A 72,089-nucleotide genomic window follows, 5' to 3' on the forward strand; every position below is an offset into this window, starting at 1 on the left:
TAGAGAGAGAAAGGGAAAGGGGGAATGAGGAAGGAAGAAGGAGAGGGTATAGAAGTAATTTTATATTATTTGATCAAATTTTGATTTTTGACCGGTTAAAATGCTGACGTGGCGCGTTGACTTCGTGTTGACCGGTCATTTTTACCTGCTATACACCAAAGTGGGAGGTCATCTAAGAGTGAAGTGGGGTCGCTTCGATAGAGACTAGTGCGGGCCTAGTTCTCTTAAACTCTCGTAGAACCAGGCGATGTTCATGACCATAACGAACATAACCATGAGAACCATATCGTGTTATGTTGGTATTTGTGTGGGGTATATCATCGTTTACACAAACGGCAGAATAGTTCAAACACCCTCTTTGTACGCCTACTATTTTATAGTGGAAGAATTTACTCTCGAGCTTGATCGTGGACTAGCCTGCAAGGGGAAACCACGTTAAATTATCGGTGTCATTTTTATTGATTATTCTGCTCGTCAATATTTTTACGGAATAATTTTTCCTCATTATTCCCAACAAAAATGTCTGTGGTTTGCTCAATTTGTAAACAGAGGTCCGTGGTTTAAAAGTTAAGTTCTAATTATAACCAATGACATCTTTATTTTTAAAAAATATATTTTTACATACCGACAAATACAACCTCCCAAAACACAACTCCCTAAATCAAAACCATAAATCATATTGTGAATATTTTACATTTTTTTACTAATTTCACAGTTTTATGAACTAAATTGACATTTAAGTTCGTTTTACACCATTTCAATTCGATTTTAGGATCTGTGTTTTATCAATATGCAAATGTAATTTAAGAAAAAAAAAACAAAAATGCTCTTGATTGTTATTGGAATTTAACAGTGTAATTTCGAATACTTTTTTTTTTTTAAAAAAAAGAAGGGTAATTAATTTATTAGTCCCTATATTTTGACAAAACACATTATTTAGTCCCTGTATTTTCAAAAACACACGGTAAAGTCTCTAACGTTTTTCTCGGTGAATTGTTTAGTCACTAACATTTTTCTTGATGAACTTTTTAGTCCATACCGTTAGACTCTCATGAAGATTCTGTTAGTCAAATTGGATTTGCGTTCTCCTTTTCATTTATTTTCCTATTCTTTAAACTCTAATGCATCTGAAATCAACTTTGAGTGTTCTTCTTCTTGATTTTTTTCTTAATCGTTCAAATTCGTAAGCATTGGGTCTGTTCTTTTTCTTGTTCTCCATACAAATATAGATTCTTCTTCTAAATTGGATTTCATCTTCTGAAGTTTGAAGGTAAATAGTAAAGGGTAATTTAGTCATTTTCGAAGTTATAAACGGTAAAAATCTAACAAACAGACGGAATGACTAAACAGTTCACTGAGAAAAAAGGTTAGGAACCTTATCATATGTTTTTGAAAATACGGGAACTAAACAGTGTATTTTATCAAAATATAGAGGCTAATAAATTAATCATCTAAAAAAGAAACATATTACCTATCTTTATTTATAAATTTTTAACCACGAATCTCAATCTACAAATAGGAAAATCATGCACATTTATTTGATTTACCCTTGAATTTATATACATATGTCATATTGATAGTCACATGTGATCTGATTGCTCATATATAGTCACAACAACTACCTTACAATTACTTAAATTACCAATTTATCATCAAATTTGCTATCCTGTTAGGTCCCTCTCAACCAGCCCATTTCCCTTTCCAATCACTAGTATTGGCTGGGATGTTATAAATTATAATTCTTATTTTTTGTCCACGTTTATAAAATGCTTGACACTCGAAATTATGTAAAGTAATACTCGGATGAATTTATCTGCGACTTAAGATAAGACAAAAAGATAATCAAAATAGTATTGTTGACCGAAGATTTACTCTAATGTATAATTAGTGATGTATAGAATGAGATATTAAGTAATGGAGAGTAATTACAGAGAATACATATATGTATATACTTTGATGGTGTGCTTTTTAAGCATAATTACAGGGAATTGTTGTCCTTAGATTCATTGGAAGATAGTTGGACGTAATTTAGCCAAGTCGCATCCTATTTGTTTTGGAACACGTACCTTGATTCTAAGCGAATCTGGCGGGATGCAGTCCAATTGGACTTGAAGATTCTCCTATTAGTCCACGTGTTGGAGAAAGGTGATATTGCTGTTTAGTTGAATCTGACTGCGCTCAGTGTTTTAGACGCTCTCAGATAGTTAGGATGAAGACACGTATACAGATACTAATTCACATGGTATCAATATTATAATCATGTAAATCTAATCTAGAAACATATTAGTATAATCACTTAATACAAAAAATACACCAGTCATCAATAATAACACATCAATTCGCAAATATAAAAATAAATAAATTATCCAAATATAAAAATAAGTAATGAGAAATCCATATAGACTATAAAATTATCCATACATATGAATGTTATTGAACATTAGGATATCAAATGGCCGAAGTTATGGCTTCAGTAAAAAAGAATGTAATTATAGGATTTGATGGAATTGGGTCTGTTTAATGACTTCGGATCATGATCAGGGTCCAACTGATAAAAGCCCAAATAACTTCATACCGTATATATATATATTTTTTTTTGTTAGAAAACATTAGATTTAATTAGATTATATTTACATTATTGCTGTAATAGAAAAAACTCTATTAACAAAAAAGTTTTAAAAGTTACGTCTTAGTTATTAGACTTTTTTTGACATTATTATTAATTTACTAATCCTTAAAAAATATCTTAAAAAGTACATGGAATGCTTATGATTGTCTGGTAGGAGTTGTATAGCTTTCCAGTTTAACAAGAATGTTTAAAGTCTTTTACATTAATCGGAATTTGTTCATTTCTAAAAAGAATTATGAATTTCCTGTGAATCAAATTTTAAAATTTGTATTACATATATAATTATTTAATATTCATCCAATAATTATTATTCAATTATTCAATTGTTTTATTAATAAAAAATTTTGTTAATCAAATAAAATAAAAATAAAAAGGATAAAATTTGATTGAATCATACGACATTAACACAAAAAGTTTAAAGAGAAAATGAGAAACACAAACAACTCAGTGGAGAGATACTATATTATATTCATTATTTAGTACAATAATCTCATAATTAAAACCCCACTCACATATTACATAAAAGATTGAGGATTTGATAAAGTAAGGCATGTTTATTAAAAAAATTATATCATGAACCGAGATTAGTACTAGTCTCTTTATTCAGATGATGTCACGTCACCAAATTGATGTAAGAGTTTGGTCCGATTTTAGAAATTTTCACTTTTTTTTTAGATCTTACATCAATCAAAGAGAGTAAACATGGGATGGAAGACGAGGTTGAGCAACAACAACAAGAGGAAATTTCTTAGGAGTGGAAAGTCCAAAAATCTCCTCCATATTCAAATCATCTTTATCCATACCATTAGGCAATTTCCAATTAAACCCATGTATAAGATTAGCCAAACTTGCTTGAATAACCTTAACACCCAAAGGATACCCGGGGCACATTCGTCTTCCAGAACCAAACGGTAACAACTCAAAATCATGACCTTTAACATCAACATCCTTGCTACCGCCGATGAATCTCTCCGGCCAAAACTCGTCTGGGTTTTCCCAAATGGAAGGGTCTCTGCCGATTGTCCAGACATTGACAAGGACACGGGTGCCTTTTGGAATGTCGTAGGATTCTATTTTAGTGTCTTCACGACATTGTCTGGGTACTAACATTGGTGCTACTGGGTGTAATCTCATTGTTTCTTTTGCTATTGCGTTTATATATGGTAGATTTATTATGTCTTTCTCTTCTACGAGTCTTTCTCTTCCTATTACTCTGTCTAGTTCTTCTGTTGCTGTTTTGAAAATTTCTGGCTTTTTTAGGAGTTCTGATATTGCCCATTCTACTGTTACGGCTGAGCTTTCTGTTCCTCCTGCAATCATGTCCTGCTTGCACATGCATAAGAGCTATATTAATTAATGTTTACAAAGCCAGTACATATATTTATAGTATTGAATGACAAAATAAAGTTAATTTCAAATAAAAACATGTGATTGACAAAAAAAATTTATGTGGTTGATAAAATTTTCATTTTTATAAATTTGACCAATAAAAACCTAAAAATGAAAAATTTCAACATATTTTAAACAATTTTAATTTTTCGATTTTAGATTTAAGGCCATTTATGTGATTTTTTTTAATAGAGAAAAAATTAATGTTTACAGTTTAATGATTTAAAAAATAAAAAAAATGTGGTTTCATAGTAAATATGATACTAAACGACTTTACTTCTTGAAAACCTTCATTTTGAAGTTGTTATCGGTTAAATTTGACAAAATAATTTGTTTGCCAATTATAGATACCGATCTATAAAAAAAAACGTGTAACTACAGGATTTTATTTGAAATTAACACAAATAATATACACTCCTTTAAAGTTTTAAATTTAGAAAATTTAGAATATGATAGGGTAGGAAGAAACGTACATAGCAATTATATAAACATTTTTTTTTTTCTTTATAAGAACTTGGGGTCAGTCTGCCCACAATTTTTAAATGGAAATATTTTTTTTTCTTTTTATAAGAACTCTGGGTCAGTCTGCCCACAATTTATAGCTTAGGGAGGACCCAATGTGTTAGGATCGAAAATTTCCGATTTGAACCTCGGCAAACTGAGGATGAATATTATTTGTGTCCTGCAAGTAAAGACGTGGCGGAAATGGGATAGGTATTTTTGTCCCATAGGGATCTAGGATTGACCATGTAGGACAAAGAGCGATTGATACGCCGGTTAGGAGGACGGAAGAGTGGCAAATGGATGTAGTGGTGAGGAGTAGGGGAAGACCTCAGCAAACTTGGAGGAGGGTGATCGAGAGTGATATGAGTTTATTGGGGATTGAGGAAAATATAGTAGTGGATAGGAAAGAGTGAAGTAAGACAATTTGTGTCGCTGACACGACTTGATTTCATGATTTTATATAATAGTTCATGTTAGCCGACCCGAATCATTTCGGGACTAAAACTTGGTTGTTGTTGTTGTTGTAGGGATCTATATGGATTATCCAATTAATTCACCATATATTTATTTTTAGAGAAAAGTATAAAAGATAAATATTTTAGTTTGTTCGATTTGTAAAAATAATCCTCCTGGTTTTATCAAACAGGGATCTATGGTTTTTATTGTTTACAAACTGAATCATTCATTCAAAAATTATTATTGTGACTATTTACCTCAAAAAAGAGGGATTTAAAGCAATTAAAAAAATGATTTTATAAATTATCCAAAATATATAGTCTAACTTTAAAAAAAAAAATAAACCACAAGTATTGTTTTGACCGAAAAACTGACTCATGTATACTTTAACTATCAAATCTCATTTAAGACTCAGCTACATGGATGGAGAGTGAGGATGGGAAATGTTATCCCTTGCCCCACACTTTTTTATGTCCCTAAATGTTTTTGTAGCATTGATTTTGGAAATTTTAATCAATAATTGGATTTAAAGTTGGTTTAGTTCAACCCTTCATAGTTACTGTTTGCTTGATGTTTACCATTTTGTTCTTGCTACTAAAGTTAGTTGATTTTTATTGTGAAGTAGCTGTCACAATAGTGTTTTTCAATACGAATCAAATAATAAAGAGCGAAAGGATAAACTCCGATCTGAATTAACATTTAAAAAAAAATTATCCTTAACATATGAAATAGTAAAAATTTATCTTAAATATTTCTAAACAAGTTCAATTTTACATGACCTAATAAAAAATTTGAACGAAATTTAGTCGTTGTTTAACTATCATCTCATACATTCTAAATAATTTTATCAATGAATTGATTTCATGCATTTTGGCAGTGGGTTTATAAACGTGTTAACAACACAGTAAACATTGTAGACCCTTTAACCGTTTTTTATGATTACTTTATATATAATAAATTTAATTATTTGTAAATATGTTGGTAGTAGAGTAAACATTTTAAATATAATTAATGTTTGAAAAATCCCAGATAACAGTTAAATAACCATTAAATAAATTTTATTAATTTTTTATTATAAAGTTTTACAAAATACATTTCCAAAAATTAATAATAATAGAAACAATTTTAAAGCTTATCCTTAATTAAATGTGACTTAGGATCTGTTTATCTACTTGTTATTTGTTGTTGATGTAAAATAGAGATTTTCTGTTTGAGCCGTAAAAGGCAAACAGGCTAATCAAACACCTAAACTCGGTTTTTTAAATTAAAAAGGCAACGAGAATATAAAAAGTAGATAAACAAACACTGTGAAATATAGATGTATGTTTAATTAGAAACAACTTAATTTATTAAAAAGAACAAAAAATTAAATTAAGCGAATATACCTGTGTAAAAGCCTTGACACCAATTCGTTCAAGCTTGACTTCAAGATTAGGATCATCAGCAAGTTGCAGAAGAAGATCCACCATATCCTTAGCTTGATAATTCTCCATCCTCTTCCTCCTCGAATCATGTTCATCCAAAACATGATCCAAAAATCTATCGAATTTCTTACTCACAGCTTTCATTCTCTTTATATTCCCCTGCAAATCCAAAAAACTAAGCCAAGGAATCGAATCTCCGATATCCAAAACTCCGTTAAGCAAAAAAAGCTCATCCAGCATCTCCTTAAACTCCTCCGGCGTCACAATCTCATCCTCCCCTTCGCTTTTCACCGTGTATTTCTTCCCCAAAACCATCCGGCTAATCACGTTCAGACTAAGATCGGAGAGATGATCTTTCAGATTAATCGGGTTTCCTGCCGATGAAAACATGCTTTTCATCACCAATTTTAGCTCTTCGATTCGGATGTACTCGAACGATTCGAGTCGTTTCGCGCTAAAAAGCTCCATCAAGCACATCTTTCGCGCTTGTCTCCAGTACGCTCCGTACGGGGACCATGTGATATCTGAGTAATTGTAGGTGGTGTATTTACCGGCGGCGGTTTTAGGCCGGCCGACGAAGGTTAGATCCTGTGTTTTGAGGATTGTTTTGGCCATTTCGACGGAGGAGCCTACGATTACCGGGAATGAACCGAACTGGAGTTGCATAATGTGGCCGTACTTTTGGGATAGAGAATGGAGTGAACGGTGGGGGAGAGAGCCTATAAGGTTGAGGTTTCCGATTATTGGCCAAGGTTTTGGACCTGGTGGCAGGTTGAGTTTCCGGCGGCGGAAACGACGAGAGAGGAGGATTACAGCGACGGTGGCGAGCCAAGCCGCGGCGTAGACAACCCAAGCAGGAGATTCCATTTCGTATGGGGGAATTGCCAAATATGGAATGGAAGTGGTAGAAAATTGAAATTGGTGTGTTGTATTTATAGTGGGAAAGAAGCAGACTTGAGCACATAGGTGTAAACTCTGTTTTTGGATTAGGATTTTTATTATTTTAATTTAATTGAAATCTTATGTTCTCTTTTCCATACTCTAATTAAATTTTAACTTTTTTTTTTTTATATAGGTTTAGTACATCATTTGTTTCTGAACTTGCCCGAAAAAAACTTGATTGACTCCTTGAACTTTCAAAGTATTTCGATAGCCTCTTAAACTTACATAAAATGTTCAGTTAGCCCATGAACTTGTGTAAAACGTAATCAAATAATCACTCGATTGTAAAAAAAAATAAGTTAAATGTGGAAGATATGTTGCAAATATCTTAAAAAGTAGGGCCGTTTTAAACTTTTTGGGGCCTCTGCGCTAAATTTTTATCAAATGGTTAATATTTAATAGGATTTCGTATTAAGAAAAATATAAAAAGAAAAAAAAGAATGGTAAGGTTATGAATTTTGAATGGTTGAATATCTAAATTAAATATGCACTCAATGTAGTGAGAGAGTGTAAATAAATCTTATTGTATTATATTAGTATTATTTATTTAATTTAAGCTATTTATATTTGACTAAACACGTCTTTAATTTCAAGGTCCTTATAATTTTGAGACTCTGTGCAGTAGGGCTTATTGCACACCCTCATCTACCCCTCTATTAAAAAGTTAAAACGACAAAGGTTAGGGTATGCGATTCTAATATTAGAGAAGAAATTTTTTTATAGTTAAACGAGAAAAAACTTTTTTTAATACGTTTTAATCTATTTTGTTAATTATGTAATTAAATTTCAATGCATGTGCAATATATCTTCTGCATTTAACTTATTTTTTTACAACCGAGTGAGTAATTGATTATATTTTATGTAAGTTTAGGAAGCTATCGGAATACTTTGAAAATTGAGGAGGCAATCAAGGTTTTTGGACAAATTCAGACAGGAAATGAAATGATATATTAAACTCGGTGCCCGCTATGGTTACTTTGTTTTTTACAAAGTACCGTTACTTGGTGTGGTTTTCACCATTGAATGATGGAGCATAAAATTTATCCAATGGTGAAAATGAGCACCAAGTAACGGTACTTTATAAAAAACAAAGTAACCATAGCGTACACCATTAAACCCTTTTTATAATTAAGTTGGTCTAACAAGTTTATTTTAATGGAATTGTTGAGAGAAGTTTCTTACTATTCTATAATATGATTGACATATGATGGAAACAACCGTTGGTAATTAAATTTGATTAGTCGTTTTCAAAAAGTTGTGAAAAACACTATGATATTAAATTGAATGACCCCTCGAATGATGTTCTACGGTGGGTATGCATTATAGTTTTAATATAATGTTAGGTTTAGAATGTCATATACTAGGAGAAATTTTACATTAAGCTTGCATACCAACTACGAAGGATTTGGTATGCCAAACCAATTAGAATTTGACAAGTGTTAGAAACATTAACAGATAATTAAATATAATTAAAAATTAAAAATAACAGAATTTGACAAGTGATGTTGTCCATTCTCTCCTCGCGTCTTTTCTCATTCCTTTTCTTTTTGCATCAGTATCTATTTAAGAGAATGTCTCTTCCAGAACAACAATAACGACATAAAATAAATTTTCGGTTTGTTCATTATAAATAAAATTTTCTCTTTATTTATCACCGACTGTAGTAGCTATAAACGAGCCCTTTCTAAACAAATCCAGAACTTCTTCGAAGGGGCATTGGCTAGCTCAGCATGCGATGGGGTTATCGCTGATTTAGACTTTTTTTATTGGAGAAGAGACGGTTTCCAAATTGAGGTTCAGTAATAATTATAAGGTTATTTATCCAATCAAACAAGGTCAAGTCGATAATTGTGTGAATTATGTGCTTGAACTAACAGCTAGGTATACTACATCCAAAGTTGGTTTTTGTATAGTTCAGTTAAGGCTCTAATCAACGAGAGTGCATTGTAATGGAAAAGTTGATTACATTTTGAATTTTGATAGTATAAATGGAGATGAAAAATACATGAGATTGCTGAATGACAATGAAAAGATGTAATCCTCCACAATTGCAGATGCCTAAAGAAAACGAAGAAGAAGAGATCGTGAGGAGAGAAGAGAAGGATTGCAAAATTGGGGATAAAATTAAAATGTTTTTATTTTTAAATTATTTATAATTACATGTTAATTCTTTTAACACTTGTCAAAATATAATTGGACCTGGCATACCAAATCACATGTCCTAAGTGGTATGCCAGGCGTATGGTAAAATTTCTTTATACCTAGCTAAAGACACAGCAATATGAGTATGCACATAAACCGTCATATCAGCTATTCTTTTAATAAAAAAACATTTTGAACACTTAGAAGTAAAAAAAAAACATTTCGAACACTTAGAGAGAAGTAACTGGTAAGAACTAATGACAAAGTCAAATTCAAAAAGATCTATGGTGTATGAATGAATTGTTTCGTCTACTTCTACTGCATCCATTTCGATCACCAAGTTACAAAAGTCGTGCTCACTGATAAATAGTAGTGTCTTGTTGGGAGAATTCCGCAAGTGCACGGTTTCGTTTGTAGTAATAAAAAAATATCGATCCCACAGAGAACGTCTGATAATTTGATTAAAAATTATTATTTTGATTAAATTCGTTTTCTCGAGATTTACAGAAAATCGTTAATGGTTTAATTGGTTTCTAATTCTAATTTTGGTTATAGTTAAGATTATAATTTATAGAAATTATGTTTAGATAAAAGTAAATATTCAAAGCTTATTTATATTAAGCAAGAAAACAACTTATAACTTTGATCTGATTATTGGGGTAAATTTCATCAATGGTGTATAACCTTTACCCCATTTCACACTTTGGTGTACAACCTTCAATTTGTCTCACTAATATATACGAACTTATAGATGACCTCCCACTATGGTGTACAACAGGTAAAAATGACCGGTCAAAGCATGGTCAACGCGCCACCTCAGCATTTTTCATTCCAATCATTAATAAAAATGGACCTACCACATGTGTAATTACTGAAATACCCTCATCCCTCCCAAATAGAATAGTAAAGTTAGACTCTCTCTCTCCTTCCTTCAACTCATCTCCATATCTTTTCCTTTCTCTCTCTAACTCTCCCTCTCTCTAAAAAAGCTAAAGAATGAGAAGGGTTGACTGGATTATTATAACAGTAAAAGCCAAAAAAGGCACTGATAATGGACTCCCACTGTCATCAATGTGAACTTATCATTCTGGTTCAATTTCGTAGATATCATTAAGAAGCTTGGTGAGTTAGTTAATCTGTTACAGATCCGATTGTTATTCGCATATTCATTTGTTAATGTATTGCAGATAGACCATTCAATTATAGAGAGGTTTGGGGGTAAGAGGAAGAATTTGTATAACTAGCAGAGTTTATCCTAAAATTGTTGTTGATAACACAGATCACATTTATGTATTCAACAATGGAACTCTTAGCATTAAGATCTCAAGCTTGAACTATTGGGGAATAAACAAAGCTCAATTTAGACAACACCAAAGTAACATGGGATCAGACACAAATATCATTAAGGCAATGGAATAAAGATCTTGTCCTTTCCCTCATGATGTTTATGCAATTTTAATTTGGGTTGAAACCTAATTACTTTTTGTAAGACAAGCCTACAAAAGCCACTTTAAATCTCCTAAAATGGGATGAATAATTTTACGAAATTATGAGATTCCAGTTAGTGAAATTTATGTAATTAGTTTTGTTTTTATATTAAAAGAAAATAGAAATCGACAAATTTTCTTGAATAATGGACGCTTTTTAATTCTATACCATCCTGAACTTAAACTTCCTTTCAAGTTTTAAAATCTGAATTCATTTCTTCCAATATTAGCTTGATTTGAGTCTGACCCCACATAGTATTAGATATTCTTCCATTGCGTTTTTTTTTTGCCTTTTCTGATTCAATCCGTTTTTCTGGTTTTGGCATTGATCTTTAGTGTTTTGCTTCCGTGAAATTTCTTAAGTTTTGCTGATTGATATGGATTATTTATTTTTACTCTTTTCATTTCAGATTGTTGAGAAGTATGTCAAATTGATCTTCATTCCTATCAACGATATCATGATTGGATCTATTTAGGTAAAGGAAAGATTAAATGGATAGAAATAAGGTATAGAGAGAGAAGTTAGTGAGAGAAAATGAAAGGGGAAGGAGGAAGAAGAGGGTATAAAAATAATTTTATATTAGGTGGGTCAATTTTTGACTTTTTGACCGGTCAAACTATTGAGGTGGCGTGTTGACTTTGTGTTGACCGGTCATTTTTACCTGCTGTACACCAAAGTGAGAGGTCACCTATAAGTTCGTATATATTAGTGAGACAAATTGAAGGTTGTACACCAAAGTGTGAAATGGGGTAAAGGTTGTACACCATTGATGAAATTTACCCCTGATTATTGAGATGTAACAATTTATCAATTAATTCAATTTAATAGGCTTTGAACTGTAGTCAATCTTTTTCCTCGGCCTAAGACTGAAAACCTTAATCAAATTCGGTGTTTATATCCGATTAATCGATCTCTCGCAATGACCAAATATAAATCTGAATTTGCTTAAGTGTTCAACAAAGTTTTCATGGAAAATATCAGATTTGTTTATAAATGATTTTATGAAAACACCAGTTAAATTACTTAAGAATATCGCCTAGATCAAACTTAAAATAACAACAGTAAAGAAAGAATTGTATTAAAAAGATAATTCATTAGTTTGATTTGAAACGTCACAAGTTAACAGAGAAAAAGAAGCTTTGATAGCATTTTGACTAATTAAGTTCCGGGTTGTCAATCCTTTCCTCAACTTCGTAGGTTTGTCAAACCCTAGGGCACCTCCTACACTGGTTCCTCTCGCTGAATCATCGAAATAGCACCTACTCGGTCGCTACAAAGCATAAACTCGTCTTGAGTAAACTCTAATGAAAATAATAAAATCTACATATTGTATCCCTAACTATTTGCACAACTTGTAACTTTATAACAAGTTTGTCTAACTACAACCAACATGAATTCTGAATTTCTTCCTCTATTTATAATTATCCAAGAGGTGTGCTTGAAGAGACGTATCCATTGGTGAAGAGTTGCCTCTATCCGGATGAAAGGATGCGTCGTTTGGAAATTAACACATGTAAAATGTCTCTTAACATCTTGTTGTTTCTGTAGAGATTTTAGGAATCTCTGTCGTGGCTTTAGGGAGCAAGGAGGAATGGACGAAATTCTTACTGTTGTTGCTGCAGGGCGCAGGGCGCATGTCGCAATCGAGATATTGATAATCTCGGCCGCGACAGAGACATTTCTCCACTTCTTTTGTTGTGTGCTGAAAATCTCTGACGCGGCTTCTGAATCTCGTACGCATCTTTCACTGAAAACTTGATTTCTTACTCGTTTTTGCTCCATTTTAGCTTCTGATTCGGATTATCACCTTAAGGCCCAAGAGGCCCACCAACGTCCGAGAAGCAGAGGGCCCCCCAGGCCCAAGTCTGTCCGATATAAATAGACCATTAAAGGAAGAAGCACGGATCGGGTAACTCATAACCTCTCTACTTCACTCACACTAGATTAAAAAGCTCTCTAAGAATAACTAACTGTCTTAATCTTCGGAGTATCCGCAGGGACCGATCCCCGCGCAGGGCCGATCCACGAGAAGGCAGGACCTCCCCGACGGAACCCCCGGATCACTATTCCGCATTCCCAGATTATTTGGTGCGGTGAGCGTGGAATACAAGTGACTTCGAAGCTTCAAACAAAATGCAGACCCCTACTGAATCTGCCCCGACTACAGTACCCGAAATGGGAGTAACTAGCTCCATGATGCACGCCGAGCGTTCCACTCCGAACGTTCCAATTTCCCCCAGAAACCTAGGGCCACTGATGGAGGAAGTGAGCCCTGAAGAAGAAGAGACCTACAACACTACTCAACTCCTTAGTGCAATCCAAGGTTTTCAGACAACCCAGGCGATTCATACGGCGGCTCAGATGAAGGTCATAAACCAACAAAGGAGCTTGCAGGAGGAGAACGCCAAAATCTAGCAATACCTGAAAGAGGCAGAAGAAATACAAAGAGAAGGGACGTTGCCAGGGGAGTCCGCGGGGCCAGTGGTCATCGCAGGAAGAGGAGTCGGGGCCGTTACGGCCAGTGAGGGCGGAGCGCGGCGTGAGGAGACCGCAGTCGCGAATAGCGAAGACTTGTTGGAACTAAAAATCCAGCGTTTTCTAAACAAAAGGGCCCTCGGAGGCGTCATGGGAGGAAGCATCACCTCCAGCAAAATGCCACTAGTGCAGAGGATCATCGAGACAAGGTTCCCACGGGACTGGAAAGCTCCTCGATTGTCCCAGTATTCAGGGACCGAGGACCCGAACGATCATGTGGCATCATTCATGAGCACCATCAACTTATACTCGAAGGACGAGGACATCATGTGCAAGGTCTTTCCGACCACCCTCTCGTCTAGTGCGCAGGAGTGGTATCGAGGACTTGCTCCAGAATCAATCGACTCTTTTGATCTCCTAAAAGATCTTTTCCTCTCCCGATTTGCCGCAGCAGCGAAGGTTAGGAAGATCAGTTCATACCTCAATGGGCTCAAGCAGCGAGCAACTGAGCCTCTGCGCAACTTCCTCTCAAGGTTTCACCATATGGCCTCACAAGTTAAGGGCCTCAACCTGGAGGTGGCTCATGACGCCCTGGCAAAAGGGACCTCATGCGAGCCTCTTAAGCAGAAATGTTTCCAAAAAATGCCAAGATCTTTCGAAGAGCTCATGACCATGGCGCAAAACTTTGTCAGATACGATGACTGTGACCGGCCCGCCGGTTATGAGGAGTCAGAAAGGGACAAGGCCAGAGGAGACACGCACAAGCAGGAGAAAGGCTGGCCGATCCCGGAGGTATGTGAGGAAGCTCGAGCCCGCAAGGAGGCCCCAATGCCTTTTCCGGCTCGGACTGAGCGGGCAAACTTGGAGCGTCGGGGAGATCGATCCCGTGGTAAGGAGGTACATTACGCTACTCAGAGCCAACCTCGCCGATTCACACAGCAAATTCCGGCCGCCGACATGAACAAGACCCGTGCAGAAAAAGAGTACTGCGAGTATCACAAATCCTCCGGTCATTCCACGGAGAACTGCTATCAGCTGCAAAGAGAGATCGAGCGGATCACGGAGCAAGGCGCGCCACCAAAGGCGACCAGGCAAAGGGAGTAGAGCCCGAAGCAGCGGGAAGCAGGTCGACCAGAGGAGCCAAAACGGCCGAGGTACCATGGGGAGATACACATTATAAGGGAGGGGGTACCAGCGTTCTCCGCACCACCGGAGAGCTCCCGTAAGAGGAAGGCAGTCGGGCAGACCCTGACGGTACAGCCACCCCTTCGGACCAACCATTCGGAGGCTCTGGTTGTGACTATCAACATCGCCGGCTTTAAAACGCACCGGGTGCTGGTAGACACGGGAAGTTCGGTGAACCTGCTCACCTGGACGACACTCCGCGCAATGAAGAATACTCACACTGCCCTCAGAGCCGGAACTTTCCCTCTGGTCGGCCTGTCGGAGATCAAAGTCCCGGTCAAGGGAGTTATCACATTGCCTACTATTTTCTCCGGAGGAGTCGAGGAAACCGAGGAGACTGCAGAGTGGGTGGTGGTCGATATCCCACTAGCCTACAACGCCATCATCGGAAGGCCCCTGCTGGCTGCCCTGAGAGCCACGATTGATATCTCCGGTTTGTGCTTGACCTTGCCAATTCAGCACGGAAGGATCGCCATCCAGGGAGATCGCATATTGGCCAAAAGATTGCAGTGGGAGGCAACTCAGCCCCGGACAGCGCTCTACCTGGAGGACGGTCTGATGGACGTGAGAGGGTACAATCCTGTGCCTATCGAGCCGGTCGACGACTGTGTCCTCGGAGATAACCAGACTGTAAAGATCGGGACCAGGCTCGCGTCCCCTTTGGCCAACGAAATCAAAGCTGTCCTGTCAGAGCACTCGGATGTGTTCGCTTGGTGCACCGAGGACATCACGGGGGTCTCACCTGATCAAGCAGTACACAAGCTAAGCATCGACCCCTCCGTCGAACCCTTAAAACAGAAGATGCGAGTACAGGCAAAGGACAAGCAGGTCGCAGTAAAGGCAGAGATTGACAAACTCCTAGCTGTAAAGTTTATTCGCGAGGTTAACTATCCGGATTGGCTTTCTAACGTTGTACTTGTAAAGAAATCCAACGGGAAGTACCGCATGTGTGTAGATTTTACGAATGTTAATAAATCTTGCCCCAAGGATTCTTACCCGCTGCCTAATATAGATCAGCTCCTTGATCATACTGCTGGTCGCAAGATTTTGTCTTAGTTCGATGCTATCGCCGGGTTCCAGCAGATCCCTCTGGACCCAGCCGACGCCGAAAAAACCTCCTTCATTACGCATGAAGGCACGTATTGCTACAATATCATGCCTTTTGGGTTAAAGAATGCGGGAGCCACGTACCAGCGATTGGTAGATAAGATGTTCGCACATCTCATTGGCAAGACAGTACAAGTGTATATCGATGACATGGTGGTCCTCAGCACCGAGGAAGGCGACCATCCGCGAGATTTGGCGGAGGTATTTAAGATTTTCAGAGCCTATAACCTTAAACTAAACCCAGAGAAATGTTTCTTCGGAATTTGAAGCGGCAAGTTCCTGGGTTGCGTGGTGTCAGAAAAGGGCATCGAGCCTAACCCTGCGAAGATCGAGGCAGTTTTGGCAATGGAGCCACCGCGTGACCTGCAAGGGGTTCAAAGATTCAACGGAAGGATCATCGCTTTGGGGCGTTTCATCTCTTGCTCGGCACAGCGGTGTTTGCCCTTTTACAAAGCAATAAAAAAGGAGCATCCCTTTAAGTGGTCTGCGGACTGCCAGGCTGCGTTCAACACCATCAAAAGTTTCCTTGCCACTCCCCCGCTGCTGTCGGTGCCAGTACCAGAGCGGGATATTCACCCATATTTCACCATCGCCGATGAAACAGTAGGAGTCATTTTAACTCAAGAAGAGGGGACGGAGCTTTACCCAATCTACTTTCTGACCAAAGTGTTGAAAAGAGCCGAGGTCCGATACTCCGAAGTCGAAAAGGCTCTGTTCGCTATAACTCAAGTGTCAGAGCGTTTGAGACCGTACTTCCAAGCACACACGGTTGTGGTCAGAACAAATTACCCACTGAAAAAGGCCGTCCAAAAACCAGAGGTCTCCGGACGAATCACCAACTGGTCCGTTCGGCTATCCCAGTTTGACGTACGGTTTGAGCCCCGCACGACGATCAAAGCTCAGGTACTATCCAACTTCATCGTCGAATTCATCGGCTCATCTACCACCAACCCCAAGACAACTACGGCTCGCACCAGCGACGTTTGGACTATGAGCATAGATGGGTCCTGCGCTCCAGGACGGGCAAGCGCTGGCATAGCCATTCAAGGACCCAACAATCTCCACATGCGGTACGCCATCCGGCTCAATTTCCCAACCATAAATAATCAGGCAGAGTATGAGGCCTTGATTGCAGCTCTTAGATTTTTGAAAACTATAGTGAACGGACAGCTGACGATATACTCGGACTCAAAGCTCGTCGTTAGCCACGTCAGCGGCACCTACAAGGCGAAAGATCCGACGATGTGCCAATACTTAGCCCTCGCCACATCCTTGATCAACGACCTCAAAACGAAAGGAATAGCCCTTGACCTCATACTGGTACCATGAGAGGAGAATGAGGAAGCGGATGGTATCGCCGCTCTGGCAGCGGGCGAACAGACTAATGACCCGAACACTCTCATCGAGGTCGCCGGGGCCCCGGCCATTCATGTAGAAAGCTCGCTACGGATCGATCCGGCAGATGCCGCGGAAGGGGGATGGAGAAGTCTAATTATCAGATATCTTCAGGACGGAACACTCCCCGTAAATCGGACGCAGGCATCCCTCATTGTCTGACGTTCTTGGCGTTATGCACTGCATGAAGACTTACTGTATCGGAAATCTGCCATGCATCCCTGGTTGCGCTGTATATCTGAGGAGGAGGGCGATCACTGTCTAAAAGAAATTCACCAGGGCGTCTGTAGCTCATATCAGAGCGCCCGAACAATTGCGAAGAAGGCCCGGCTCTAGGGGCTCTACTGGCAGACCATGGATTCCGATGCAACACGTCTAGTTCACAGTTGTCAGGCATGTCAGCTACATGCCAACACTCATCACGCCCCAGCGGCTCCATTCAAGGGCATTATCACACCTTGGCCATTCGCGGTGTGGGGCATTGACCTGCTCGGCCCTTTCCCGATGGCTCTAGCTCAAAAGCGCTTCGTTGTAGTGGCGGTCGATCATTTTACCAAGTGGATCGAGGCTGAAGCAATTGCCAAGATAACAGCAGATAACGTGATCGGTTTTCTCAAACGAGCAATCATATACCGATTCGGGGTCCTTTACTCCTTCATCACGGATAATGGGAGGCAGTTCGACTGTGGTCAGTTCCGTGATTTCTACGCGGATTGGGGTATCAGAGGACGATACACCTCGGTCGCGCACCCTCAGAGCAACGGCCTCACTGAGGTAAGCAACCGGACACTCCTGCGAGGAATCAAAACGCGCCTCTCCGACCAAGGCAGGACGTGGCCCGACCACATTACCGTAATATTATGGTCATACCGCACTATCCCTCACTCGGGAACAGGAGGCACTCCTTTTTTCCTCGCTTACGGAGCAGAAGCAATGGCACCATCTGAAATCATCCTTCGCTCCCCCCGATAGACCAGTTTCGAAGAGGTCGACAATAACGCGGAGCTCGCGGAAGCTAGTGACCGACTAGAGGAAGAGCGCCTCAATGCTCTATTGCACATCACGGCCCATAAATAGAACATAGCGCGTTATCACGATAGGAGAGTTCGCCCTCGCACTTTTCAAGTCAGGGACCTTGTGCTCAGAGACGCCGCAGCTGCACAGTCCCCATTGGCTCAGGGCAAGCTCGGCCAATCATGGGAAGGACCATACAAGATCGACACCGTTCTCCATAATGGAGCTTACAAGATCGCCTCTTTAGACGGTTTGGTCTACGACAATAGCTGGAATATCCAGACATTGAAGAAGTATTTTCAATAGCTTGTAAGGAAAATCATCAATAAAAGTTTCTCATTTTTTTTCTGTGTTTTGTTGAAAAACCTCACCTTGATGAGAATCGAAAGCGAACTCCCTGTTTTCGGCCCTTGCACCGCAAGAGCATCTATATGCTATCCAAAGGGCTTATCGAGCATCTCGGTCGCCTACGTAATCGACCAACAACCCCATATTGTTATCAATTGCTATAAAGCGGGCACAACAACGCGTTTTCCGCTGCAAGAGCATCTATATGCTATCCAAAGGGCTTATCGAGCATCTCGGTCGCCTACGTAATCGACCAACAATCCCATATTGTTATCGATTACTCGAAAGCGGACACAACGATGCGTTTTCCACTGCAAGAGCATCTATGTGCTATCCAAAGGGCTTATCGAGCATCTCGATCGCCTACGTAATCGACCAACAATCCCATATTGTTATCGATTGCTCGAAAGCGGACACAACGATGCGTTTTCTACTGCAAGAGCATCTATATGCTATCCAAAGGGCTTATCGAGCATCTCGGTCGCCTACGTAATCGACCAACAATCCCATATTGTTATCGATTGCTCTAAAGCGGGCACAACAACGCGTTTTCCACTGCAAGAGCATCTATATGCTATCCAAAGGGCTTATCGAGCATCTCGGTCGCCTACGTAATCGACCAACAATCCCATATTGTTATCGATTGCTCGAAAGCGGACACAACGATGCGTTTTCCGCTGCAAGAGCATTTATATGCTATCCAAAGGGCTTATCGAGCATCTCTGTCGCCTACGTAATTGACCAACAATCCCATATTGTTATTGATTGCTCTAAAGCGGGCACAACAACACGTTTTCCGATGCAAGAGCATTTATATGCTATCCAAAGGGCTTATCGAGCATCTCGGTCGCCTACGTAATCGACCAACAATCCCATATTGTTATTGATTGCTCTAAAGCAGGCACAACGATGCGTTTCCCATTGCAAGAGCATCTATATGCTACCCAACGGCCTATCGGGCATCTAGATCGCCTTCGAACTAGCCTAGCAATCACATATTGTTGTCCATAATTTGTGGGCCAACACTGCATTGCGTCCCCCGCTGCAAAAGCATCAAAATGCTATCCACTAGGCTAGTCAAGCACCTCTGGTGGTCTCTTGACCGCCAAAACAATCTCGTGTTATAACTACATTATCATGCCCCGTTAACCAGCACTAGACAAACATATTAAACGCTCACTAAGGAAGAAAATTTTAGGGTACACACGAAGAAGCAAAACCACATAGACTTATATTTCATACCCAGCCAAACATTACACAAGTCCATAACAGAAGAAAGGCCTCAACAACGGCCAAAACACGGAAAACTACAGATCAAACACATCGCCATCACTCGAGGTTAGCATGGATACTGTCAGGGTTCGGGATGGCATCCGTGTCCATAAGGGCTTGATGCACTGCTCGCCAATCTATGCATTCATCGGTATTGTGCCCGTTCTGCCTATGGTACAAGCATGCTTTCCCCACATGAGTCACTCGGTGTGCCGGATCGGCCGGTATAGGCCTTAGGAATCCCTGTCTCGAGAATTCAAGAAAAACTACGCTGCGAGGTTTCACCGGATCGACGAACGTCGCCCCATGGGGACGGCTCGATGAAGCATGGCGCCCTAGACGACGGTTCTCCAGCACAAGAGGAAGGTTCATAACCCGGTCTAGTTCATCGGCTAGCAGCCGCCTAACCCAGGCAGGATGAGGATTTGTCACGGGCACCACCGACTCATCAGGGTTCAGGAACCCGATCCCATCTTGCGACCAGACTTTCTTCTCAGTGGAAGAAAAGGCGCTGATAACAACTTCGCATGAGTCAGTCGCGGATCCAGTATAGGGTGCGGAACTCTCACTCTCCCCGTTTCGACTTCTCCGTGAAAAACTCCGATTCATCCATACAGGAGAAGCATATCGCACTTTCTTGTCCAGCTCGTGATCATCCCTCGGGGGATAATACACGTAGGGATGAGGCATTGCCGATATAGCCTTCTGAACTTCGAGCACCTTAGCAGAATCTACGACATCCCGGAGTGACATCACAATGAAGCTAGAAGTAAAGAAAAAGGAGCAAATAGAAATTTGAGTGCTTAAAATAGGAGCACCACATGCACAAAAACCACAAGCAGAAATCGACTCCTATTTATAGCAAAGCAGGAAAAGACTTGAAAAACACATCATGCAAGCTCAAATCAAATCAGTGCAGAATGATGATCACGCTAAACTGCAAAAAGATCCACAAAGATACCAACCGTACAGAAATTATTACACTTTTGAAAAAAAAAGAACAGTCTCAATCACTTCTTCTTGAATCGACCGCAGAACTCTACGGCTTTCGCCTGGGCCGCCTTATCGTACACATTCGGAGAAAATATAACCTTCGGAGGCACATCATACCCGGCGGAGTGAGTAGCAGCGATCAGCATCATCCTATCCATTTTGATCAGCTTCTCCTCGCGCTGACCCGTAAGAGCACGCAGCTCGCTGGCCTCCTTTCGAGCAGCTTCAAGCTCTCGCCTCAGCTTCTCGTTCTCCTCGACCAACGCGGTGGCTTGCTTAGCTCTCTCGTCACTTTTCTCCTTCATTCGGCGAGTCCATAGGGTGGCGAACTTGAGCATAACTTTATAGGAACGAATTTTCTCCACATCAAGCTTCAATTTTTTCGCCAGCTCCACCCTGCCTCCTGTCTCAACCTTTAGCTTCTCGGCCAGCACGGTAATCTTGCCCTCTCGGCGCTCCAACAGCTCCCCGGCGGCGGCCACTTTCCCATTTGCCGTTTCCAGATCCTTCACCGCGTTCCGCAGGCTTTGCTCCATGTCCCGAAACAGGTTCTCGTCATTTACACACATGTCAAAGACAGTGTTAGCATTTTGAATGGCCTGCATTAAAATAGTATAACTCAGTGTATAGTGTTTAGAAACAAATTTAGGCGAGCAGGTCAAGAGAGCTTACCACTCCAAGCGCTGATAGGGTCTCCACGCCGAGGTTCATCTTGGACACACCATCCATTCGGACAACTTCCTCGGGGACCTTAGCTACGCGAGCCATCGCCCGAGCTAGTTCAAATGTTGCCATATTCGAATGAACCGACAAGCCCATAACATACTCGCGGAACTTGGCAATCTTGACGTCCATTCTCTTTATCATTTCCGGATGGTCGCCTACGTAATCCATCATCCCTGTTCCAAGATCGGAACCACCCTCGGTGCACGCTCGCTTAGAGCTGTCGGTTTCTCCACCAGTATCATCTCCAGCACGAACTTGGTCGCTCTCCATCCCAGCAACGGCCTTACCCTTGTCTTTCTTACGTTTCCGGGTAAGGGGCCTTTGAAGTTGTTTCTCAACCTGCTCCTCTTCCACATCCTTCACCTCAGCAGTTTGCTCAGCCTCCTGCTCCTCCACGGGCATCCCTTGCGGAACGTCTCCAGCAACCTCGAGGTCCTCGTTCACCGAGAGCACGCCCCCCATGCTCTGAACCACCTGGTTCGCATCTTCGAGCGAAGGAAATGACGCCAGGGATCCGGAAGCAACAACAAAAGCTTCCTTCGCAGTGTCGAGGCCAACACCAAATTCGTTTGGATCAAAGTCCATGCTGACACGGGGATCTCTGGGACCTGCACGATAAGAAAGAACGAAACATTTAGACCACATAGATCACATAGTAACAACACATTGAAAGAAATGAACAAAACCTACAACCCCGACCCCTCACCTACAACAGCGACGTTCACGGAAATCGCTTCTAGTTCTGCCAACTCTCCGGCTTTGAATTTGTACCCACGTTTCCACTTCTCAAAATCCGCTGCGCTCCATCCGGATATCTGAGCCATTCGCCATTGGTTCCAAATATAGTACCCGACGGCTAGAAAGTGACGCACAAGCTCGTCGACGTCTTGCTTACAATCTTTATCTGTTGGAAGCCCCTTTAAGTATGACACAAGCTGCTCCTCGAAAGGCAACTTTTCTCGAGTCTTTAGCCAACGGCTGGGATCCATGGGCTCCTCGTTCCACACTACTCGAAAAGGAAAATCGTCGTCTAGCTTTCGCACCAAAAAGTAACGGTGCCTATACTCGTGAACTTTATCCTTCAACCCGCCAATAACCTTGAACTTTTGGTGCGAGAAGGTAACGTGTTGCGACCGGGGCCCCTTATTCGGCCGAAAGAACTTGCGGAATACCAACCCAGTTGCCCGATATCCAGCCGACCGACATAGCGAGTAGAATGCCACCATCATCCTCCACCCATTCGGATGGATCTGACCAGGGCACAAGTCATATTATTTTAGAACCTCCATGAAAAAGGGAAGTAGGGGCAAACGCATCCCCGATTCAAGCTGCTCCTCATAAACGATAAGCTCGTTCGCGCCACCCGCATGATGAGCACGGATATCTTCCCCAAGCGCGACTAACTCGTAGGGCTTCCCCAATCGATACACCGCAGAAATAGCGGCCAAATCCCTGGAAACAAAAATACTATGCGCATCCTCGACCGAAAAAGATTCCGGCCTTTTTGGCCGCTTCACTCCCTCAAATCACCGACCATCAATATTAGTGACCCCCGCGGCACGAGTCCATACCCTCTGGCGCATTTCCTCGTAAATCGAAGCCAGGGGACGCTTTTCGGTAATCAAGCCCTCTGGTACCACTACCACTACCTCAAGAACTCTGGCGGCAACTCCCCCCAGCGGCCGCTCGACACTAGGCGGCGCATGCTCTAGGATTTTCTTCCTCTTTGTCGCCGTAGAAGCACTCTCCTCCCCCGCGGTCGCTCGCCTTTTTCGTTTTACGACCCGAGTTTGCGAAGCGTCACGCAGCGTAAAATCACCCGGTGTGACTGGAGGCAATCTTCTTAGGGCTCCCCGTGAAGAACCCTCTGACATACTCCCCCTCCCCACAATAAAACAACTAAAGAAAAGAGCGAAAGAAAGGAGAAATTAGAGGTACGACTGACCTCGCAATGGTTACGACTAGTGTCGTAAGGAAGGTTCAGCAAAGCTCCGTCAACTAATATGTCCGGTACCCAGCAAGCGCGACTAAAACGGCAGAACCGACGGAGCGATCAGCAGGTAACAGCGACTTCAAAAACAGCACGAGACGGTACAAAAGCAAAGAGGGAAAAGATTCTGGCAAAGTAAACCGAAAAAGAGGATTTACCCCTGCCTTTTATAGCCATCCAAAAAACGGAGGCGCCGGCAGAGCACGGTGTCCAAGGTGTCTTTTACGGCGCATGCAGAGGCATTTAATGAAGGGGTAATAAATTATGCACTGATATCCACAACGCATGCAAGGTTTCTGAACGGTCTCAAACGGGGAAATCGGGCATCTTTCCGTCCAGCTGTCTACCACTTGTTAAGAGAGGAATAAAATCCTTTCAAACTTATATCTCCTCGCATGAAATGCTCGGCTAACATCGCCGGGGGGGGACCACTTGATTCAGATTATCACCTTAAGGCCCAAGAGGCCCACCAACGTCCGAGAAGCAGAGGGCCCCCCAGGCCCAAGTCTGTCCAATATAAATAGACCATTAAAGGAAGAAGCACGAATCGGGTAACTCATAACCTCTCTACTTCACTCACACTAGATTAAAAAGCTTTCTAAGAATAACTAACTGTCTTAATCTTCGGAGTATCCGCAGGGACCGATCCCCGCGCAGGGCCGATCCACGAGAAGGCAGGACCTCCCCGACGGAGCCCCGGATCACTATTCCGCATTCCCAGATTAGCTTCTATTTGGATTTTTCCAAATAATTTAACACATTGCACAATAGTAACAAATACCAACATAAAATCCTTTCAAAAGAATATGATAAACATATTTTCCACACGAAATTGACATAATTATGTATGTTATTTTAGGTATATTTTGGGCTTATCATGTCTGATGGAGGTCTAACTTCTCTTCGAGCCTTGGAGGAAAGAGTCTCCCTCTCGGAATCTTGAAAGTTTGGACAAATGCCCCGTCATGATTACAGAAAATACCATCCAAACTGATACAATTGCTAGGAATATGGCAGACTACCTCAATATTTAGCTTCAAAGAATTCATTACTAGAACTACCCATCTCTCTTGTCATCGAATTGTTGTGGACACTGCAGAAGACAACGTCGTAGCATTAACAAATTGTTGTAAGAAATCATTGCTTAGTTAAACGATGGTGGACAAAGGAATAAATGAATCTTCCCAATAACCGGTATTGCATACCAAATTTCTTACAATTCCATATACACACATCTGACATTCTTTTACAGTGCTCAACGTCATACAACTCTCGAACCCAATCAATGAAGAAATCAAGAGTTGATGGGATATAATAATCTAGTTTCAAACCATATGTCATAATGGAGTGATAGTAATCACAATCCATGAATGTTTTTGTTTAGATTTAATTTAAGAGACCAAAAATATTTTTATTCAATTGATATTGTAATATTTACTTTTATTTGAAATAAATAATTGCTTTTTTAGTAGGGGAAAGAAATTTGTAATGAATTTCTTGGTTGGTACGAGGAATAGGAAAAAAGTAATTAAAAAGCTTGACTATTGACTTCAAACTTTACAAAGTCGTTCAAACTTGTCTTCAATTTCTTGGAAATATCTTAAAGCAAGCACTATGGAGTTGACTTTAGTCAACGCAGCCCATGTTGTAGAATTACCAACGTGTTTCGTGCAAAATGTATTTTTAAAGCATTAAACAATTTCCAACTAATTTCTCCATTTTTTCTACTTTAAACTTTTATTATTATTTTTGTTCTCTACCACTAAAAGGGGTCAATTTTAATTTTTACATTTTATATAAAATAAATTTTTTATATTATAAAAAGATAGGGTATCAAAATAGGTCTATGATTTTTTTTGAAAGTATTAATATTTAGGCTCTACGTACAAAATAACACCAACATGGATTTAACATTTAAGAAAATGTACCAACTTAGACATCGATAGTGGAACGAGACACGTTATTGATATTACTCCGTTAAGTTTTGTTAATTGTAGGTGGAGGGAGAAATCAGAACTTAACGGAATAATAGGAATAATGTGTCCAATCTATTACCAATGTCTAAATTGATACTCTTTTTTAAAGATTAAACCTATATTGTTGTTATTTTGTACGTGGAGCCTAAATTGATACTTTATCTCTATTATAAATATAATTATGATATTTATTTAAATCTAAAGCACAAATAATATGATATTTCATTTTTAAAATGGACCCCAATTTTTATGTTAAATTTTAAAAAAAAATTATCAAAAAAACATTTATCTATTATTTGTTTAGGACCTATAAAATATACAAAACTGGCTTTGTTCTCTACGTTTTAACCTTGCAACATGAATTCTTTTCCAAACCATTATTTTATTTCACTCTCTAAATAAAAAATTATTTTCAAACAATCAACCGCTTACCATTTTTTTAAAGTAGAAAGAAAATTTGATTAATGAATATTAGAATACAATATAAAACAAATAAAATTAGGAGGTCTTAAGGACCATTCCATCAGTCTTGACATAGAATAGGCAGTTCGAACAAAATCATAGACTACACTATTCATAGAACGGTTAACGAAATTGACACTAACATCATTTAAAAAACTTAATAGAGATTTGCACTCTTTTAATGTAAAACCATAAGCAGATCTAAAAGGTCATTCCCTAAGATGATTAACTACTGTAGCAGCATCCGATTCAATCTCACATCTTCCTAAACCTTTATTTTTTAACCAACTTAGCGCTTCTATTAAACTCACTGCTTCTCCATCTCTGACTTGATAGTTGCCTGGAAGAAGCTTAGAAAATGCACCACATAACTGGCATTCACTATTGCGAAGCACAGCCCTAACCCTTAACAAAACCAGAACCCGGAATCAGGGAAGCATCAACATTTAACATGTGAACCTGGTGAGGAGGTCTGCACCATTTATATGCTAGTGAATTTTGTGTCGAACCATTTCTGTCGTGATGTAAGGTTTGTGCATCCTACCATTCCTTCAAACCTAGACAAGTCATTTGGAAAACCACTCTTGGAGACATCTTAACATTGTTCCAAATGTAATTGTTTCTACCTGTCCAAATACCCCAGATGACCATGGGCTACACACAAACAGAGTCAACAGATAGTGTATTAAGAATAAAGCTCACCCACTCCTTGAATAAGTGATCTCTCCAGTTTGATTGGCAGAAATAAAATCGAGATATTTGGCTATCTAGAATCTATGTTCCGGGATAGAATCAACAGTTGGAAAGTTAAATACTTATCTAAAGCAGGCAAGGAAGTGCTTATCAAATGAGTCTTACAATCGCTCCCATCATACGTTATGAGTATGTTCCTCATCCCTGAAACTCTATGTGTTGACCTTGAGAAACTGTTGAACTCTTTCTGGTGAGGCTCGGAGGATGGTCAGGGAAAAAAGGTTCACTAGAGATCATGGGACAAGCTTTGCGAGCCAAAAAAATATGGAGGATGATGAGCTATCTAGTAGTGCGGTAAAATATGTATGATATGTGGGTGAAATAAGTAAGATGTTACGTGTGTGTGCTTAAAATCTACTAGATGCTACTACGTAGGGGCAAGTGTACCCCGTCGTATCAAGTAATAATCCGGTTAAAACCGGATATCGAATCCACGGGATTTATATCTACAAGTATTAAACTACTCGGTTTTACACGTTATTTAAGCGGTGAATACTTTTGACTTGAGTTTGGTGACAACTACAAACTACTCCTAAACTATGGTGAAATAGACTCGTGTAATTCAAACTCTTAATGAAGTGTTACGGGTGATGATGAGTTATAACATATGATAACTAACTCAAAACATATACGATCAATACTTTACTCTTGCAAAGACGACTATCTATAGACCGAAAAACTCCGTGAGGTTCTAGGATCATGATTTCCTCTTAAGGCGACTCTAATTCTTAGGATTAGAAACTAGGGCCCGTAAGTTCCGTGGCTTGTTAATTCCTACGGTTTCCGGGTTGTCAATTCCGGTAAGGCAACACCTATGTGATTCCTAATAGATTTCGGAGCTCGTAAGCGACCTACAACAATCAATTATAAATATCAAAACAAGCAATAAGTAATAATACGCATAGTGGAAATGAAATAGTAAATCATATATTATAAATGTGGAATGTATAAATACGGAATACAACCAAACCTAGTACATAGGAAGAGTACAAACTAGTTAACAAGTAGAAAGGGAAGAAGAATCGGCCCTTAGGACTAGCTAATCGGACTCAAAGCCGTCTCGTAGGACTTGGAGGTGGAACTCTCGAGCTTGGTGGATACGGATCGAACGTAATTTTGACAGAGTGGCGGAATGAATGTACAAGCTCTCAAGGTGGTAGAGTTTTATTACATAAAATTTGAATAACGAAATGAGTGCTAATTACTCCTATTTATACACATCTAAGTTCGGGGGTCAAATCGTAAATATACAAGTCATAAGTAAGAATTCACACTATAATTGCAGGTTTCACAAGGCACGCCCTGCGTGGAAGGGAGGACGCCCCGCGTGTCTGCCATTTTAGCCCATTTCCGTTGATAATTTCTTCACACATGGACCGAATTCAGAGCTGTTGACTCAACCACGCCCCGCGTAGACTGGAGTACGCCCCGCGTGGTTGAGCTCCTGGAACTTTTGTTGCTGGATTATGCATTGCACGCCCCGCGTATGCATAGGGGACACCCCGCGTACCATGTCCTACGCCCCGCGTGGTAGGTGTTGACCATGTGGGAATATGCAGTTGACTGCCGTGATTCAAGGGGCATTGTCCTACGCTCCGTGTGTGTCCTTCCATGCCCCGCGTGTCTGTTAAATCACTACTTGTTTATTTTCTAACTTGTACCTGCAAAATACGACCCTCGAGAACCGAATTAGCTTGACGTTTTATTTTTCTGAAACTAATCACAAATAAAGGAAATTAACTGAAAACATGAAATTTATTTTTATTTTATTTATTTATTTAAAAACACACTATTTTTGTAATCAAACTTAGTTATTAGCTCAAAATTAAACCGTAAATCACGCCAAATGATAGGGACAAAACGTCCCTATCAGAGGACTAAGGTTCAAACGGTTGCATGATTTCAACTTAGCCCTCCTGGCCAAACAAGCCTGATGGATGTTAACAAAGCCAACCTCACTTGTGGCAAGGGTTTTCAAGGCACGATATTTCCTAAATACATCTGTCCTAGATGCACAGTTGAAAGCCAACCCAAGTTTCGTATGGCGAAGTGTTGTAGTCGGCCTTCCCCTCATAAAAGTGGGTTTGCAGATCCTCATAGCTACTGGAGAGGTAGTACGAATCTGGTCTGATCCTTGGTTATAGGACGAGTTCAACTTGTATATGGATAGCATACACCCATGGATGTGAAGACGGCACATTGAACACACTCAAAACTGATCCGAATAGGGCTTGGAATCACGTTGCCATTGCTGAACTGTTCTCGATCAGGGACATGAATCAGATTGATTTTTTTTTGTTAGCTCGAGGAATATCAGAGACAGATGGTGGTGGATCAAGGAGAGAAGTGGTAATTATTCTATATGAAGCGGCTACCACTTTTTACAGATCACTATACATAACAGGATATTACCGCTGGCGGAGGATATATGGAGCAGTGTGTGGGCTATCTAGACTTCACCGAAGATACATCACTTAGTTTAGCGAGCATTATCCAGTTATCTGCCTAATTGGGAAGCTCTGTTCAGGAAGCAAATGAAATTCCCCGTGACTGCCCGAGGTGCGGGTATTACAAGGAGAACATTTCATGCTCTTGTAGAATGTCAAGAGGCTTGGCAAATGTGGATTTTTTCAACAATAAGTGATATCAATGCAAGGGTCGCATCGCTACAAGAGTTTTGGATGTACATTAAAATAGAGCACAACACCCGAACATTGGAGTGTGCGGCCATGTTGTGCTGGGACATATGGAATGACAGAAACTCAAAGGTTTGGGAAAATAAGTCACCTCCCTCTTCTATCTCGTTCAGCAATGCTACCGCTTTTCTTAGTAAGTGGAAACAGGCTCAGTCGGTTTCAAATCTCCCAGGACCGCCTATTGCTAGAATAAAATGGCAGAAACCACCCCAAAGTGCTTTGAAATTGAACGTTGACACGGCTGTATTTCTATCGAATAACAGAGCAGGATACGACTTCATTCTTCGAGACCATGATATAATCTTCATAGCAGCAGGCAACTGCTTAATTGGGAGCACTCTGTGGACCCATTATTGGCGGAAAGTATGAGTTTTCGGGAGGCTCTAAGTTGGTTGAAGGGTACATGATACTCAAATGTTCATCTAGAAATGGATTCACAACTAAAAATGTACATGCTCACCCCTAATTAGCGTGGTATCAATTCAATATCAATATGGTATACTTCATTGATATTGTTTCTTTCACTATTATAATTTTCAATCTTTTCTATTAGAATAAATTGTAAAAATAACTCTAATGTTGACTTTCAAGAATAATTTTATTTTTAATATCTAAATAGTATAATTTTACATCTATTATTGATAATTAAGTTCAATTTTATATCAAGCAGTATATGGAACGGCTCACTGAAGCTGAATTTTGCTTGCAGCATTTGCGATGTGGTGGATATGGTTCTGGAGAAATAAGTTTGTACACGGGGGAGAAAGGATTGACGATGAGTTTCTTCGAGGCAAAGTACAAAGTTTCCTTAAAGATTAGAAATTGCGCCTGACTGACAGGCCTATCCGAAATCCCGACGCTTTGATCCTCGACTCTTACAAGACTTAGCATCCACCCCCTCTTGGAGTCATAAAAATTAATTGTGATGCCTCAATTGGGGAGAATGGCCTTGTTGCATGATAGGGGTATTTTACCCCTATCTTTTAGCGTGATTTACGGGTTGATTTTGGATAAAATAAATAAGTTTAATTACAAAAATAAAGTGTTTTGATAAAATAAAGAAATAAAAATAAATCTCGTACTTTCAGTTAATTTTCCTCGTTTTTTATTAGTTTAGGAAATAAAAACGTCAAGCTAACTCGGCTCTCAAGATTTGTATTTCAGGTACGAGAAAGGAGCAAAAATCCACTCCATACGCGGGGCGTAACATCCCTTACGCGGGGCGTAAAACACGGTGTCAGAAATAATTGCCTTATCCGCAGACACCACGTAGAACTGACTCAGCATACGCGGGGCGTATGACACCTTACGCGAGGCGTATGACATATGTCGAAAATGATTGGCCTAATCCTGAAAGTCGGACTGCGCTGTCCCCTTGAGTCTACTCCTTTACGCGGGGCGTACTTCAACTACGCACGGCGTAAAAGCCCCAATTCAAGCAATAAAACTTCAGAGACTCAAACACGCGGGGCGTGCCTCACCTTACGCGGGGCGTATCATGGGATTTCTGCACCAAATAATGTTGCTCCATACTTGTACCTTGTGAAGTTACAATTCTACCCCTAGCTTGATGTATAAATAAGAATGACTAGCACTCATTTAACACACACATCACCTTCTACCCTCTACCATATACACCTTGTACATAGCTACATTTTGCTTCTTTTAGATAGTTGTTGTGTAGTTTTGTAGTATAGACTCGGTTTATGTAATAAAACTCTTCCACCTCGAGAGCTTGTTCGGTTATTCCGGCGTTCCATCAACATTCCGCTCCAGCGTTCGTCACCAAGCTCGAGAGTTCCACTTCCAAGTCCTAAGAGACGGCCTTGAGTCCGGTTGGCTAGTTCCGAGGGCCGATTCTTCCCTCTTTGCTTGCTAATTAGCTTGCACTCTTCCTATGTACTAGGCTTGGTTGTATTCTATATTTTTATTCTCCATATTTATAATTTATGATTTGCAATTTCCGTTTCTATATACGTGTTGATGTTTATTGCTTGTTTTGATACTCGTAATTGATTATCGTGTAGGGGAACGTGATTTTCGACGCCATTCGGGTTATCTTTAGGGATTCATATAGGTGTTGCCTTATCGGAAGTGACAAACCGGAAACCGTAGGAATTGACAAGCCATGGAACTTACGGGCCCTAGTTTCTGGTCCCCAGCATTAGACACGCCTTGACTAGGAACCACGTAGTTTAAGTACTTCACGGGTCGGTCGATCTACACGTAGTCGTCTTTGCAAGAGTAAATCATCAATCGAATATATTCGGAGTTATTGCCTATTATATTTATAACTTATCGTCACCCATATCATTCCGTGGAGTTTTTCGCTACATAAATCTGTTTCACCTATAGTTAGGGGTAGTTTGTAGTTGTGTCTCACACCAACCTCAAAGTATTCACCGCTTAGATAACGTATAAAACCGAGTCATTTAATACTTGCAGTTATAAATCCCGTGGATTCGATACCCGGTCTTAACCGGATTATTACTTGATACGACGGGGTACACTTGCCCCTAAGTAGTGACGTCTAGTAAAGATAGAGCATTTAGAAAGATCACATCCATAGTCATAACGCACTTATCATAATATACATTTCATCGTAAGAAATACGACCACTAGACTTCGCACTATCATTGCAAGAGCCAGATTAGTAGCTAGGGACGAGGAAGGACAACTCCTTGCATCGATGGTGTTGAAACACCTTTCCACATGATTTTGATTTGACAAAATTATTTAAGTAAAATTAAATATATTCTAAACACACTAAGTTTAAATGCTTTGATTTATTATACTAATGTGTTTGTTCAATGTTGAGTTATATTGTTTATAAGACATAAAGACTAAAAGGCTTTAAGCCCAATACGGAAGTCAAAGCCCAAGTCAAACAGATCAAGACCACTCGGCCCATGTGTGCAAAACGCTGCCGTTGTGTACAAAACGCAGCTCAGCAAGAGAAGGATCGAGAAGACCTTCATTGAACAACTTCGGAACGAAGCTGCTGAGTTGTATCGACAAAGAGTACAAGACAGCAGCTGAGCAAGAACAACTTCCAGACAAAGTATTTCTACTTTGCGTAAAGTTCAGAAGACACAGAAAGCTGTCTAGTTGACCTTACCATAAATGGAGAGACATTCTGCCGGACTGACTAAAGGCTGCTCAGCACTGACCGAAGACAAAAGATACTTGAATCTGATTGGCCGAGAGCACTGAGCAAGACTGAGTGACAACGACAGGAAGCCGTTTCCCTCCAATGGTTATTTCGAAATTCGAAATGACTGATGCCTCAGACGTCTCTATAAATAGGGCCTTTCAGTTGCTTCAAAAAATACAGAACTGTTAGCAAGCCATTACGCTGACCAAAATTCTACTCAAAGTTCTGTGAGAAAAAGCAAAGCAAATACTTACACCAAATTCTATATCTTTCGTGTAAAAGTCTAGAGTGATTATTCAATCATCTAAGATGTCTTAGCAATTGTTGTTTAGGACAAATATTTATCATTTCTAGAGATTAGAAAGGAGAGGCTGAGTACTCGGTTATAGTACTCAGCGAGAGATTAGGAGTGAGTAGAGGTATAAAGGAAGGTACTATTGTTATACTCAGCTTCTAAGTTGTAAAAGGTTTGATGCTCTACCATTAAAGAGCTCAGTAGAGAATTCGAAAGCTCGGAACGTGTTCCAGGGACAGGACGTAGGCTTAGAGGCCGAACCTGGATAAATCTGCTGAGTAACATCTTTCTAACCTTAAACTCCTTAATATATATATTGCTTGCTTAAACAAAACTGACCAAGTAAAGAGGTCACGCTGAGTTGTGTGTATTGAGTATCTGAGTTCAGGAATAGACTCAAGTGCTATCTCCTGACTCAAAGAAAGAAGCTGACTTAGTCACCAGTTGACTAAGCTAGTGTCTTAATTTACTCAGCACGCTGTGTAATCCTTTTTCAAAGAAAAAGAAGTCAGCCTTAACGTACAAAATTTTAAATAGTTCCTATCCCCCCTTGGAACTAACTTGTTACGTTATAAGGGACCAACAAGTGGTATCAGAGCTTAAAAGCTCAATGTGAAAGGTTTAACTACCTTGAGCTGATCCCCACTATGGCTGAAAACAGCACTCGGTTTCTCCCAGGAAACCAGACAACTCAGATCTTACCTGAGGGGCTGTCCATTACTCGGCCTCCCCTATTCTTCGGGTCTAACTACACCTTCTGGAAGAATAGGATGAAAAACTTTATTCAGGCAACAAATATGAGTGCATGGCTTTCAATAGTCCAAGGCCCATTTGTTCCTATTGAAGTTGTGGCTGGCCAAACAGTTGTTAAAGCTAAGGCCAAATGGACAGAGGATGATCTCAAGAAGCTACAAAATCACGCTTCGGCTATAAACATGCTTCACTGTGCGCTGGATGCTGCAGAATATAACACGATATCAGGTTGTGAGTCAGCGCAAGAGATCTGAAAGAAGCTGGAGGTCACCTATGAAGGAACCAACAAAGTAAAGGAGTCCAAGGTGAACCAGCAGATGAGACTATACGAGCTGTTCGAAATGAACGATGATGAGGGAATCTCTGACATGAATGCAAGGTTTACAAACATCATCAACGAGCTCAAGAGACTTGGGAAGATCTTCACTGAGGAAGAACAAGTCAAGAAGATTCTTAGGAGTCTTCCTAAAAACTGGCAAGCCAAGAAGACTGCTATTGAGGAAGCTCAAGACTTAACCACCTACAAATATGATGAACTCATCGGCTCACTGCTGACCCATGAGATCTCAATGAAGAATTTCGAGGTGAAGGAAAAGTCTGAAGACAAGAAGCAGAAATCTCTTGTCATGAAAGCTGACTCCACTGATGGGAGCTCAACAGATAATGAAGAAATGGCTATGTTCACCAGGAAGATGAAAAGGCTGTTCAGAAAGAATGACAAATATTCTAAGAAGCCTTACAAAAAGTTTGATAAGTATAAAGCTGAGTCCAGCGAAAGCAAATACAAGAAGGACAACTCAAAGCCCATTATATGCTTTGAATGTCATCAAACTGGCCATATCAAGTCAAGCTGCCCCACGCCGAGGAAAGAAAGGAAGAACGACAAAAAGGCAATGGTGGCAACATGGAGCGATAGTGATGAGTCTTCATCATCAGAAGCTGATGCCACTGAGTCAGCAAAGATCTGTTTTATGGCTGACGAACTTGCTGAGCCGTGCGTCTCTGAGCATGCTGACCCCTCCATTGAATCTGACGATGAGGAGCAATCAAATGAGGCAATATCACTACCCCAGCTCAGAAATGAAATGGTTAATGCCCTGAGTGACCTCTACACACTTGTCAAAAACTGTAATAAGAAAGTTAGAGCACTCAGCAGGCGTTGTGACGAGGTTGAAGAGGTCAAGCTGAGTGACCTCAGATTCCTTCTTCAGGACAACTCAACTTTGCATGATAACATGGAGATCATACATAAGTCTGTCTCTGAAGTCCAATCAGATTCTAAGAAACTGAGAAAGGACGTCACAACTATCCAGAACCAACTAAAGGTTCCAAATAAAAGAAATATTCCTCTGAATACTCAGTACCGAGGTACTGGTCAGCAGAGATGGAATCCTCAGCGGAATGTCCAGTGTGACTTCTGTGGGAAGAAAGGACACACCACAAAGGTGTGCTGGCACGCTCAGCACTAGGGTGCTAACCAGTCAGTGAGAAATCCTAAACGGAAAGTCAGCTGTGACTTCTGTGGAAAGAATGGCCATACTGTCCAAGTATGTCGCCATAAAATAAAATATGATGCTTTACATGTTGAACCTAACAAGCCAGGACCCAAAAAGAATTGGGTACCTAAAAGCAACTAGCTACATTGCAGTTAAGCCTGAGGTGTGCTGAGAAGTCAAAAATGTGGTATATTGACAGCGCATGCTCGAGGCATATGACTCGTGATGAAACTCAGTTCATCACATTTGAGCGTAAACGAGGAGGAAGCGTAAGTTTTGGAGATAACAAAAAGGGTAAGATAATAGGGTCAGGAACCGTTGGAGGTAATCCTACTATTGAGTCTATCTCCCTAGTCAGCGGACTCAAATATAACTTACTCAGCGTAGCTCAGCTATGTGACAATGGGAGAAAAGTTATATTTGATAACACTGGATGTAAAATATTCGAGGGTAAGACTAATGAGTTAATTTTAACTGCCCCTCGCATTGATAATGTCTTCATGCTGAACTTAGAGAAAAAGTTTTTAAAAACTGTATGCTTAGTATCAAAGGAAGAAAATTCCTGGCTATGGCACAGGAGACTTGGTCATGTAAGCATGGACCTCCTGGCCAAATTAGCAAGAAAACAATTGGTTGAGGGACTAACAGAACTTAAATTTGAAAAAGATCAACTATGTCACGCTTGCCAAGCGGGAAAACAAACCAAACAATCTTTTCATAGTAAAAATATTGTCTCAACTAAGCGTCCGTTAGAGTTACTACACTTGGATCTCTTCGGTCCAGTCTAGCCGCTGAGTCTGGGTGGAAGAAGATTTTCCTTGGTCATTGTAGATGACTTTTCTCGGTACACTTGGATCATCTTGCTGAGTAGCAAGGATGAGACCTTTGAGACATTTTCAAATTTGGTTAGAAAACTTGAAAATGATAAAGACCTAAAGCTGGCTCACATCCGAAGTGATAATGGTGGAGAATTCAAGAACCAACAGTTTGTTGAATTCTGTGAAACCAACGACATTGACCATAATTTTTCTGCTCCTAGAACGCCTCAACAAAATGGGGTTGTAGAAAGGAAGAACAGAACCTTGGTTGAAATTGCCAGGACAATACTGAGTGAGCATAGGCTTCCAAAATATTTTTGGGGAGAAGCTGTCAACACAGCGTGCTATATTCTTAATAGGGCTCTTGTTAGACCTATACTAAAGAAAACCCCCTACGAACTTTGGAAAGGACGAAAGCCCAACATTGGATACTTTCGTGCCTTTGGCTGTAAATGTTTTATTTTAAACACCAAAGATAACCTAACTAAGTTTGACTCAAAAGCTGATGAAGCTATCTTTTTAGGCTACTCAACAAACAGCAAAGCATACAGAGCTTTCAATAAACGAACTCAGGTTTTAGAAGAGTCAGTACATGTTGAGTTCGACGAAACTAACCCTGCAGGAAGATATCGGCCGCTGACCGAGGATGATCCACACTCAGTACCCGCTGATCAAGATACAGCCGCTGAGTCATTCCCTCAAGGGCTGACCCAAGGTAAAAGTGAACCTCAAATTGTTTTCACTGACCAGTCTACACCTGCTAAGATTGTTGAAACACAAACAGCACAAGACATCAATCTACCAAAGGAGATAAGGATACCAAGAGGACACTGAGAGAGTGCTATTCTTGATGCCGCTGAGAATACCCTGATGACAAGAAACCAACTCAGGAGATACCTCAGCAACGTAGCCTTCGTCTCAGTTCAGGAACCAAAGAACTTCGCTGATGCTGAGGAAGATGAATTCTGGATGAGCGCAATGCAAGAGGAACTTGATCAATTCAGAAGAAACGATGTATGGGAGTTAGTGCCACATCTAAGGAGTCACAAGACCATTGGAACAAGATGGGTCTTCCGCAACAAGCTGGATGAACAAGAAAATGTAGTCAGGAACAAAGCAAGGCTTGTAGCTCAGGGCTACAGTCAGCAAGAAGGTATTGACTACGGTTAGACCTTTGCCCCAGTGGCAAGGCTAGAGGCTATTAGAATTTTATGCGCTTATGCAAGTTATATGAACTTTAAACTGTTTCAAATGGATGTTAAGAGTGCATTCCTTAATGGAGTTATAAACGAGGAAGTTTATGTTAATCAGCCTCCAGGGTTTGAGGATCCTAAATTCCCAAACCACGTTTATAAACTCAAAAAGGCTCTGTACGGCCTCAAGCAAGCACCACGTGCTTGGTATGAGAGGCTGACCAGTTTCCTGCTGACTAGAAATTATGTCAGAGGTAAAGCTGATACAACCTTATTCATTAAGAGAAAGGGTAAAGACACCCTGCTGGCTCAAATATATGTTGATGATATTATTTTCGGTGCTAATAATGAGTCAATGTGCAAGGGATTTAGCAAGCAAATGCAGACTGAGTTTGAAATGTCAATGATGGGAGAACTCAATTTCTTCCTTGGACTTCAAATCAAACAAGGGAAAAATGACATCTTCATCAGTCAAGCTAAATATGCCAAGGAGATATTAAAGAAATATGATCTTGAAAATTGCAAGCCAATATCTACTCCTATGGGCACTGACACTGTCCTTTGTGCTGACGAGAATGGTAAGTCAGTAGACAGCAAATTGTATCGAGGTATGATAGGCTCTCTACTTTACTTAACAGCAAGTAGACCGGACATTCAGTTCTAAGTATGCTACTGTGCTAGATATCAATCTAACCCTAAGGAATCTCATTACATAGCTGTAAAAAGAATCCTTAGATATTTGCAAAGCTCAGTGAACGCAGGTTTATGGTATCCCAACACTCATGGTTTCACACTCGTTGGATACACTGATGCTGACTATGGACGAGACAAGCTTGAACGAAAAAGCACCTCTGGAGGATGTCACTTCTTAGGAAGCTATCTTGTATCCTGGTTCAGCAAGAAGCAGGCGTCAGTAGCCTTGTCTACCACTGAAGCTGAGTACATTGCTGCTGGACACTGTGTTGCTCAAGTCCTATGGATTAAGCAATAGCTTGAAGACTATGGTGTTCAAACAAAGACAATTGAGGTCAAATGTGACAACAAAAGTGCAATTGATCTATCAAAGAACCCAATTCAGCACAGCAGGATGAAGCATGTCAGCATCAGACATCACTTCATTAGAGACCATGTACTCAAGGGTGAGATAAAGCTGACCTATGTCCCAACGGATGAGCAGCTTGCGGATATCTTCACAAATCCACTGGCTCGTGAGCAGTTCAGCATACTGAGAGAAGCCATTGGTATGTTTAATCATCTTCAGTAAATTCCAGCTCTTAATATATATTCATGCTGAGTGAATTACCATGCTGAATGACTTATGCTATTATTTGCTGAGTGAATAGATGTATGCTGAGTGTTTAATGCTAAATGAATGAATATCACATACTGAGCAAATATGCGCACTGAGTAGTTATCTCAAACTGAGCAACCAACTACTTAAACCATCCGTTTGTATAAAACTGACTACTCAGAATATAGAACGTTTAGAATCCTAAACGCTGAGTATAAGGTCCGTTGCATTTAATGCTAAAGCACGCGAATAGCCACCTAGGATGACGTATGCGCTGAATGTGTCATAAAAGCCAGGATCCTTGTCGGTTGACAATCCCAAGGCAAAACTGACATATGGATTCGATAAGATCCACCTCACACCGCTATAAATAATGGGCAAATCCCCATTTTTATCTCTTTACACTTACCGAATTCTCTGGCATAAGCACCTTCTCTCTAAAAACTCTCAAAACTTCCAAACCCCTCTCTGAAACTATGACTAAGATTTCAGTGAACATCTCCAGTGCCGGTCACCCTAAGACCAGTTCCGATGAACCTTCCAAGCATACTACTCTGCCTAAAACGACTAAGGCCACTACACCAAGCAAAGGCAAAGCTGGCCAAGCCACCTCCTCTAAAGGAAAGCCGACCAAAGTCAGAACCTATACTAAAGTCTTCGAAGACGTTAGAGAGTGCAAGATAGACTTCTCAAGATGGTTCTCTGAGGCTTTCGTAGAAACCGAGCAACCATTCTGTGAATGGATATCGAAGAATGGCTGGACGGAGCTGTTCTCAATCAGAGATCCAACTTATCCTGACTTAGTAAGGGAATTCTACCATAATCTGTGAGTTGCTGACGATAACCAGGACTACCTAGTAACTGTGGTAAAGGAGAAAACAATTTTTGGCAATCCTACCTACCTTGCCAACTTGCTAAAACTGAAGAATGAAGGAACAAAACTGAGGAGGACTGGTGATCATGAAGGAACTGGGTACTCTGCCACCTTCTGTAAGCCCGCTGGCCACTCTGGAGAAATCTCCAGTTCCTCAATGGGTCAGCACAAAAAGATGGCACACTACCTGCTGACCAATTATATCTTCCCAAAGATAAATTGCACCAGCTCAGCAACCAACTTTGAGCAATGCTTCATATGGCATATGCTGACCTATAAGCCCATCAATATGCCAGTTTTCTTAATTGTTGGCTTCCAAAGGAGCACTAAAACTTTAAGGCTGGGCTCACTCATTACTAGAATCCTCATAGACCATCAGATTGACCTATCCGAGGAAACTGAGGCCCAAGGCTCTGAGATCACAGCTGCTGCGCTGTGTGCCTTGAAGTTTAACCAACCGATTAAGAAAGCCAAAGGTGGTGATCAGCCTGCTGAGGAGAATGTCCCAAAGAAGGACATAAGAACAAAGGCTCCAGCTGGCCGCAAAAGGAAAGCTGTTGGGACTCCTTCAAAAGATGCTGAGTCTCCGGCCAAGAAGCTGAAGTCAGTTGCTCAAAAAGGTCAGGAGAGACCTAAGTCAGCTGAGAAGAGAAGCAGGCAAGATGAGCCTGAAGAAAGAATGAATGCTGATGAGCAACCTCCGAAGAAGAAGAAGTCTTCAGAGCTGACCCCTATTGATGCTATCCCCACTGACATCATTGTTCCTGGTGATTCTCACTTCACACAATGTCAGGGAACTGAAGCTGAGCATCAAGAAGACGATGTACAACTGGATGATCAGTTCATCACTCAGGTGGAAGAAGAATTAGATAACGAAGATCAGGATGATGAGGAAGAAGAAGAAGGAGAAGACAGTGGTCAGGATGACACTGAGGAGACAGCCAGTGAAGAGGAAGCTGCTGACCCAACTAATACTGAGTTGGCTGCAGAAGAAGAACAAGAACAAGAACAAACTGACCAGCTCAATGCTGATCAAGAAGAGACTTCTCCTCCTCACTCAGTAGAGTCTATCCCAGCTGACATTCCTCTTCCTCCTCGAAGAAGAAGACTAGTAAAGGCAAGTCAGACAACTGTCATTGATCTTCCTGTCCAGAAGTCGACCAAAGACCCTTCTACACTTAAGCTAAAATTTTTCAGTAAACAAACTTCTTCTTCTCGACCAGTTTCTCTTGAAAAGCAAGCCTCTATTTCTTCACAACAGGAACAAGCCGACTTGAATGCTTCTACCAACCCTTCAAGCCAAACCGAGCAAGTTCTCGCTAATACTGATGCTCCAAGCACTGTGCTGACTAAGGAAATTCATGTCCCTGTCAGCACTGAACCCATTCAGCCTACTTCTGCAACAACAATCATTCCTGCCGATCCATCATCTCTACAAGAGAACCAAATGCAGATTGACAACCCCCTTCCAGTCACTGACCATGTCGTCCCTGAGAAAAATCCTACTCCTCCATCAACTGGTCACACTGAGGAAACTCGGCAAACTGATGAAGGATCACTCAGCTATCTGCATGCCACCGAGTCTAGTAGTCAACTCATCAACTCGGTGCAGTCATTAATCAAGGATCTTCATCAAAATACTGAACCTACTGCTGGGTCTACCAACAATGAGTCAACTCAGCTGTCCCAAGTCACTCAGCTTTTAAATGAAGTTAAGGGACTGAAGGATCTGCTAAGTGTTATGATCTCCATTCAAACACAACAGCCCAAGCAGGACTCAATAACGAAGCTGGCTGAGATCCAACTGACAATGGCTCAACATCTCAACGCTCTTCAAGAGCAATTCCAGACCTTGTCAACTTCGAACACTCAATATGCCACTTCTGCTGAAGTTAAGATGTTATTTGCCCAGCTTCACACTGAGCAAAACAAGACCAATGATCAGCTGGCTTTTTACTCTCAATGCTCGGTGGAGCAAATTAGTGAAGTCGTTCGTTTGCTGAACTTGAATAAGCAAGAGATGGCCACTGACCAGATGAAGCAGAATGAGATATTGGTCACTACCCAAAAGACTTTCACCCATGTGCGTCACTACAATATCCAGCGTCAATATTATGACTCAGCCCTGCTGAAGACATTTCATCAAGTTTTTGTTGCACTGTCAGATACAATTACTTGGATGGGTAAGTCTCAAGCCTACATATTGAGCATGCTCAGCGCAGCTGAACTCGGTATACCTTAAGAGGTCTTGGATGAAGGCGTTGTTGTCTTCGACGGCATCAATGAAAGCGCCAACAAGCTTAAGGAGTTGTCTGCCACACTGACCAACGCGGTCTTAACCGACTCCTTTAGAATTCCTCCTCCTCCCGATGCTGACAAAACGGGGGAGAAAGAACAAGCTAGAACTCAGCAGGAGGCTGCTAGAAGTAGTCAGTCTAAGCATAAGAAGAAGAAATAGAAATAGGCTAACTCAGTTTGTTTATCGCTTTGTAGTTCTATGTTTCTTCTTCCTTATCTTTTTGTTGTATATGCTGACTACTCTAATTCAATACAATACTTGCATCTTTTATCCAACCTTGAGTTATTTTATATGATGTTGAGTATTATGTTATTATGTATCTTCAAATACATCAACTGTGCTTACTGTTTATAATACTCGTTGATTGTATGCTATGCTGATAAAATGTTTGACATTATCTTGTATGTTTATTAAACACTGTCTCATAAGACCCATTGAACAATAAAATACTCAGCGCTCTCTGAATGTTAAATCTTCCGCTTAACACTGAGTAAAATAGAATATATTCCATGAGCTGACCTATGTCTAAAAAAACTGACCTTAGACTTACTCGATTAAACCTTAAAGTGTTTAGTCAGTAGCTCAACCCTTACGGGGGAGTCTGCTAAGTAATATTAGGTCAACTATCATGGGGGAGCTCAACACTGAGTTCCTCGCTAAATAGTTTTGCCAACATCAAAATGGGGGAGTTTGTTGAAACACCTTTCCACATGATTTTGATTTGACAAAATTATTTAAGTAAAATTAAATATATTCTAAACACACTAAGTTTAAATGCTTTGATTTATTATACTAATGTGTTTGTTCAATGTTGAGTTATATTGTTTATAAGACATAAAGACTAAAAGGCTTTAAGCCCAATACAGAAGTCAAAGCCCAAGTCAAACAGATCAAGACCACTCGGCCCGCGTGTGCAAAACGCTGCCGTTGTGTACAAAACGCAGCTCAGCAAGAGAAGGATTGAGAAGACCTTCGTTGAACAACTTCGGAACGAAGCTACTGAGTTGTATCGACAAAGAGTACAAGACAGCAGCTGAGCAAGAACAACTTCCAGACAAAGTATTTCTACTTTGGGTAAAGTTCAGAAGACACAGAAAGCTGTCTAGTTGACCTTACCATAAATGGAGAGACATTCTGCCGGACTGACTAAAGGCTGCTCAGCACTGACCGAAGGTAGAAGATACTTGAATCTGATTAGCCGAGAGCACTGAGCAGGACTGAGTGACAACGACAGAAAGTTGTTTCCCTCCAACGGTTATTTCGAAATTCGAAATGACTGATGCCTCAGACGTCTCTATAAATAGGGCCTTTCAGTTGCTTCAAAAAATACAGAACTGTTATCAAGCCATTACGCTGACCAAAATTCTACTCAAAGTTCTGTGAGAAAAAGCAAAGCAAATACTTACACCAAATTCTATATCTTTCGTGTAAAAGTCTAGAGTGATTATTCAATCATCTAAGGTGTCTTAGCAATTGTTGTTTATGACAAATATTGATCATTTCTAGAGATTAGAAAGGAGAGGCTGAGTACTCGGTTATAGTACTCAGCGAGAGATTAGGAGTGAGTAGAGGTATAGAGGAAGGTACTCTTGTTATACTCAGCTTCTAAGTTGTAAAAGGTTTGATGCTCTACCGTTAAAGAGCTCAGTAGAGAATTCGAAAGCTCGGAACGTGTTCTGGGGACAGGACATAGGCTTAGAGGCCGAACATGGATAAATCTGCTGAGTAACATCTTTCTAACCTTAAACTCCTTAATATATATTGCTTGCTTAAACAAAACTGACCAAGTAAAGAGGTCACGCTGAGTTGTGTGTATTGAGTATCTGAGTTCAGGAATAGACTCAAGTGCTATCTCCTGACTCAAAGAAAGAAGTTGACTTAGTCACCAGTTGACTAAGCTAGTGTCTTAATTTACTCAGGGCGCTGTGTAATCCTTTTTCAAAGAAAAAAAAGTCAGCCTTAACGTACAAAATTTTAAATAGTTCCTATCCCCCCCCTTGGAACTAACTTGTTACGTTATAAGGGACCAACAGACGGGTCTACCACTGGAGCTATGCTCATCTACTGAAACCGTTGAATTACAAGCAATTCTGGCAGGTCTACATCTAGCACGAGGCTGTTTCTTCTGTCACATATTTGTATTGAATCGGATGCCCAAACACTAATCGATACACTGCTACGGAAGCGCACTTTATCGACTCCACTAACTTACTTGTATGAAGATGTGCTTAATTTTAGTTTGGATTTTGAATCTTGTAGTTTCACATTCGTCTATAGTGAAGGAAACGTCACTGCCCATAAGATGACTTTTTGGGCAAAAAAGATTAACTCTCCCTCTGTTTTCATGGAGGATTGCCCGATTAATATCCTAGATTCTATTCATCAACGAAAGAAATGTTTTCCTCAAAAAAAAAAAACAATTTTACGTCTATTATAATCCTAACAATCAAAATAAAAGATTAGATACTATGTGAACATCACTAATTACTACTAATATATAGGGAAAAGTACAAAAATAAACCTTGTGGTTACACCTGTTTTCGATCAACACCTATGTGGTTTAAAAGTTTGCAAAATGGTACCTTGAGGTTCATTCCGTTAGCAAACACAGACTAAATTGACTAACGGTGTTAAAAATCAAAGGGAAAAGAGTTAATTTGGTCCTTATATTTAGTTATTTTATAAATTAACCCCCTTAATTATCTAATTGTCATAAACAAGTCACAAAACAAAAATTCAAATTCAAATTTACCATCTCTCATCTCTCTCTGCTTCCATCTCACTTCAAATTTAAGCTTAAGTAAAAAGATAAAAACTAAAGTAGCCGGATTCCTATTCTCACGAAATTCACATCACCACTTCCGCCGGCTTCTGCTTCCTCTGATCAACGCAAATCTTCGCTGGTGTTCCATTTGCTCAGAAATATCAACTTCATCATTTCTCGTCATTACAATTTCATGTATTCCTATCCCGGTAATTGCCGGAATATCTTCTCCTGATTACACTCTCGAAGAAGCTCCTGCTACTTCACTCGCAATCGATAACCGCGTTCCTGCCACCATAATCACTGGCTTCCTCGGCTCTGGAAAAGTTAGCTTCCATTTTTTTTGGGTTCTTCTGAAGTGCTTCCTGGTTGTGTTTTCATTGACCTTTTGTGTTGCGATTGAATGCAGACCACACTTTTGAATCACATTCTGACATCTCAACATGGAAAGCGAATTGCAGTCATAAAGAATGAGGTATGCCCTTTTTCTTTCGCATGTTGCAGAATTTCTTAAATATATTTCCTAATTTTTGATGTTATCTCATTTTGCTGCTTGAATGTATATAATCCTATTCAAAATATACATTCATTGTTGTAACTGTTTTGTAGTTGTATACTTTGTAACATTTGTATCGGATGCTTTCCTGGGTTCAAAAAATGGCCATCTGTAGTGAAGAATCTGAAACCGCGGTGGGTCTGGTAGAGGAGAATAGTGGAAGCACGGTGGTGAAGGGGTCCGACTCCGATCAAGTTTCCATTAACTTTGGTTTTTATCTTTATTTTTACTTAAAGCTTAAATTTGGAGTGGAGATTGGAGGAGAGAGATGGAAGAGAAAGAGATGAGAGAGATGGTAAATTTGAATTTTTATTTTTGTTTTGTGGTTTATTTACGACAATTAGATAGTAATGGGGTTAATTTATAAAAATAAATAAATATAAGGACTAAATTAGCTCTTTTCCCTTTGACTTTTAACATCGTTAGTCAATTTGGCATGTGTTTGCTAACGGAATGAACCTCAAGGTACCATTTTGTAAACTTTTAAACCACATGGGTGTTGATCGAAAACAGATGTAACCACAAGATTTATTTTTGTACTTTCCCCTAATATATATAGTGCGTAAAGATGATTATTATATTAATTGTGTCGGAAATCAGGTGCCCGCTATGGTTACTTTGTTTTTTACAAAGTACCGTTACTTGGTGTGGTTTTCACCATTGGATGATAGAGCATAAAATTAATCCAATGGTGAAAACCACACCAAGTAACGGTACTTTGTAAAAAACAAAGTAACCATAGCGAACACCCGGAAATCATTGTCCGACTACACTCGTATAAAGAAAAGAGTGGTTCAGAGGTTGAAAAGCAAAGGGCCCAACTTGTAATGTGTTTCCATTAATAGAATTATAATAAAATTATAATTAATACTATAATTATTTCTTTTTGTGAATTGTTTCTTTCTCCACAAAATGATTTCATCAACAAGATGACGTAATTTCAAATGGGGAAATGCCATCACCCTATACCCATATGCAAATTGCTGTACATTCTAATTTTAAACGTCACATTGCAAAGGGCCCAACTTGTAATGTGTTTCCATTAATAGAATTATAATAAAATTATAATTAATACTATAATTATTTCTTTTTGTGAATTGTTTCTTTCTCCACAAAATGATTTCATCAACAAGATGACGTAATTTCAAATGGGGAAATGCCATCACCCTATACCCATATGCAAATTGCTGTACATTCTAATTTTAAACGTCACATTGCAAAGGACCCAACTTGTAATGTGTTTCCATTAATAGAATTATAATAAAATTATAATTAATACTATAATTATTTCTTTTGTGAATTGTTTCTTTCTCCACAAAATGATTTCATCAACAAGATGACGTAATTTCAAATGGGGAAATGCCATCACCCTATACCCATATGCAAATTGCTGTACATTCTAATTTTAAACGTCACATTGCAAAGGGCCCAACTTGTAATGTGTTTCCATTAATAGAATTATAATAAAATTATAATTAATACTATAATTATTTCTTTTTGTGAATTGTTTCTTTCTCCACAAAATGATTTCATCAACAAGATGACGTAATTTCAAATGGGGAAATGCCATCACCCTATACCCATATGCAAATTGCTGTACATTCTAATTTTAAACGTCACATTGCAAAGGGACCAACTTGTAATGTGTTTCCATTAATAGAATTATAATAAAATTATAATTAATACTATAATTATTTCTTTTTGTGAATTGTTTCTTTCTCCACAAAATGATTTCATCAACAAGATGACGTAATTTCAAATGGGGAAATGCCATCACCCTATACCCATATGCAAATTGCTGTACATTCTAATTTTAAACGTCAATCATGTGACAATAAGTTAGATAAAGATTCCAAGAGAAATAAGATAGAGGGAGGAGTTAGAGGAAGAAAGTGAAAAGGGAAAGACTGAAAGAGGAATAAGAGGGTATAAAAGTAATCTTATATTAGGTGATCAAATTTTGATTTTTTGAACCGTTCAAATTACTGATATGATACATTGATTTTGCATTGACTGGTCATTTTTACCTGCTGTATATAAAAGTGGGAGGTCATCTATAAGTTCGTACATATTAGTGAGATAAATTGAAAATTATACACCAAAGTGTGAAATAAGACAAATATTGTACACCATTGATGAAATTTACCCCAGATTTGTGTTAGAAAGAAGAATATTCCTACATGCACACCAAATCATACGAATAAATATTGGAGACATATGTAACTTTTATAATTGTTTCTACAAAGGTAAGGTAATGAGATATTAGACTATCTCTAATAGAGATTGCTTCAAAAAGTGTCTTAACTTACTACATCATACTAAAATATAATATTTTATTAATTTAATAATCCACATCATTCTTGGTAAATTTTGTTTAAAAATACTCTAATAGTAAGCAACTTTAAAAGTTGGGCTAATTACAAATCCAGCCCAATTAAGAGGGGCCTTTTACATATCTAACCCAATTTGTTTCCATCTTACGAAATTAGACACTTTTAACCATTTTGGACAAAATTACCCTTAGTTCTATTCAATCATCGATCTACTTCTTTTTCTTCCGCTTCTTGTTCTTGTTCTTGTTCTTGTTCTTGTTCTTCTTCTTCTTCTTCGTTTCAACTTCTTCTTCGGTTCATCTTCTTCAATTTCTGATACCAATCATTAGCGATTTTTGAGATTATTGACGTATTATGTTCAATTTCCCGTAGAAATGGTATGTTTTTAGCTTATACGCTTGCTTTTCTCGACGGTCTTGCCTCTTTCTTCATCTGTAATGGTATCGTTTCAATTTCCTCTATTTTCCACAATTTTTCTCAATTTCCTCCATTGCTGTCGCATTTGTGACGAAATTTGTCGCATTTCGTCACAAATGCGACAAGAGTTGTCGCATTTCGTCACAAATGCGACAACTATTGTCGCATTCGTCGCAAATGCAACAATAGTTGTCACATTCGTCGCAAATGCAACAACTCTTGTCGCATTTGTGACGAAATGCGACAAATTTCGTCACAAATGCGACAACAATGGAGGAAAATTGAGAAAAATTGTGAAAAATAGAGGAAATTGAAACGATACCATTACAGATGAAGAAAGAGGCAAGACCGTCGAGAAAAGCAAGCGTATAAGCTAAAAACATACCATAATGATCCCTTAAAAGTTGCCATAATGATCCCGCAAATCATTACTTAATATATAATTATAAATATTGCAAACCAATGGTGAAATGAGAGAGAGAGAGTCATCGAAAATGTGCACCAATAGTATTCAAGTAGATCACTTTTTTATATATTTTTTTTTTTGCATTGGCAAGCTTCTTGGCACCCACCAATCATTCCAATAATTGCCAAATCTAATGCCACGTCAGCTGATAGTCTTTTGAGCACCCTCTATTGGAGATGCTCTTAAAGCGTCTCTAATAGAGGGTGCCTAAAAGAGTACCAAAACTTAATACATAATCTCAAAATATAATATTTTATTGTCTCTTTCATCCACATCACTTTTGGCAACCTTTACTTAAAAAATGCTTCAATAGAGGTTGCTTGAAAAGTTGTCATTATAATCCTACAAATTATTATTTTATTATAAATATCAAAAATAAAAAGCTCTAGATTTTATTATTTCTAAGAGGAACCACATATTTATATTAATAAATAATAAAAAAGATTGCCAAGAGGTTGCCAAAAATTGGCAATTTTTCTTGACACCCACAATCACTCCAGTAGTGGGCACCTTTTAAAAGTTGTTGTTAGACGAGGTGCCGCGGCCTAATCTCCTGGACGGACTGGGGGGTGGACAACCTCATGGCGACGTAAGCGGTGATTGGCGCCGAAAGCAACCAATCGTGGAATCAAGCTGCTCGGTAGGACCGGAGCTCGGAGATATGGAAGAGTCGCCACCCACGAATGGGAAAATGAACACCGATCCCTTGCGGGAGACCGGTGTGGGTTCGGGAAACTTAGGTACGAGTCGAGAAGGCTAGCTCCTTTCCGGAGAAAGGCTACTAGGCACCCCGACATCGCCCGGTTATGAACCACCGGCCTCCTACTCAGAATGTTAGGCGATAACGGACTAATCGTATACTTCTTTAAGTTTAAAATTCATTTGAAACCTTTTCTTTCTTTTTTTCAGAAACCGTTTTGAGCATATATTATTGGAAAGCCATATTAGTAAAGAATCACCCATTTATATTATACATACACAGAGAAGGGGGAAGAAAGAAGTGATTTATTTACAACTTTATTTAAATGTCATGCCGTGTGTTTATTCTACACTAACTTATTTCCCCAAAACGAGTTTATTTACATGGTTCGCACCTTAATCACCGTTGGAACGATTTAGGTGCGTTTTAAAACCCCGATTAGTGAAGTTTACTCGAGTCGCCGTTGGAACGACTCAAGTGCTTTGGAAACGTTTGAGACAAAAACCTTTAGTTAAGAAAACGTGGTTAAACATACAAGTCAATTTTATTTTGTACAAATCCTTTAAGAAAATGATTCAAAAACTCTATTATTCACAAAGAAAGCGATTTTAATTACAATGTTCACTTAATCCGCATTTGGAACGGATTAAGGTTTTAAAACGTGGTGTTTTGGAAACGATTTGAAATATTAACAAAAAACAACTCCATTTATTTACATTAGGAACCTCTAAAAATTCATTAGTTTAAATAATCAAATTGAAAACTCTCTTTCTGTGATTTATTTTCCCCTTTTTCCTTAGTGGATTCTCTACTTGTTATAATTACAATAATAAACATATTTAAACCAAAATTCACCCCCAAATAAAACCCATTTGAAACATGGACCCCTAAATGGCCCAAAAGAGTAAAGAAAATAATATAAGCATATATATATACATTTAAATCAAAAAGAGAATATGAAAATAAAAGTTAATAAAAGGAAACTATATAATACATATATGAAAATATTAGATAAAATACATTTATACTTTAAACATGTGAAAATAGTAAATAAAACTCCTAGATAAGAAAATAACATTTATCCTCCAAAATAGTTTTATTTAATAATAACTAATATAGCCCAAATATCCCAAAACTATATATATACATAACTAATGTAATTTTAAATGTCAAAATAATATCTATTCATCCACTAATTAATCACTCCCAAAACACCCAAGTAAATATTCTTTTAAAATGAAATTCATTACCATTTAAGTAAAGGAAAAAGAAAAGAAAAGAAATATATACATATACTTATATTTAATAAAAAATGATATATAAACATCCCAAATAATTATATATACCAAATGTCTAAAAATAGTTTGAAAATATATATTACATAAATACACATATATATACAAAGGACCAAAAGCTTAAAAGTTAAGAAACAGGGACCAAAACAACATTTTTTTTACATTCCAGCAGATTTACCGATGGAAAATCCGTCGGTAAACAGCAATTAGTGACAGAAATGGCAAATTACAGCAGCACTCTAATTGTTTCCAGATTTATTCAAAAGCTTTAAATTAAATCTAATTCAATCGTTTTGGATTTCCGAACTACCAAAAATGGATCATAGTCAATAACGGAAGTTCCTAAAACGATGTTTTTATTTTAAAACATTATTTGGAAATTTCTTTTAAATTAGAAACTTATAATTTCAACGTTTTTCGATACCCGAACTACCTTTTTATCGGATCATGGTTCGTATTGGGATATCAAAACGAGGTTTTCTATTTTAAAACAAAACCGAATTTTATTCAACACGAAACGAAAATTAAATAAATACGCTAATTAAATAAAACGTGATAAAATAAATAACTAATCAAATAAAGAAACTATCACATAAAAAATAAATAGAAGAAGAGAATAAATAAAATAAAATAAAAGAGTCTAGTCCTCGGATAATACCTTAAATTCGGTATCTGACAGTCGAAGTCGATCGATTCCACGAGTCGCAATCTTCCTTTTTTATATTTTTTAGTAAAAGTTTAACTTTAGGAAACTCGAAATTTTTGAGAAAAAAAATATTTTTCTCAAAAAAATTCACTTTCTCTCTCTAAAAATGTTTAGAGTGAGAAAGGCTCCAAGAAATTCCTCCCCTCTCCTTTGCATTGGGATCCGTGCCCCTTATATAGGGAAACGGGTCCCGGAAACTTTGGGTGACGCCCGAGCAAAATTGGGCGTCGCCCAAAGCCGTTGGGCGGCCGCCCAAGGCTAGTTGGGCGGCCGCCCAACATCACGTTGGGCTACCGCCCAACAATTGTTGGGCGGTCGCCCAACAGCGTTGGGCGAGCGCCCAACGCGCGGTTGGGCGCGCGCGCCCAACTGCCGTTGGGCGTCCGCCCGACGCGGTTGCGCGCTCGCGCCCCCCCCTACCTTTGGGCTTCCGCCCAACGCGATTGGGCACTCGCTCAACGGCCGTCGGGGCGCGCCTCGCGCCGTCGGGCGTGCACGCCCCGCGGCCGTCGAACTCGCGTTCCGCGTCATCGGGCGTTCACGCGTCGCGACCGTCGAACGCGTGTTCCGCGCTGCCGGTTGCACACGTCCCGTGGCCGATGAGCGCGCGTCCCGTGCCGCCAAGCTCGTGCCTTGCTCGGACACCGAGCGCGTACTATTCATGGTTGGGTGCGTGCGTCCGACAGACGTCGAGCGCGTGCTTCACGTCGTCGAGCGTGCATCCGACTGTCATCGAATGCACACCGGCCGCCGCTAAGCACTCGCACCGTGTCGTTAAGCATTCGCGAGCTATCCGATCGACAACAGCGACCGACTGTAACTTATTTATTTTATTATTTTTGAAACTTTCGGAATCAATTGCTTCAACCGTCTTGTTTTCAGGTTTTCGTCACAGGTCCTCCGACTCGGTGTCTACAGTTGCCCCTACTTTGCTATTTTGACAGTGATGTGTGTGTTTTGAAAACGTTTTTTGCTAACGCACACATGCAATGTAAAACATATAAAAAGTAAAAGACACGTAAAGAGTAGGAGGGAGAATACCTGACCTTCGCACTGCGCGCTCCGGTGTTGTTTGTCGATTCTTTCCAGCCTTGCCTCTGAATCGGCCGTCGGTGGATGTTTTTCTCTCGGAATCTAGCGTACGTTGACTATGGGTAAGAATGGCTCAAAAGCAATTTCGGTCTACGACCGTTAATGGGATGGCTCAAAAGCAACTCAGGTCTGCGACCGCGAGTAAGATGGCTCAAAAGCGACCCTGGTCCACGACCGCGGGTAAAATGGCTCAAAAGCAACTCTGGTCTGCGACCGTGAGTAAAATGGCTCAAAAACAACCCTGGTCCACGATCGCGGGTAATATGGCTCAAAAGCGACCCTGGTCCACGACCGCGGGTGATATGGCTCAAAAGCGACCCTGGTCCACGACCGCGGGTGATATGGCTCAAAAGCAACTCCGGTCTGCGACCGCGAGTCAGATGGCTCAAAAGCAACTCCGGTCTGCGACCGTGAGTCAGATGGCTCAAAAGCGACCCTGGTCCACGATCGCGGGTAATATGGCTCAAAAGCGACCCTGGTCCACGACCGTGGGTAATATGGCTCAAAAGCAATTCAGGTCTGCGACCATGAGTCAGATGGCTCAAAAGCGGGGATTGTTTCTGGATTTTCGTACAACACTGTTGTCTGTATTTTCTCACTGGAGCTATCATCTCGGAGGTTCAATGGGAACGTGTTTTAGTCTGAAATGATATAGACTAATGATTGTTTTTCTGTTGACTGTCGTCTGTACTTTGACTGGTGTCACTGTTCTGTAAAAATTGACTGTTGTCTGGAGTTCATGTCTTGACAATATTGGTCGCTGTCTGGGAGAAATGCAGGCTGAAACGGACGGCAAATCGGAGGTCTGTGCACCTAGTAATTAATTATTTACTTTTTACCTTTATGTCAAATCGTACCTTTTTCACTATCTACGGGAATGACATTCCCTCTCCCTATATAAAGTGGTGGGGTTTCATTTCAACCCCACACCTTCTCTCTCTTCTTTCTCTCTCTAGGCTTCGATTTGGATTATTCTCGGGATGGATTTAGATGAATGGGATGGCACTAGAGGCATGGACGAGGTTTACGTAAACCTAGATAGAGTGGAGCCCTTCCACGACCCTACAACGCATCTGAGCCGGACACGCTGCAACGAGGTAAGTAATTTCTCACTTTTATTTGATTCAAACTCTAGGCTTTAGTATTCCTATCCGAACATGATTTGCATGCTAACCTTTAGACTGCCTTAGAGGACTTTAGCTAGAAAACATGAATTCCTTGACTTACAAGTAACACCTATTTATTTCTGCGTGAGGATGCGCGCTATATGCATGTGAATAGTGACACTACGAATTTATGCATGCTAACAGTAAAAAACAATGTGAATAGTGAAAACGTGAATAGTACACGTGAATAGTAAAAACGTGAATAGTAAAAACTTAACTAATGCACGTGAATAGTAAAACTTAACTAATGCGCGTGGATAGTAAAACTTAACTAATGCACGTCAATAGTGAAACTTAACTAATGCGCGTGGATAGTAAAACTTAACTAATGCACGTGAATAGTGCGCGTGAATAGTAAAGACTTAACTAATGCACGTGGATAGTAAAAACGTGGATAGTAAAGACTTAACTAATGCACGTGAATAGTAAAAAACATGAATAGTAAAAACTTAGGTAATGCACGTGAGTAGTAAAAAAAACGCGAATAGTAAAAACTTAACTAATGCACGTGAATAGTAAAACCTAATCTATGCTTCTTGTCAATGCAGACGAGAGTGGACTAGAGAATTGACTAAACCTTACATGAATGACCCTAAAGGAGAGATTTTTACAGCAAGTTGGTCCTAACTGACCGGATGTCTCTAGGTTAGATAATGAAAGAATACCTAGTCTTAACGCGTTCTCATTAATTGCATGCTTTAGGAACTGTATTTAAATTTTCTTGTCTCGTTCTTTTTAGTTTATTGAGATTTCCGGGACCACCGCCGAGATTCACTCGTGGTATGCTAGGCTGGGTGCCGCGGCGAGAGCCCGCGTGCGCGAGTTAGGCTTCGAGCCTTTTATTGCAGCGTTGCCCCGCACCAACGGGGTATGTGATCGTTTTGGCCTACGGGCCTTATGTGAGCGGTGGGTTGACTCGACCCACACCTTCCACCTTTCTTTTGGGGAGATGACCATCTCGCCCAGAGATTTTTCACTGCTGACAGGGTTACGAGGGAGCAGCACTCCCGTTCCTTTTCATTTTGATATGATGCGACCACGGGTCGACCTTGCTAGGCTTGCTGCCTTGATTGGACCGGGAGTTTGCCCATGCACCAAATCTACTCCGGCGAAGTTTGTTTCCACCGCGAGCCTCTTGAGTCGGCGAGATTTCTGCGAGACCGACGATACCGACTTGGTGGTTCGTAGTTTCTTGGTATATACCCTGAGTGAGACGATTTTCCACACGAAGGGCGGAAAGGTACACGCGGGTCTCATTCAGGCACTCATCGATTTGGATGCGGCGGCTTCCTATGATTGGGCGGGGGCAGGCTTAGCCTTTCTCTACAAATTTTTGGATCTGACTTGCCGGAAGCGCAAGGATTTCGGTGGTTACACCTTTGCTCTGCTGGTACGTGACGCCTTCTTGACTTGCCCGTCTTATCTTCTTCGCGTTTTTCACACTCCTAGTCCTTGTTTTTACCGCAGGTGTGGGCGTATGAGAGGCACATCCTTCCCAGTCGGTCTCGACCTCGACCGAGAGTACCGAGGCCGCCTTTCATGACCCGATGGAGAGATTTTGACTTGGGCACCGAGAGGAGTCGGATGGTGCCGCGACTCCTAGATTGGATCGACTCGCTGACCCTCAGACAGGTAGATTTTGCCTAGTCGTGCTAGATTTTTGTTTGAGTCTTTCTGACTTTCTCTTTGTGCATTTTTTAGATTAAGTTCAGGTGGGACGACCTCGACTTCGGTCCCGATTATACGTATGTATCTATGATCCAGGAGCAGTAGTGTGTGCTCACCGGCCCCTGCGTGCGGGCATGGTATTTGGGGGACCGAGGCATCACCGGAGTTAGTGACGCCCACTGGACACCGGGTGAGATTCCCGTTTCTATGTTCGCGGTGCGGACCATGCCCCTATCGACCATTCGTCAGGACCTGACCCGTCGGTTTGTTGGTAGAGCGGTGTGGATTCACGCCGGGGGCCGCGAGCTTTACTTATCTACTCTGCTGAGCGCGAGGGATGCCCCGGCGGCAGCGATGGAGGTGGATCCGGTGGCAGATGTATTTTCGAGGGAGGCTGTCGCGGCAGTCTTTGGTCAGGAGGAGGTCCTGGTAAGTGGTTCCGCCCCCTTCTCATTTTACCATTTCATTCATGAGATGTTTAGAGGTTTTTATTGTGTGTTTTTTTTTTGCAGGAGGGATCCTGGAGGAGTGCCCATTTATCCGATTTCTTTGACGGCACTCGAGCTCAGACGCCTGTGTGCGAGCAGCCCTACTATGTCGGCGAGTCCTCCAGCGCTGCCCGATCGGAGAGGTCTTCCCTAAGTGTGCCCCTACCAGACTACGGGAGAGACTTTGCCACGATATGTTATGACGAGTTCGGGGCCGCTTATGCGGGATTCGAGGCGGCTCCTCCCATCTTCTCCTCGAGGGTCCCATTTGATCCCTCAGACGCTTCGCTGACTACGAGGGAGACTTGTACGGATTACGTGGGGCTGTCTGGTTATCTCCGAGACCGCCTCAGCTTGCGCTGCACCGATCACCTGGTATGTATCATTACTTTACTTTAGTGTAGTGGAATGTATGCATGTATGTATGATTTATGTTCTTGCTTATGCTGCTTCTTATTTTTATCCGCTTTTTCCTTCTTTTTCTTTAGAGTGATCTGCATGCCCACGAGCGGAGACAGAGCGAGTTAGTGCGGGAGGCCGATGCCCGAGTTGGTCAGGTGTATCAAGAGAGGAACGACCACTGGTCGGGGGCGATGGGATGGGAGACTGAGGGTCGCCTTGCCTTCGAGGAGAGGGCGCGTGATGAGTCGATCGGATGCCTTGCTGCCGAGGAGAGAGCACGAGTTGCAGATGAGAGAGCACGAGTTGCTGATGAGAGAGCACGAGCTGCCGAGGAGACACTATCTGCGGAGCGGGCGTCACATTTGAGGGAGTTTGAGGACTATTGGGACTTCCCTCCGTATTAGGCTCTTTATGTATTGCTTTCTAGTTTTTTATTAGAGTTTCCCCGATGTATAGCTGATGTATAGGGAGTGGGGTGGATATCAGGTAGGCTTTTTATGAAAAGTAAGATAGGAAATGTATAACTCATGATTCATATTACCATGCATTTAGTAGATTATGATGATTCCAATCATTCTCGTCAAATATATTCATGCCCTTTATTTATTTACAAACAACAGAAATACTTAGTCTCTTATACATTGTTTTTGTAACTGCTCAAGTCATAACTATTGTTACCAGGACCCGCCTTTCGGTTTTCGGATCCCGGCGATTTTTCTCCTCTCCTTTTACTATCCCGGAATTTTTAAATGAGTGCCCTTTCGGGTTTTCACCCATTGGGATTTCCCTCGTTGTTGCATAGGTCGCCCTTTGCGGGTTTTCAACCTATCGGGAATTTTTCTTTTTTTTTCTCTTTTTTTTTTTTTTTACGAAAAGTATTTCTTAAGCCTATCCAGGTTGGTAGGTTCTGAGAATTCCATGCCGTCCATTGTGGTTAACTTCACCGCTCCTTTGCTTAGTATCTTCTTCACGATGAATGGCCCTTCCCAGTTAGGCCTAAACTTCCCCCTTGGGTCGGTGTGCGTCACACGGATCTGTTTCAGCACCAAATCTCCTTCTTTGATAGGGCTGGTCTTGACTTTTTTATTGAAAGCCCGAGCCATTCTTCTCTGGTATAACTGTACATGGTAAAGCGCTTCCATCCTTTTTTCGTCAACTAGAGCCAACTGCTCACATCGCCTCTTCACCCATTCCACCTCGGGAATTTCTGCCTCCACTGCGATTCTCAACGATCGCTTTTCAATCTCAATCGGCAAGACTGCTTCTGTTCCATACACCAAAGAGAATGGCATTGCCCCAGTTGAGGTTCTAATTGTCGTGCGATAAGCCCACAACGCGAGTGGGAGGTGCTCATGCCAATTCCGATGTGATTCCACCGTTTTTATGAGAATCCTCTTAAGGTTCTTATTAGCTGCTTCTACTGCTCCATTAGCTTGTGGACGGTACGGAGAAGACCTGTGATGTTCAATGCCATATTCTCAGAAAAGATTCCTTACTTCCCCCTGAAACTGGACCCCGTTATCCGTAATCATGTGATGAGGCACTCCAAACCTGGTGATCAAGTGTTTTTCAATGAACTTTCTCATCTGCTTGGATCCCAGTTTGCTAAACGACTCTGCTTCTACCCATTTGGTGAAATAATCGATGGCGACAGCAATAAACTTATGTCCATTTGAAGCGTTAGGCCTTACTTCGCCGATGATGTCAATGCCCCAAGCAGCGAATGGCCAAATAGGTGCTAGCACATGTAGTTCCATGGCCGGAAGATGACTGCAATCGTCGTGGATTTGACAATCATGGCATTTCTTTGCATACTCGTTATAATCTCTTTCCATGGTGAGCCAATAGAAGCCTTGCGTAATAATTTTCTTAGCTAGTACTGCTCCCCCCATATGGGCTCCACAAATTCCTGAATGTACTGATTCCATTGCCTCGCGGGCTTCTCCCGCATCCAAGCATCTTAATTGTAATCCGTCAATGTGCCTTTTGTAAAGCAAGTCGTTATGGATGACGAACTGACGAGCTAGCCTTCTAACCACAGCTTGATCCCTAGGTTCTGACTCTGCCGGATATGTTCCATCTTTCATGAAGTTCACGATATCGAAATACCACGGTTTTTCATCTGTCCCTAACATCATTACGTCTTCGTAGCATGGTTTGTGAGATCTTCTCAATACCAACGGTTTCGAAGCAAGGTTCCGGGGATTGTCCCAAACTGACACCAAAGTGGCCAAGGCATCCGCCGCCTGGTTCTGTGCTCGAGGAATATGATAGAAACGACATTCTTTGAATCTTTGTGCCAACCCTTCTAGATGATTGAGGTACGGACGTAGTCTTTCTTCTCTTACCTCCCAGTTTCCTTGTCCCTGTTCGATGATCAACTTTGAGTCACCCCAAATTTCGACATATGACGCTCCCAGTGCCGCTAATGACTCTAAACCATAAATGCACGCTTCATACTCGGCCATATTATTGGTGAGAGGGAAGGATAACTTCTTGGCCATTGGGATCCTTTCTCCTTCCGGTGAGGTAAGTAGTACTCCTACTCCGGCTCCATTCGAATTCACTGCTCCGTCGAAGAACATTTTCCACGGTATAACTTCGATTGCGTTCAAGTGCTCATCGGGGAAATCATAGCTTATCTCTTCTTCCTCTGCATTCAGGGGCTGGTTGGCCAGAAATTCTGCCACGGCCCTCCCTTTGATAACCTTCTTCGTCACATATTCAATGTCAAACTCGGACAAAAGCAACAACCATCTGGCTAACTTCCCCGTCAAGGATGGAGTTCGGTATAGATACTTCACGGGGTCCATCCGAGAAATAATGATCACTTTATACGATTGGAAATAGTGCCGCAGTTTCTTTGTCAACCATACTACTGCCACACATGTCTTTTCGATCATGTTGTACTTGAGCTCGTACTCCAGGAATTTCTTACTCAAATAATACACCGTGTGCTCCACACCGGTGTCTCCCTCTTGAGCCAACATTGCCCTAATAGATCGCTCCTCAATTGCTACATAGAGGAGAAGCGGCTTTCCCAGTTTAGGCGGTCTCAGCACTGGCGGATTAGACAAATAGTTCCGGACGCTCTCCAGAGCTTGCTGACACTTATCATTCCAAGTAGCGGGTTGGTATTTCCTTAGCAACTTAAAGATTGGCTCGCAGATTGCGGTGAGTCTTGCTATGAACCGACTGATATACTGAACCTGCCCCAGAAACCCTCTCACTTCCTTCTCATTTCTCGGCGCCGGCATCTCCTGTATAGCCTTCACTTTATCAGGATCCACCTCGATTCTCTTATTTCCGATTACATAGCCTAAGATTTTCCCCGACGAAACGCCAAAAAAGCACTTCTTCGGGTTTAACCTTAGCTTGAATTCTGCAATTCGGGCCAAAAACTTCTCGAGCGCGGAAAAATGCCCTTCTCTTGTCTCTGATTTGACCATCATATCGTCCACGTAGACTTTTACCTCCTTGTGTATCATATCATGGAACAGTGCTGTGGCCATTCGCTGGTAAGTTGCCCCGGCATTTTTCAAACCAAACGGCATTACTCTGTAACAGTATGTCCCCCACTCGGTTGTGAACGAGGTTTTTGCTTTGTGCTTTTCGGCCATCTGAACTTGCATGTAGCCCATGAAACCATCCACATTCGTGTGTAAGACGCTTGACGCTGCACTGTCGATCAATACGTCGATATGAGGCAATGCGAACTCATCCTTGGGGCATGCCTTGTTAAGATCTCTGTAATCAACGCACATCCTCACTTTGCCGTCCTTTTTTGCGATTGGCACCACATTTGCGACCCAAGGGGGATAGTCGATCACTTCGATGAATCCTGCTTCTAACTGCTTCTTCACCTCCTCTCTGATCTTATCTGCCCATTCTGGTCTCATACATCGGAGCTTCTGCTTTACGGGCTTTGCTTCGGGGTAAGTTGGAATTGATCAATTCCAGGCATGTCTTCGTATGTCCATGCGAATACAATTTCGTATTTTTTAATTATTCTCTCGAATTATTTTCTCTCTTCAATAGTTAATTCTTGAGCAATTTGTATAAGTTTAGGATTTTCATCCGTACCAAGATTGAAAGTTGACATTTCTATTGCATTGATTTCAAATGTAGGCATGTTATATGAATGAGAATGCATGGAATGATCATGATCAACATCAAGCAAGTAAGCAAAGTCAGAATTCATTCCATTGATAGCATGCGTGATTACATCATCTGATTCAAACAAAGCAGTAATACAATTTTCATCATCAGGGTCTTCAGACTTCTCATGAATTTTGGAGGTACTAGGCTCATCTCCCGCTCCTGCAGTTGCTTCAATGGTGATGACTTGCTCCTCGGCATTCAAATCCAGCATCATAATCTCCTCGACAAAGCAGCTCGCCTTTCCTTTGCCCCAGTCGGCAACATCATTGAAGATTTCGAACCCCAACAGAATCTTCCCTTCTGTGCTAGTCCATGCCTCGGGGTCCCTGAATACGCCTTTCCATGCCCCTCGTTCACGAAGTACTTCCTTAGGCCCACTTTTCCTTCACCACTCACATTGGACGGACCTCCCTGCTCATATCCCAAACCCCTCCGGGTTTTCTGACTCTTAAAGTCCGGAAATTCTGGCAACCCCTGATGGTGTGCTCCTAAACCCATTCTTGGGATGAAACCTCCCTTCATCATCTTCACCACATCGGTGGTCATGCTTGATTCGTAAATCCCGGAGACTTGGAATCCAGAGAAAAGTTGAGGCTCAATTCCCAATGCTGCCACCGAGCTCAATTTCTCAGCTCTAATTGTCACTATCTCCTCCCCGAAGGGGAATTTAATCATTTGGTGGAGCGTGGAGGGCACACCTCCCAACTTATGGAACCAAGGGTGTCCCAACAGTACGGCAAAGGTTACCGGGATATCCAGCACCGTGAACTCAGTTTCTTCCTCATGCGGCCCCACTTTCAACTTGGCCTTGAAGACTCCTTCAATGTGCCTACGGCTATCGTCATATGCTCTAATCACAGTTTCAGAAGCTGTCAAATCTCCTCTCTCCACTCCCAATTTCGACAAGAGTTTCAACGGGCAAACATTAATGGCCGATCCATCATCGACCATCACACAGCTAGTCTTCTTTCCGTTGATTTCCGCTCGGATGTACAAAGGCCTATTGTGAGCCTTCCCCTCTTCTGGGAGATCCTCATCAGTAAATGTGATTTCAGCCTTCTTTTGGGCCATAATTGCTCCCACTAGCGCTGCCGGCTCAGTATCGGTGGAAATAACCAGATTCTGCAACTCTTTCATCAGGTTCTCACGATGGTACTTAGAATGGCATAAGACTTCCCAGACTGTGGACTTAGCTTGCGTCTTCTTCAACTGCTCAAGAACTTGGTCATCGGGCTTAGGAGCCGACCCTTCTCCAATCTCGGTTTCTATCATAGGTGCCTTCCCCTCGGCCACACGGCCTGATCTCGTCATTACCGCAATTTTCGGCTCATCATCCGATTTGTCCCAAATGTTAATAGGAACCCTCCGATTGGCATCTTCCTCGTCCGAAGAACTCTCCCAAATGTCCACAACCATTAAATCCATGACGTGAGGAACATTCGGATTCAAGTAAAAGGGATCCGCCGATCCATACAAGGCCCAACCTATCAACTCATCATAATCCCAGAGGGACACTCTGCTCATCCTTCTGGCGGCCAACGGAATAGCACCTCGTTGTATGCACATAAGCTGCACCTTATCGCTCATTGTTTCATGACACTGCTCATACCGGTGCCTCCACCTCCTAGCATAATCCACGAATGGTTCCTCGGGGAATTGCCTGATCCTATCCAGATCTTCCAGGGATCCCGTCCATGGAACATACATCTCATATCTCGCCACAAAAGCATTCCTAAGAGGTATCCAATGACCCATTTCCTCCTCTGATAGGCCTTGGTGCCACAACAAGGCTTCTCCCATTAAAGTTTCCGGGAAATGTTCATGTAATTCACATTGCTGGAATCCGGCGTCGTACATATGGTTGCGGAATAACCTCGCATGCTCAACAGGATCCTGGTATCCACCATACCTAGGCATTGCCAACACTGCCTCGGGCGTTTCATAAGAGGGGGAGTCCGGGGTTTGATCCGCCAACATCCATACCGTATACTCTTTGATAAACCTCTTCGTCATTACCGCCCAATCGGTCTTAACATACATCGGAAGTGACATATACCACATCAACGGCTCACCCATCAATGAATTACAGAACAAGCTGGTGATCTCTTCTTCCTTAAAACCTAAGGGCGCCATGGCCGACAAGTAGAAATGAAGGTGTTCCATCGGATCTTTATTGCCATTATACTTACTGACCCTCAGTAACGGATGCTTGATAGGTCTGATCTGCATTGCGAAGCGTTCTGCGGTTCTGTCCTCAGTTCTTTGGTACTTTTCTAAGAATAAATCTGATAATCGATCCCAATCATGCTTGCAAGGGTCGGGTAATGAGTAAAACCACCCCAAAGGCTCGCCTATCAGCGAATGGTGAAACCACTGAGCAATCTCGTCCACCCCGAAGGATTCAACAAACATATCGCGCATATATTTACGCAAGTGCACCTCGGGATTTCCTCCACCACTAAACAGACCCAATTCTGGCACAATAGTTCGAGACGACCCTTCTCCGGTCTCTTCGGCACTATCTTCATCATACGATGCTCCACCGTCCAACCCTTCATCCATTAGTTCATCCTCCTGTTCCTCGCCAAGGAAGGACACATATATACCATTTCCTACATTGCTCTTTTCGTCGGAGTCCAACAACTCCTCTACGTTCTCCTCGAAGGATTCCATCACTACACGTTCTGTCAGACCAACTCCGATCATGCTCACCCTATGATTAGGCAATGGATTACGCCTAGTGGAAGGGTTCGCTGACGAAGGATCAGCTATCTTTTTCTCCTCGATTAAATCTTGGATTTCGTGTTTCAGCCTCTCACAATTCTCAATTGTATGCCCATAACTGCTGTGGAACTCACAATACCCTCTAGCCTGTATCTGCGGAGTAGGTGGAGCTTTATTATAAGGGGTAAGGGCTTTCAACAATCCCTTTTTCTGCAAACGTTCAAAAACCTTTGCGTAAGTCTGATCAAACTTGGCGAACCGCCTCTTTTCGATAGCATTAAGATCAAGCACTTTTACTGCAGCAGAGTCCGTACTCGCACTTGGCCCTCCGGCACTATATCCAGACTTCGTCCACTTAGTATATGCTTTCTTCGGCTCTCCATCCCCCTTAACGGTCAAGGCACAGCTATATATCTGATTGAAATCGGCAAAAGGCATATACCGCAACTCATTCTTAATATACGGCAATGTGTTACCGACTACCATTCAGATCTGATCCTGCTCAAGCGGCTTTTGTTTCATAACCGCGGCCTTGGCCCTCCATCTCCTTACAAAATCGGAAAATGACTCCCCAGTCTGCTGCTTAGTGCTCTCTAGCTCTTTCAAAGTGACCTCAAGCATGGTATTGAAGCTATACTGAGCGATGAATGACTTCGCTAATTCCTTCCAATCCCTCTTCGTTACCATCGGCAATGCATGAAACCATGTGAGGGCAACCCCCTCTAGGTAAGTGTTAAACAGTCCCAAGACTTGATCCTCAGTCAGGATCGTGTGCTTCATTACAGCGACATACTGATTCATGTGGGCAGTGGGATCGCCAGTTCCATCGAACTTTTTCATGTCAGGGAGCCGGAATTTCAAAGGCAAAGCCGTTGCCGATAAACAATTCTTCAAGTTATAAAAGTCCTGACTCTCGGAACTTGCCCCACGTAGATCCTGCACCTCCTGCGTGATGTGTTGCTTCCACTCCTCTTCTTTAGCTTTCTCTTTCTCAAGCTGCTTCCGGATATAATCTTGATAGTCATCCTCATTCCCAAAGCGAGGTCCATCATTCACCTCATTCTCAGCGTGTTTACTGCCACTTTTGTCATCTCTCATGGCCAGCTTAGCTAACTGGGCCGCTATCACCGCTAACTGCTCATTAATGTTGTTCACAGAGTTTTCCAATCCGGCCACTTTTTCGTCGGTCGCAGACATACTAGCTGAAGACTGAGTATACTCGGACGAAGATGATTCTGAAGCCACAACTGCCGATTCAGAACTGTCAATCTGTAACTGGTCAAACTGCCTAATTAGCCGACTGCTCTCTCGGTACCACAATCGCTTAATGATGATGTCTGCGCGAACGGTATCCATTAGTATGTATGCATGATTTTATATGCATGATTCGTGGTGTGTGCGTTTATTTATTTACGATTATAAGAGAAGAAGAACAAACGTTAGTTCTATTTACACGTATCACAACATCTCTCTTCCACCCTTATTCCTCCACACACTCGTCGGTCCAGGTCTCTTTCCTAGGATTTTGGTTTTTGGCTCACATTGCGGTCCAGGGGACGCGTGATGCCATCGATTATTGCGGAAAAGTAAATCACCCATCAGACAATACAATTCGTTTTTGACGTATCCACGTTCAGTGACTAAGAAATCGACCAAGTTGGATTGTCCTTTTAGAATAACTCGTCTTTTATCCTTTCGCGAGACGCATTAATTCGGGTTTTGACTCCCTTTGAGCGCATCTCGGTTTTTAAACGTGGTGCGAGTTATTCTTCTATTCCAATCGTTTGTGATTGCAAATGACTCGTTCCCTTTTTATTCACGTGGATTCGTGTCTCGATTTTTGGATTATAACGGGATCTTTTTGGATCTATCGAGAGACGTAACCACGCGTTTATTCAGTGATGGAATCACTTTTGGATTTTATTTTAGGGAACGGACTCATCGCGTAACGTGTTTGTTCTTAGCGTCGAGGATTCGTTTGCTCATTTTGCTACACGAAAAGACGGCGAGTCTTATTTGAGCGCACGGTAATCTTTCGGCTAACAACAATCTCTTATTCTTTCCGATCTACGGGATATATCACCTTAGTGTGGTTATAGAAAATCAACGTTTCGTTGAATCGCATGTTTATTCGAGGCGAGGATATCACCGTTCTCTTTCCTTTAGGCGCGAATTAAGCAAACACGTATATCGGGCCATATTTCTTGCAGTTTTGGTAACGGTTGAAATGATCGAGTCGTTAGTCAAAACCCGCAGTCTCGTCCATATGGCGCAATTATATGGTTTGGCTTAATTCGGCTTCAAAGTTTTAAACGGGGTATATACTTGTTCGAGACACGTATTCAACGGCATTGCTTTATTTTCTTTAACTACTCTCGGGATTGAAATATATCGTAGACTCGGAATGATTTTGGTCGTTTAGTTTTTTCTTTTCTTTTATTTTCTTAGTCACCTTTGCGGACACATCCATTTCTCTTAAGAACGACACGAGGCATAACGTAAAAAAGCTCGTCTTTTATTCGGAAGGGACGGGCTACTTGTGCGAAACTTTTCACGTTACGACAGGGTCATTCAAGACAGAAATGTTCTTCGTTTTTGTTTCGTCATGATCTCGTTTTATCCCAACTTATTTAAAGAATGTGAATAACGGCTACCGTTAATATAGTCTTTTGTATCGAGATGTAACTATCCTTAACACGGAACCGATTCATACTAATACATGCTTACGTCATAACACATTTCCTGAACATGTGCCTTCGTCGGGACACCGAAAGGGACAAGGCGGGTCGTACATGTTCATTCATATGAGATGACTAAGTCGTCTTTAGTTCAAATTGTTTCGATGTTTTAGGGTAATTAGTATGTCGATTCACGAGTATATATTAACACATCGTCTCATTTTCTTTACCTACTTTAGGATTAGACACGTATCGTGGCGGTTTGAAAACACGAATTGATTCATTTATCACATCAAAAATAGTAACGGGTAATCCTATGGAAACTTCTAAGGCTACTATATGCTGACACGGCTGACCGCGGGACCTCACAGGACCGCACAAATTCGCCCCTAACGAATGGATGGGGACCCTTTGGCGCCTTACTGTAAGGGGGAACTTACACTAGCCTCTTTCGAGCGACGAATGGACTCTCGCTAGAGGTTTCGTAGAAATTACCCAAAGGGTTTGCAATAATGCACATGAATGCATACGAAAAGAAGTAAAACGATCCGTCCCCGTTAAGGGCTTAATACACGCCTTCCGGAATCAAATTTCTCGCTTCCCCAGCAGAGTCGCCACTTGTTAGACGAGGTGCCGCGGCCTAATCTCCCGGGCGGACCGGGGGGTGGAAAACCTCATGGCGACGTAAGCGGTGATTGGCGCCGAAAGCAACCAATCTTGGAATCAAGCTGCTCGGCAGGACCGGAGCTCGGAGATATGAAAGAGTCGCCACCCACGAATGGGAAAATGAACACCGATCCCTTGCGGGAGATCGGTGTGGGTTCGGGAAACTTAGGTACGAGCCGAGAAGGTTAGCTCCTTTCCGGAGAAAGGCTACTAGGCACCCCGACATCGCCCGGTTATGAACCACCGGCCTCCTACTCAGCATGTTAGGCGATAACGGACTAATCGTATACTTCTTTAAGTTTAAAATTCATTTGAAACCTTTTCTTTCTTTTTTTCAGAAACCGTTTTGAGCATATATTATTGGAAAGCCATATTAGTAAAGAATCACCCATTTATATTATACATACACAGAGAAGGGGAAGAAAGAAGTGATTTATTTACAACTTTATTTAAATGTCATGCCGTGTGTTTATTCTACACTAACTTATTTCCCCAAAACGAGTTTATTTACATGGTTCACACCTTAATCACCGTTGGAACGATTTAGGTGCGTTTTAAAACCCCGATTAGTGAAGTTTACTCGAGTCGCCGTTGGAACGACTCAAGTGCTTTGGAAACGTTTGAGACAAAAACCTTTAGTTAAGAAAATGTGGTTAAACATACAAGTCAATTTTATTTTGTACAAATCCTTTAAGAAAATGATTCAAAAACTCTATTATTCACAAAGAAAGCGATTTTAATTACAATGTTCACTTAATCCGCCTTTGGAACGGATTAAGGTTTTAAAACGTGGTGTTTTGGAAACGATTTGAAATATTAACAAAAAACAACTCCATTTATTTACATTAGGAACCTCTAAAAATTCATTAGTTTAAATAATCAAATTGAAAACTCTCTTTCTGTGATTTATTTTCTCCTTTTTCCTTAGTGGATTCTCTACTTGTTATAATTACAATAATAAACATATTTAAACCAAAATTCACCCTCAAATAAAACCCATTTGAAACATGGATCCCTAAATGGCCCAAAAGAGTAAAGAAAATAATATAAGCATATATATATACATTTAAATCAAAAAGAGAATATGAAAATAAAAGTTAATAAAAGGAAACTATATAATACATATATGAAAATATTAGATAAAATACATTTATACTTTAAACATGTGAAAATAGTAAATAAAACTCCTAGATAAGAAAATAACATTTATCCCCCAAAATAGTTTTATTTAATAATAACTAATATAGCCCAAATATCCCAAAACTATATATATACATAACTAATGTAATTTTAAATGTCAAAATAATATCTATTCATCCACTAATTAATCACTCCCAAAACACCCAAGTAAATATTCTTTTAAAATGAAATTCATTACCATTTAAGTAAAGGAAAAAGAAAAGAAAAGATATATATACATATACTTATATTTAATAAAAAATGATATATAAACATCCCAAATAATTATATATACCAAATGTCTAAAAATAGTTTGAAAATATATATTACATAAATACACATATATATACAAAGGACCAAAAGCTTAAAAGTTAAGACACACGACCAAAACAACATTTTTTTTACATTCCAGCAGATTTACCGACGGAAAATCCGTCGGTAAACAGCAATTAGTGACAGAAATGGCAAATTACAGCAGCACTCTAATTGTTTCCAGATTTATTCAAAAGCTTTAAATTAAATCTAATTCAATCGTTTTGGATTTCCGAACTACCAAAAATGGATCATAGTCAATAATGGAAGTTCCTAAAACGATGTTTTTATTTTAAAACATTATTTGGAAATTTCTTTTAAATTAGAAACTTATAATTTCAACGTTTTTCGATACCCGAACTACCTTTTTATCGGATCACGGTTCGTATTGGGATATCAAAATGAGGTTTTCTATTTTAAAACAAAACCGAATTTTATTCAACACGAAACGAAAATTAAATAAATACGCTAATTAAATAAAACGTGATAAAATAAATAACTAATCAAATAAAGAAACTATCACATAAAAAATAAATAGAAGAAGAGAATAAATAAAATAAAATAAAAGAGTCTAGTCCTCGGATAATACCTTAAATTCGGTATCTGACAGTCGAAGCCGATCGATTCCACGACTCGCGATCTTCCTTTTTTATATTTTTTAGTAAAAGTTTAACTTTAGGAAACTCAGAATTTTTGAGAAAAAAAATATTTTTCTCAAACAAATTCACTTTCTCTCTCTAAAAATGTTTAGAGTGAGAAAGGCTCCAAGAAATCCCTCCCCTCTCATTTGCATTGGGATCCGTGCCCCTTATATAGGGAAACGGGTCCCGGAAACTTTGGGCGACGCCCGAGCAAAATTGGGCGTCGCCCAAAGCCGTTGGGCGGCCGCCCAAGGCTAGTTGGGCGACCGCCCAATATCACGTTGGGCTATCGCCCAACATTGTTGGGCGATCGCCCAACAATTGTTGGGCGGTCGCCCAACAGCATTGGGCGTCCGTCCGACGCGGTTGGGCGCTCGCGCCCCCCTACCTTTGGGCTTCCGCCCAACGCGATTGGGCACTCGCTCAACGGCCGCCGGGGTGTGCCTCGCGCCGTCGGGCGTGCACGCCCCGCGGCCGTCGAACTCACGTTCCGCATCGTCGGGCGTTCACGCGTCGCGACCATCGAACGCGTGTTCCGCACTGCCGGTTGCACACGTCCCGTGGCCGACGAGCGCGCGTCCCGTGCCGCCAAGCTCGTGCCTTGCTCGGACACCGAGCGCGTACTATTCATGGTTGGGTGCGTGCGTCCGACAGACGTCGAGCGCGTGCTTCGCGTCGTCGAGCGTGCGTCCGACTGTCGTCGAATGCGTGCCGGCCGCCGCTAAGCACTCGCACCGTGCCGTTAAGCATTCGCGAGCTATCCGATCGACAACAGCGACCGACTGTAACTTATTTATTTTATTATTTTTGAAACTTTCGGAATCAATCGCTTCAACCGTCTTGTTTTCAGGTTTTCGTCACAGGTCCTCCGACTCGGTGTCTACAGTTGTCAAACCTCATGACACATCAGCTGGCACTCTTTTAGGCACTCTCTATTAAAGATGCTCTTAAAAGTAGAAGCTTTAGCTAACATTTCATAACTTTAAGTTTAAGCTGACCAATACTCGACTTTCGCTAAATAATCCCCATTATTTCTTCTAGCCCCAAAAACTGAATTATTCGTAGTTTCTCCTGCTTAGAGGCAATCAAAGAATTACTTCAACAACTTCCACAATGCTTGTTTTCCCTGTAAAAGAATTAGGCACAATTACAAAACTAGCACCTTTTAAGGGATTATTTTTCTTTTCTAACACCTTTTGAAAAACTCACCAAAACTAACACATTTCATTAACAAAATTCCAACCTTGCCCTCATCTCTAACCTTTTATAACGTTGTCTTTCCCCCCATTTTCCTCTTTTTTCTCGCTCTCTCTCTCTCTCTCTCTCTCTCAAGAACAAATCAATTTACAGACAACGATCTACAATCTATCCAACCCACAGTTTGTGCTTCAAGATTTTATACACAATCATGTAAGTTTTTCATTTATTTACAATATTTAAAGCTTCGTCGTATTCATGGTTAAGATGTAGCATTTTGATTCTCTAAAACCCAATGTATATTGTTGTTGTTGCCTTTTCATGTTATTCCTGTTCGTTCGAATCCCTAAAAACAGTGACATTGTTGTAGGAAGATGCATTTGGTTTGGAACTTCACCCTGCAATTTTTTCCAAAAATGGTCGATATCCGTCGATATAGTATGAATATCGACAGACATATCGGCGTCGATAGCTGATGAATATCGACGTATATCGACCTCGGTTAAATGTGATTTTCCATTCTAAATCATAATATTCAAACACAAAACACATAAAACATGGATAAGAACAATATTTTTATATTATAATAAAGAACAAAATACATAAAACATAAAAAACCGAACAAAAACACAATAAAACATAAGAGACAAACACAAAACACATAAACAAAAGAGAAACAAACACAAAACACATAATAACAAAAGCACATAAACTAAACATTCAGATACTCAGGCCCCAAAAGGGCGTCAGCGAAGTCCATCTTGGACTTCTCCAACTGCCTTTTGAGGCGCCTAATGGTCCTCTTCAGCCGCCTGTTTTTTTCCCTAACTGACTCCAGATGGTCAGTCATGGCTTCAGCAGCGAAAGACATGGTTCTCGCCATGCCCTGCATGAATCGGATAATTTCTTCTGTGTCAGCTTCATAGAACGAATCAGTGAACGAAGCTATAAGTGCTTCGAACTAGGGAAGAGGAGGTGGTGGTGGTGGCGCTTCCATTTTCTGGCTATAGAGTGTTTAAGAGTTTACTAGAATGAATGAATAAACTATGAACAGACAAAGCCTCTATTTATAGGAGAAACAACTTGGCTTGTTCATGGGGAATCTCAACAGACAAGACTCATATTTAATTGATAGAGTGATATTTGGTGGAGAGTGAAAGTCAAAGTGATCATTACCTGCATTTAGTGATCATTACCTGTATTTAATGCTCATTAACAGATCATTCTAGAACAGAGTCTTTTGATCTTCCGTCGATATATTATCAATATCGACAGCTATCGCGAGAATGCATCATAGATATATATCAGATATCGACGGAGGAGTTAGTCTTATGTGTCGAAATGTGCCGGTAGGTGTCGATATTTAAGTTGTATCGACATATATCGACATATCTCGATGTATATCGACGTATATTATAGTTTGAAATGTGTATACCATGATATGTTTCGGTAGCTTTCTTTGTTAAGTTACAAATAATATATAATTTACTTCTGTTTTTATGATAATGCAGAAATATGTCCACCCCGAATACTTGTCTGTGTATGCTTTCGTGGGATGGAGAATGGAAAAAAGAGGGACCCATGGACACAATGATATACATTGGTGGTCAATCGAAGGTGCTCCATTTTTCAACGCCAACTGATTATCAAAATTTGAGAGGTAGAATTCATGCTTCGTTGAACATTGATGCAAGCTATTTTGACATACGAATGGCAATGCACACAACATACAGTCCAAATAAACTTTTTGGAAGATTAGCAGACATAGTGGATGACAGTGATATTGCTAGATTCGTTGAGATTTGTCGATGGAATAAGCCCGATGTGATGCCATTATATGTTTCTATGATTCCACGAACAAGTGTTGCGGAAGTAAGGCGACCAATTGTTGCTGAAGTACGGAGACCAAGTGTTGCGGAATTAAGACGACCAATTGTTGCTGAAGTATGGACACAAAATGTTGTTGAAGTAGAGGCAACCAAAATAAGTTCTTGTGTTCCCAACATAGCAATTGAGACTCGTGCTCCGGCAAAACATGTCATGAATCCATATACCCAATCTCCTCTTGGGCTAGATGATATTACATTGGATCACAATTGTGGGTATGAGAATATAATGAACGAGGATGATCAAGGATATGGTAATGTCTGTGTTAACGATGATCATGGATATGATAACGATTATAATGGATATGACAATGATGATCACGTATATGATAACGATGATCGCCAAAGATCCGTTTCAGAACCATCGATTGATAATGTTCAACCAAGTTTGAATGAGATTGATGATGAAGCAAGAATGAGAAGGAGAACGGATCCATCTTGGTATGTTCCACAAGTACCAGAGGAGACGGACATTCTGATGAAAACTACAGAATCTTCGGGGGACGGTGGTTTGAAGGCGCACGATATGTTCAAAAGCAAACGAGAACTGCAAGATGCACTTGGGAGATATTCAATTGATAATATGTTCGAATGGAAGGTGCACAGATCAACTAAGTCTTTGTTTAAGGTCTGATGCAAACATGTTGACACATGCAAGTGGCGGGCTAGAGGTGGAGTCATACTAGGTTCAGATATGTTCATGCTCCGAAGAATTGACAGTATGGATAGTCACACTTGCGATAGGGGTGGACAACTATTGCCGCATCATAGGCAAGCGGGGAAACGAATCGCAGGTATCATACTTAGTGAGAAGTTAGATATGGAGAATAGGGTGTACCGTCCAAGTCACATCATTTGGGAGATTGAAAAATTATTTTCAATCAACCTATCCTATATGCAAGCTTGGAGAGCAAGATGTTGGGCGGTAGATAGCACAAGTGGTACACCTGAAGAATCGTACATGTTGTTACCAGACTATTGTGAGACATTGATTTGTTAATCCAGGCACGGTGACACATATTGAAACTGATGATGAAGATCATTTCAAATTCT

At 40.9% G+C, this 72,089-nt stretch overlaps 1 protein-coding gene across 1 annotated transcript; it reads right to left on the reverse strand.

The window, feature by feature from the left end:
• Window positions 1-3,061: 3,061 nt before the first annotated feature.
• LOC136223026 (trimethyltridecatetraene synthase-like) lies at window positions 3,062-7,306 on the reverse strand. The gene is made up of 2 exons (XM_066010808.1): window positions 6,364-7,306; window positions 3,062-3,952 (listed from the first exon to the last, which is right to left on the reverse strand). Exons 1-2 carry the CDS (start codon window positions 7,267-7,269, stop codon window positions 3,317-3,319), a joined length of 1,542 nt encoding a protein of 513 aa, XP_065866880.1. The 5' UTR covers window positions 7,270-7,306; the 3' UTR covers window positions 3,062-3,316.
• Between the last annotated feature and the right edge of the window lie 64,783 nt (window positions 7,307-72,089).

Source organism: Euphorbia lathyris, chromosome 3, assembly GCF_963576675.1.
Source record: "Euphorbia lathyris chromosome 3, ddEupLath1.1, whole genome shotgun sequence".
In the NCBI taxonomy this organism is placed as follows: Eukaryota; Viridiplantae; Streptophyta; class Magnoliopsida; order Malpighiales; family Euphorbiaceae; genus Euphorbia; species Euphorbia lathyris.

Coding starts and splice junctions, on each gene's coding strand:
- LOC136223026 (XM_066010808.1), bottom strand. CDS start 7,269: ATGGAATCTCCTGCTTGGGTTGTCTACGCCGCGGCTTGGCTCGCCACC. Junction 3,953..6,363: donor GTGTCAAGGCTTTTACACAG/GTATATTCGCTT, acceptor ATGTGCAAGCAG/GACATGATTGCAGGAGGAAC.